This window comes from Gossypium hirsutum, chromosome A03 (genome assembly GCF_007990345.1).
Source record: "Gossypium hirsutum isolate 1008001.06 chromosome A03, Gossypium_hirsutum_v2.1, whole genome shotgun sequence".
NCBI classification, from domain to species: Eukaryota; Viridiplantae; Streptophyta; class Magnoliopsida; order Malvales; family Malvaceae; genus Gossypium; species Gossypium hirsutum.
In genome coordinates this window covers 34,269,224-34,341,312 of record NC_053426.1, presented here as the reverse complement: position 1 = coordinate 34,341,312, position 72,089 = coordinate 34,269,224, and the positions used below count along the sequence as shown (strand labels likewise).

Here is a 72,089-nt window from a genome sequence, read left to right as displayed (position 1 = left end):
TTCGATTGCTCTGTATAGAATGGCACCAGCAGAGTTGAAGGAATTAAAGTCGCAGTTGCAAGAGTTGACTGATAAAGGTTTTGTGAGACCGAGTTTTTCACATTGGGGTGCTCCCGTGTTATTTGTGAAAAAGAAGGATGGTTCTATGAGGTTGTGTGTTGATTATCGGCAGTTAAACAAGGTGACAATCAAAAACAAGTATCTGTTGCCAAGAATTGATGATTTGTTTGATCAGCTAAAAGGAGTGACATGGTTTTCAAAGATTGACTTGAGATCTGGGTATTACCAACTGCGGGTAAAAGAGTCGGATGTGCCTAAAACTGCTTTTAGAACAAGGTATGGTCATTATGAATTTTTAGTTATGCCATTCGGATTGACAAATGCTCCTGTTGTGTTTATGGATTTAATGAATCGCATATTTCGGCCAGACTTGGAAAATTTGTTGTGGTGTTTATAGATGATATTTTAATTTATTCAAAAGATGATACAGAGCATGCTGAGCATTTGAGGATAGTTTTGCAAACTTTGAGAAATAAGCAGATGTATGCTAAGTTTAGTAAAAGTGAATTTTGGCTTCGAGAAGTTGGATTTTTGGGTCATATTGTTTCAGGTGATGGTATACGGGTTGATCCTAGTAAAATTTCAGCCATTGTTGATTGGAAACCACCGAAAAACGTAACCGAAGTTAGAAGTTTCTTGGGGCTAGCTGGGTATTATCGGTGATTTGTAAATGGATTTTCTATAATTGCTGCTCCTATAACTAGATTACTCCGAAAGGATGTTAAATTTGAATGGACGGAAGAATGTCAACAGAGTTTTGAAGAATTGAAAAAGTTATTAACAGAGGCACCAGTGTTAGTACAGCCCGAATCAGGTAAAGAATTTGTGGTGTATAGTGATGCTTCTCTAAATGGTTTGGGGTGTGTGCTCATGCAAGAAGGAAAAGTGGTGGCATATGCTTTGAGGCAGTTAAACCTCATGAGAGGAATTATCCTACTCACGATTTGGAATTGGCTGCGGTGGTGTTTGCTTTGAAAATTTGGCGACATTATTTGTATTGTGAAAAGTACCGGGTATATACCGACCATAAAAGTCTTAAGTACTTGATGTCACAAAAAGACTTGAATTTAAGACAACGAAGATGGTTGGAATTATTGAAAGATTACGAGCTTGTTATTGATTATCATCCGGGAAAAGCGAATGTGGTTGCTGATGCTTTGAGCAGAAAGTTGTTGTTTGCTTTGAGAGTTATGAACACTCAGTTGAAAGTGTCAGATGATGGTTCGATTCTAGCAGAGTTAAGAGCAATACCGATGTTTTTACAAGAGATTTTTGAAGCTCAGAAAAATGATCAAGATTTGCTAGCCAAGAGAAAACAGTGTGAAGTTGATACGGGATCAGATTTCAGAATCAGTTCTGATGGTTGTTTGATGTTTAAAAATCGGATTTGTGTACCAAAAAATGATGAGTTGATTCAAAAGATTTTGCATGAAGCACATAATAGTTGTTTAGCGGTTTCATCCGGGCAGTACGAAGATCTATAATGACTTGAAGAAAATGTACTAGTGGAGTGGAATGAAAAGAGATATTTCCGAGTTTGTATCAAAGTGCTTAGTTTGTCAACAAGTGAAAGCTGAACACCAAGTGCCTTCGGGATTACTTCAGCCTATTATGGTTCCTGAATGGAAATGGGATCGGATTACTATGGATTTTGTTTCAGGATTGCCATTGACTCCAGGAAAGAAAGATGCCATCTGGGTAATAGTTGACAAATTAACTAAGTCGGCTCATTTTATCCTGGTACGTACGGATTATTCTCTTAACAAGTTGGCTGAACTGTATATTAGAGAAATTGTTAGATTACACGGAATACCATTGTCGATTATTTCAGATAGAGATCCAAGGTTTACCTCGCGGTTTTGGCAAAAGTTGCAAGACGCGTTAGGTACAAAGTTAAATTTCAGTACTGCTTTTCATCCACAAACTGATGGACAATCAGAGAGAGTAATTCAGATTCTTGAAGATATGCTTAGATGTTGTATATTGGAATTTCAAGGAAGTTGGGAAAGATATTTGCCGCTGGTAGAATTTACTTACAACAATAGTTATCAGACGAGCTTGAAAATGGCACCTTATGAAGCATTATATGGTCGTAAGTGTCGAACACCATTGTATTGGACTGAACTCAAGGAAAATCAGATTTATGGAGTTGATCTAATAAAAGAAACTAAAGAAAAAGTGAAAGTAATTCGAGATTGTTTGAAAGCTGCTTCAGATAGACAGAAATCTTATGCAGATCTAAAACGAAAGAACATTGAATTTCAAGTTGGTGATAAAGTATTTTTAAAGGTGTCTCCATAGAAGAAAGTCCTTAGATTTGGACGGAAGGGCAAATTAAGTCCGCGTTTTATTAGGCCGTATGAAGTAATTGAAAAAGTTGGACCGGTAGCATATCGGCTAGCATTACCACCTGAATTAGAGAAGATTCATGATGTGTTCCACGTATCTATGTTACGTCGGTATCGTTCGGATCCTTCAAATGTAGTTTCACTGACAGAAATTGAACTACAACCAGATATGACCTACGAAGAAGAACCGAATAAGATTTTAGCTCGAGAGGTCAAACAACTAAGGAATAAAAATGTTGCACTTGTGAAGGTGTTGTGGGAAAGGCATGGAGTAGAAGAAGCTACATGGGAATCCGAAGAAACTATGAGAAATCAATACCCACATCTATTTACAGGTAAGATTTTCGAGGACGAAAATCCTTAAAGGGGGGAGAGTTGTAATATCCCGAATTAGGGCCTAATCGGAATAGTGGTTTCGTGACCAAAAATTCGAGATAGAAATAATTATTTTATAATTATTTTGATGATTATGATATGATTGCATGATTGTGTGAAAATTTCGTGATGAAATTCTATGCCTAAAGTGCTTAAATTGAAAGTAGGGACTAAATCGAATAAGTTGCAAAACTTGCATTCTAGAAGTTTTTTGTATGAAATTGTTTTGGAATATTAATGAGGAGGTCTTAAATAGCAATTTGACCAATTTTAAGTTCATGGACAAAATTAGGACATGGAAGGAATTTTTGGAAAGTTTAGTAGTAAGGGTATTTTGGTCATTTAGTTATTAAAATGAATTAAAAACAAAATTAAAAGCCAATTTTTGTCCATCTTCTTCATTAGGCCGAAATTTCAAGGGTTCTCCATAGCTAGGGTTTGTTTCAAGCTTCCAAGCTCCATAGTAAGTGATTCCAAGCCCCGTTTTTAATGTTCTTTACGTTTTTGGAATCCCGATAGCTCGATTAAGCTTATGTTAGCAATAATTCAACCTAGGGTTTATATTTGGAAAAATACCCATAGGTGAAATTTGTGTATTTTGATGTTTTGTGATAGAATATGGGGTTTTAAATTATGTTAGACAACTTGTACTACTCGATTTTAAGCAAAAACGAGTAAAAGGGCTTAATCGGTAAAAATACCTAATAGTCACAAGTACATGTTAGAGTGAGAATTTGATGTTGCCATAGAAGAGAAAAGTGATCAGCATGTTGTAAAACATAAGAATAAGGAATAAAGTTTAATCCCGAGCCTAGGGGCAAAAATGTAAATATGCAAAAGTTTAGGGGCAAAATTGTAATTTTGCCAAAATTTGAGTTAAGGATTAATTTGATAATGTGAGTATTAAATGAGCTAAATGTGTTATTTTAGATCAAGAAAGACGTGGAATCGACCTCAATCGAGGAAAAGAAAAGATTGTGGACTAAATTGCAAAATCTTTATATTTTGGTACCAAGGTAAGTTCATGTGTAAATGTAGTAACATAATTGTCATTTTAACCAATTTAATGTTGTTTATATGATATGATGCTGATTATTATCATGAAATATTATGCTTTGTGGTTATTGTTGAATAATATGTAATTATGTGAATTACTTGATAAGTATGAACTATCACCGAAGTACCGATTTCGATATTCCGTGGAAGACGGCAAAGATGTGTGATCGAGGAAAATGCCCGTTTGAACCTTAGGAATAGATTAGGATACAAGTGACATGTCACTAGGATGGTTGAGCATCCGAACTCGTTGAGTTGAGTTCGAGTTCACTTATGGATGCGAATGTCCGAACTCGTTGAGTTGAGTCCGAGTTCATGAAATGTAACTAGGCATCCGAACTCGTTGAGTTGAGTCCGAGTTCACTTATGGATGCGAACGCCCGAGCTCGTTGAGTTGAGTTCGAGTTCACTTATGGGCGGGTTACATGGTAGCTTGATTACATATGAGGCTCTTATATGCAAATTATCCATGTATCCGAATTATATTCCGATGTGTTCAACGGGTAAAGTTTTACTCAAATGGAGGAATACTCGAGATGAAAAGAGACGTATTGGTAAGTGATGAGAAATGAATATTTTGGACAGGTATGTATTTAACCCTCGGGTTGAGTGTTAATTACAACCACGATAAGGTAATAAGATGATGGAAAATGATTAAAAAAATGTGATAAGTGTGTTGATGATATATGCTAATGTTGATTAGTTTGATTGTTTGTTATGTTATTTATTATTTACATATGAACTTACTAAGCATTTATGCTTACTCCCTCCTTCTTACTCATTGTAGTTTTGGACAAGCCAGTTCAGGAGTCGGGATAGGTCGAAGGCTCAGTCACACTATCAGAAAGATTTTTGGTAAATGGCTTGTAAATTTAAGTATGGCATGTATAGCAATATACTTATTTTGTGTAAATGATCTTATGATATGGTGATAGAATGGTTGAGAAAATATTTGATAATGATAAATTATGAAAATGGTAAGTTTAGATTATGTTTGATGTTAAGGAAAATTATTAAGATACTTAGTGCATAAAAACTCATAAGAGGGATGAAATTTGCCATAAACAGAATACTGCAGCAACACTGACGCGAGTTTGAAAATTTACTAAAAATGATAGAAATTGAATTTGGTGATGGACTACATATCAAATTGAAGCTTATTATGTCTAGTTTCACATGAAACAAATGAAATAGGTAAAAGAATTATATGTTATAAGATATTTGAATTTTAGTGAAACAGGTTCATAGCAGTTTCTGAATCCCCTGTTCCTACTTTAGAAATTCACCATAAATTTTAAAGTTATAATTAGGTGGTGTATTTTATATCCTAAGAATCTTTATTGAGTCTAGTTTTAGGAGAAACAAACCTCATAGTCATATAAATTTTGTACAGAGAGAAATGTGGTTCGTAGTAAACAGAGGTTAGACCAATCAAGTCCTGAAACAGGGGTAACTTTAACTAATAAACTGTACTAATTGGCCCAACCAAAAATTTTATAAAAAAATTAGTAGATAGGTATATGAGTCTAGATTCAGGTAAAATTTACGGATCTTGATTTCGAGTCTCGTAACTTGAGATATGATTTTTCTTGTGACTGTGACGCAAGTAGCTTAAAAGCTGTGAATGTAGAAACAAATAATCCAAAGTTCTAAAAATGTTAAATTAAGCTTAGTAACACCTCATACTCGACTCCGGCGACGGTCTCGGGCGTGGGGGCGTTACATTAAATGACTATGAAATTAAATAGTAGAGGTTCTTTAGTTGTAATTAGACCATTAGAAAAGTGGGTGGACATTTATGTGCATGGTTAATTGAATTTAATGGTTTAATATCAAGGTTAAAAAGGTAAATTAGTGAAATAATAAGTAAAATAATAAAATAACCAAAGCTATCATCTTTCTTCTCGAATTCTTCCACTGAAAATTTAAAGCTTAAGAAGTCATGGGAGAGTTTTAGGGTTCAGCCATTACATTGCTTAATTGATAAGTGAATTTTGTCTCTTTTTTAATGATTTCTATGTTTTTGATATCGCTGCAGCTTAGTCTAGCTAGCTCAAGGACTATTTTACAAAATTTTTAAAGATTTAGGATGTTACCATTGATGAATCTATGAGTATTTTGATGTTTAATGATAAATTACGAATGTTTAATGATAGCTATACAAATTTTGTTAAGTGATTTTTAGTGAAAATGCAAATTAGGAATTAAATTATGAAATGTGGAAACCTTGTGGTTAAAATGTGAAATAAATGAAAAATATGGGCTGTTAGGGACCTAATTGTAATTCGGCTAGCATGGGTTGTGGTTAAATTGCATGAATTTGTGTTTTATGAAATAAGGATTAAATTGTAAAAATGTGAAACATTAGGGGCAAATGTGTAAAAGTGCCTTAATGTGAATTTTGGACTAAATTGAATAGAGAGATAACTAAATAAGTTAATTTTGATTACATATAGATCAAGAAAAGCGAAACTTGGATCTAGATCATTGGAAAAACAAAGTTCTCGACTAATCGACCAATTCAGTTGTTTTTACATCTACGGTAAGTTCGTAAGTAATAAGTTTCATTATAAATGTATTTTTAAATGCTTTGATATTGCATAAAATGTGAATACGAGACTATGGACATGTTCGACAATGATTTGACGACGATTCAAAATTCGAAACTTCAGTTGAACCTTAAGAATAGATATGATACTAGTAACATGTCATTAGAGGTTATTGTGATTATGTGATCCGGGTGATGGTCCTGTACGTCCTACCGGTGGTTGAGCATATCGGCATGTGTTGCGGTTACTTGACAGCTTGTGTGAGCAGCACCGTGTAGCTACGTCTTGACCCACAGCTTGTGTGAGCAGGCTCGTTGATTAGCTCGAGAGTGAGCATATATGTGATATGTGATTGAGATAGCATTGGCTATGTATGTGGCACTTCAGTGCGAGATTCCCGAGTATCTAATATTATTCTAAATGGTTCAACGGGAAAAGATTTTGGTACGAGGATGAAAACAATGATTTGGATCAGTTCAGGTACTTGTGATAAGTTTGGCAAGTAAGTGATAATCAATGTGTTATTTATAAAGTAAGTAAGTTGATTATTTTATACATGAAATCAATAATCATAGCAATGTGCAAATTGTTGAATTGAATGTATTACTTATGTTTTTTAAATTGTGATTGAATTGGCAATTATACTTATTAATCATACAAGCTTACTAAGCTTTATAGCTTACTTTATTTATTTTGCTGTGTTTTATAGTGATTTCAAAGCTAGCTCGGATTTGAGGATTGTCGGAGACTTCGTCACACTATCTAACTATCACTTTGGTACTTTTGAAACTAAGTTTGGTCATATGGCATGTATAGGATTATGGTCATTTTCATAAGTAGTTTGGTTGTGAGATTTTCCATTTGAATTGGCTTGTAAATGTCTATATTTTGGTTTGTATTTATAGCCATGAGAGTTGGCTTAACTTGGTTGGTTTGGTTATGTATATATATGTGTGTATATGGCCTATGTAATGCGATTGAGGTTGTTTTGTGATGTTTATTGATAGTTGATATTTGTGGATGTCAAATGGGTGATATTAAAAAAGATATATACTTATGAATGTGAGCATATTTAATTAGTTGAATTGTATATGTGAATTTGGTATGGTACAATGACCTATTTTGTGACTTGTGTGTAATGTGGATAATGGTATTAAGATGGCATAAATTAGGCTTGATTTAGTTAATTTGAATTCCTATATAAGCTATGTTTTGGTACCATTGAGTTTGGTGTAGGTGTGCACAAGTTTGGGTGGCAAATTGGCTTGGTAAATAGCCTATTTTTATCCACACGGGCAGAAACACGGGCGTGTGTCTCAGCCGTGTGTGATACATGGTCATATACGCGGTTGTGTGTCCCCTGGTTTTGTAATAGAAACCAAGTCAGTATGCTCTAGATGGCCTCACACACGAGCGAGTGAATTGACCGTGTGACATAATTCAGTATACCCTACAGGTTTGGCACGGATAGCACACAGCCTGGCACACAAGCGTTTATGGCCATTTTTAGGGCACATGGGTTAGCCACACGATCATGTGTGTTGGCCATGTGACCCAAGTCAAAGAGTTACACGGGATCAGACGCGGGCTGGGACACAGCCATGTGCTTCCATTTTGAATGTCCACACGGCCTGTGACACGGGCATGTCTTTGGCCGTGTGAGACACAAGGCGGGCACACGGGTGTGTGTCACTTATTTTTGTGAAAATTTTCTAAGTATTCTAAAATTTTTCAAAGTTATTGGTTTAGTCCCGAACAACCCTGAATGCATGATTTGGGCCTCGTAGGCTCGTATTAAGGACAATATGATTGATTATGAATGAATTTGTATTTGAAATGACTAATTGCATGAGAGATGTATGTTTAAATATGCATTAAGTTCGGTAATGCTCCGTAACCCTATTTCGACGTTGAATACGGGTAAGGGGTGTTACATTCATCCAACAAATTGTATGTTCATATATCATCATCTCATACTTCCATATATCATGTATCATCATTTTCATGTATTTTGGGTAGACACGAATAATAATTCATTTCATGCTTATATTTTCTCATGTCTAGATTTTTCCCATTGAATTTATTTGAAATATCGATGGATACACATGTAGTACACTTAAAGTGTACAAACTATAATCCGTCAATTCATATTCAAGGGTACTCATTAGAGTAGATAATCAGGAAGCACTCTCTCAAGCCATATAACAAGAAACTCACAAAGAGCCATTAATTAGGAAGCTCACAAAGAGCCTATCGGGAAGCTTATTTGGGCTATATAACAGGAAGCTCACACAAAGCCATAATCAAGAAGTTCACATAGAAATTTTAATCAGGAAGCTCACGAAGAGCCTTTAAACGGAAAGCTCACAAAGAGCCATTAATCAGGAGCTTCAGATAGCCATATATCAGGACCTTCAAGCGAGCTTTATCAGGATGCTCACAAAGAGCCGTATTTGTGTTCGCAATATATGCAGGATCACAACCGATCATATAACATGACCCTTACAAAGAGCTGCGGTAGTCCGCAACACATGCAAGATCACTACCGATCAGGATGCTCATAGGAACCATGTAACAGAAAGCTCGAGAGGGATTATAACAGGATGCTCATAAGAGTTATAGTGTGTCCACAACATATGCAGGACCACAACTAATCGGGAAGTCCTATATCCATCAAATTCAATTATTCAAATGGGATTTAATATTTATCGAGCTTTGTTGGATATGAAACCAATTTCATATTTTTGGGATTTATACAATTCACATACACAACATTTAATTCAAGCATATAAATATACACAATTTAGTTACATAAACTTACCTCGACAAATGTTCGTGTCCATAAAATCTACTAATCCAACATTTTTCTCTTTTCCTCGTTCAAACTTTGAATTTGGTCTATCCAGATCTATATGAGTAAATTTCACATCAATTTAGTCCAATTCACATCTTAGGCAAAATTACCGTTTTGCCCCTAAACTTTTAATTAATGACGATTTCGTCCCTAGGCTCGGAAAATGAAATTCATGCATTTTAATTTTTATCCCAAACCTAACGAAAATTTTCATATAACATTTACAGCCCATATATTTCATAAAAATTTAGAATTTTTGATGAATTTTACTACTAAAATCATAATTTCATCAAAATTCACTTTACAAAAGTTATTTATCTATCAACACCTTTCATTTTCTACCATAAAATTCAAATTTCAGCATACTTATCCATGGAAAAACCCTAGTACTTTGATAACTTTACAAATTAGTCTCCGAGATACCTAAATTAAGCTATTACTATATCGGAAACATGAAAATTACTAAAACGGGACTTGAATACTTACCCAATTAAGCCAAAATAGCTCGCTTGAGGTCACTTTCTTTTAGCTAGGGTTTCCATGTTTTATTTGGGAAAGATGATGATAAATTGATGATATTTTCATTTTTTTCATTATTTATCTTCTTTTAAAATTTTACTTTCCAATTTCATCCTTTTCTTTAATTAATTTTCATAGATGAATCATCATCCTTAAACACTAAGCATTTTTTAATGGTCTATTTGCCATATAAGGACCTCAAATTTTGAATTCCATAGCTTTTTAATCCTTTTAACTATTAGAACTCAACTTTTGCACTTTGTGCAATTTGGTCCTTTATCAAATTAAACATGTAATCAATAAAATTTCTTTATGAAATTTTTATATGACATTACTATCGTACTGTAGACCATGAAATAATTTTAAAATAAATTTTCTTTCCAGAGTCAGATTTGTGGTCCCAAAACCCTTGTCCCTATTTTACCAAAAACGAGCTGTTACAATATAAACACGTCCTTAGTCTAATCAAAGTTGAGCAAGTCGATTAAAAGACTAATATGTCATCTATCAAGTCCAAACAGAGAGATACCTTGTCTTAGGTACCGAAGCAAATGACTCTCAAAAGATAGAGACATGGATATGATTGACTAAACAGATAGTATATCGGACAGGACCCAAGTGGAATAGTCCCTAGATCCATTTATGGGTTTGTTCCCTTGTGAAGTTCATAGTGTGACTTACCTCAATCCTAAGTAAGTGACGGGCTATGTGTGCACGACTCGTATACTTTGATCTATTGATAGCTTGTGTTTAATTGGTAATAGAACCAAAAGCTGATATGCTGGGTATACGACTTTTACATGACATAACTTCACTTGCAATAGTGGAATTCATAGTCAAATCGATGGTAAATAATATTCTCTCATCAACATTACCTAATAGAACTTGGGGTTCAGTTAAGTTATTAAGTTGATAAATCATTCAAAATTGTTAAAAAAGAAAATTAATACATAAATCATTCATATATCTAATGTTTTATCATGTAATTTCTTTTAATTAGTTATAGCTACGTCATATAAACGATTAAATTCATAGTTGTAAAACATCTAGAACTTGTGAATAATTGTTTATTTTATGAATAAAATATTATGAAATTTCTAAAATTAGGATTATGCTTATAATTATAGTTATTACATTTAAGAAATTATTCTATAAAATATTTAATTTTTTAATAATAATTCACTTAAATGAAATAACTTATATAGACTATTGAAACAATCTATCTATTATTTATTACGCCCTATTCCTTTAAACATGTCATTTTTTTTCATTCGACTTGAGTTGGATAAAACAAGTTTTACATAAGAAATATTGAATCTGAACCAAATTATAAGGGTTAAATTACTATCAACTCAAAAGCGAATTGAATGAAACAAAACTCAAAACCAATTAAATCGAATATATCAATTTTCTCGATTTTATCTATTCAATCTAATATTTATAACCCCGTAATATGGTACTGAAAAATATAAAAAAATTAATATAAATTTGACTTTAATTATGAACTTTGAATAAATGTTTGCTTCTTCAACAATGATGAATTTAGAAAACTTGTCTGGAGGGAAGGTACCTTGAATGAACATGTTTTAGACATGCTAATTTATCTAATGAAATAGCACGTTATTTATTATTATTTTACTTGTCTATAGGAATGAAAAAAATAACACAAAAACTCTTAAAACAAAGAGCCTGCAAATCTAAAAAAGAAACACTACGCGGTTATTAGTTTATTAATTTAAATTGTAACGGATATGTTTTTTAAAAAAGCAATTAAGTCTTTTTACTTTTTTACACTAAATTAAATATTTAAACTTTTAAAATACATAAAAAAAATTATTCTCATATTTTTCTTTAAAAAAATAATTAAGGCTTTTTTTTTTTACACTCAATTGAGTACTTAAACTTTCAAAATGCATCAAAATATTCCATAAACTTTTTTAAAAATAGCAAATAAGCCCCTATTTTTTTTGCACTCAATTAGGTACTTACACTGTTAATATGTATAAAAAATATCCTTTAACCGTTAACTTTAATAATTAATCATTAAAATTAATTGACCCTAATTTTTTTAGTTAATGCCACCACGTGTCAAAAAGACGGCATGACATGTGGCAAAAAATTATAAAAAATAAAAATTAATAAAAGTTACAAAATTATTGAATATTAATAAAAAATTTAAAAATTATAAAAATTTTATAAAAATTATAAAATATATAGAACTATAGAAGAAAAAAATTATAAAATCTTATAAAGTTGTAACAAAACTATAAAAAATGTAAAGTAATATAAACTTTGTAAAAAAAATTATAAAAATTATCATACTAAAAAAGTATTTTATAATTTTTCTATAAATTTTATTAATTTTTATTTTTTATTATTTTCACCACATGTCACATTGTGTTACGACACGTGATAAATTTAACTGAAAAAAAAGGGGTCGTTAACTTTAACAGTTAACGGTTAAAGTTAATGGTTAAAATATTTTTTTGATGCATTATACAATTTTTTTATGATTTTATAAAATTTTACAATTTTTTAAAGTTTTAAATATTTTTTATTAAAATTTTTTTTGTCATTTTTTGTTACATACATGTGACTTTAATTGAAAAAATTAAAGGCAACTAATTTTAACGGTCAATTGTCAAAATTAACGGTCAAATGATCTTTTTAATATATTTTGAAAATTTAAATATCTAATTGAGCAAAAAATAAAAGTTTAATTACAGTCTTTTTAATACATTTTAAAAGTTCAAGTATTTAATTGAATAAAAAAATAAAAATTAATTTTTTTTTGAAAATAATTGAGGGACTTTTTTTTTTCCTTAGAAAGCAACATTAAAATTGCTCCTCGTTCCAAACGTGCCTTAAAATAATTAAATAAATGAGGAGGGTAGCTATCACTCAAACCAAACAGTTCCTGGTTCCTAGCGTACCAAAAATTTAGATTTATTAAATTAAATTTATGATGTAATTAATTAATCAAATCAACTCTAATTACGTATTCATACTTATCTGGTATAGAATATTTTTTTTTTCTGGGCCTAATCCTTTTCCTAATTATTAATGGAATGGAACAAATATTATCCCAATCCATTTAAAAAGGGAAGTTTCTAGTGATTTAATTTTTTAACATATTCAATAATGTATAAAATATTATAATATATTTCTATAAAAATATAAAAAATAATATGAAAATAAGGAATTACTTATCACTTAATTTAGAATATTTCAATTTCTTTTACTCTATATTATTTTAATATTTTACTTTTAAAATTTTAAAATTAATATTCATTAAATAATTTAAAATATTTCATAAATAAAATATTAAATAGATTTTATAAATAGAGGCGAAGCCAATAAACCTTTTTAAGGGGATGCCGAAATTAAATTGTAATTTTTACGATAGTAAAAATGCAATATTATCATTTCAATAGCCTATAAAAGATTAAATCAATTTTTTTTCAAAAAAAGCTTAATTGAAATTTTTTTAATACATCTTGAAAGTTCAAGTATCCAACTGAGTAAAAAAATAAAAATTTAAAAGATTAAATCAATTTTTTATCATTTTTAAGGAGAGCTAAATTGTAATTTCACCTTTATTAATTTAAAATTTTTAAAAGTATAAAAAAATTAAATATTTTAGAGGGCCTAAACGAATTTTATTTATTTATTTTAGAGGTCTTACCCCTATTTATAACTTAAATTTAATATTTAATTTTTTTAATAATTAAACTTTTAATTTTTAATTTATCAAACATCACTTAACAATTTTTATTGTACAAACCAAATGTCTTTTTTTTTACAAATAAATATTTTATTACTAAAAGTGTGAAACAATAAATGAGGGGCATAAGACAACTCATAAGTGCTGTAAACATATTAAATGGATATCTATAATCTTTAAACATTTATGAAAATAATGAGATAAAACCCCCATTCATTATTAAAGATGCTTGATGTATGTGTTAATGAATTAGTTAAATAAGCTTAATTTATTTATGTTACATTAAATGTCAATGACTTATAAATAGAATTCTTTTATAAATGAAAAGAAGATATGAGAAAATTCTATGTTTACTTTAAGTGTTAACTATTTTATAACACGTTATCAGCACGAGCTTCTACAAGTTCATACTGAAGTTCATGTTATTTTGACTTTATATAATTTGCCCATATAACTCTCGTTAAACTATATACGGTTTACGTATTTTCATAATTCTTTTATTTTATTTTCTAGATTAAATATTTGCTTTTGGCTAGCATTTGCACATTTATTTTTACAACTCAAATGTTATAATGATAATTATATATAAACATGTTTTTTTTTACTAAAAGAAATTTTAATTAATATAATTTGTGTTAAGTTATTATTATGACTATTTCTCTCTATGCCAATATTTGACATACATATTATTATTTAGCAAATTTGATATATATAATTAATTATTTTACGATTGAGAATGCTTATTATTTTACTAATATATATATTTTTTATTTTGATTCAAGTGATTATAATGTCAAATCTTACCAAACTTGACTTTGCAGCCTTAGACATCTCAGGCAAGAATTATTTGTCATGTGTGTTAGATGCTAAAGGTCTAGGAAATACTATATTAGCAAATAAAGAAGCATCTAATTAAGACAAGACAAAAATAATTATTTTCATCCGTCATCATCTATATGAAGGATTAAAAGTGGAATATCTCACTATGAAATACCCTCTTGAGTTGTAGAAAAATTTGAAAGAATGATTTGACCATCAGAAAATGGTGACACTCCCTAAAGCTCATTATGATTGGATGCACTTACGGTTGTAAGATTTTAAGACTGTAAATGAATATAATTCAGAACTTTTCAAAATTAGTTCTTAACTAAAATTATGTGGAGAAAACAAAATTGATAGGGACCTGTCAGATAAAACATATCAACCTTTCATGTTACTAATGTGCTCCTGCAGCAGCAATACCGTGTAAAAGATTTTAAAAGCTATTCTGAATTGATTCATGTCTTTTGGTGGTTGAACAAAATAATGAATTGTTAATGAAAAATCATGAAATTCATCCCACTGTTTTTGTATCATTCCCTGAAGTGAATGTAGCAATACACAATAATTATAAAAATAGAAAATATAGAGCTCACAGCCATGGTCGTGGATGTAGTGGAGGACGTGGTCAAGGACGTACTAGTAATCGTTATCATGGTGGTCATAACAATGATACTTCTAACCACCAGAAAAAGAATAACAATGAAATATAAGAAAGAAGTGGTCAAAATAATCCTTCAAATGTTGTTGAGAATATATGCTACTGATGTGGTATAAAGGGGCATTGGTCACGTACCTATCGTACGTCTGAGCATTTAGTGAAACTTTATCAAGCATCCATTAAAAAGAAAGGAAAACATATGGAGACAAATTTTATATCTCAAAATGATGAAACAGAGGCAAAAGGTGAAGATATTTACTATAATACTAAAACTAACCATGCCTACTTGGGTAATAAATTTATTGACCTTAATAATATAACTCACCTAGATGTGATAGACTTCTTTGAGAATCATTAGAAAAATTGATGTTATTTTGACATTTTTATGTTGTTTTAAGTATGCTTTATTTTCTTGCATAAAGAATAATTTATATATTTAATAAATATTTACAATGTTTCTCATATTATATTTTGTTTGTTTTTATGAAGAATATAAATATTCAATGAAATTTCGATGGACATAAAATCAATGGAGACTTGTGTCTTACAGATAGTACTACAACACATACGATACTCAAAGATAAAAAAAATATTTTTCTCATTTGACAATAAGTAATGTCCATGTTTATACAATATCGGGTAGTTCAAAACTTATTGAAGGCTTTGGAAGAGTTATTATATTATTACCTTACAAAATTTTTCATTGATGATGCTTTATATTCCATTAAGTCTCAAAGAAATTTATTGAGTTTTAAAGAAATTCATCTTAATGGATATCAATATTGAGACATGAATGAGAAAAAAATATTAAATTTCTATATATTACAAATATTGAATGTGGAAAGAGATATGTTTTGGAAAAGCTACTTGTTTTTCATCAGGTTTATATTATACACATATTAGCGCAATTGAGTCACATGTTACTACAAACCAGAAGTTTGTAGAACCACATACTTTTACTATTTGACATAATCAATTAGGCCATCCTGGATATATTATGATGTGAGAATCATCGAGAATTCAATTGGACACCCATTAAAGAACCAGAAGATTTTTGAATTCAAGGATTTATCTTGTGTTACTTGTTCTCAAGGAAAATTGATTATTAGACCATCACCAGCTAAAGTTGGGATTGCATCTCCCACTTTTCTGGAACGTATTCAAGGTGATATATGTAGGTCCATTCATCCACCATGTGGACTATTAAGATATTTTATGGTATTGATAGATGCATCTAATAGGTGGACACATGTGTGTTTATTATTGACTCGCAACCTAACATTTGCGAGACTGCTTAATCAAATAATTTGATTAAGAGCACTATTTCCGAATTATGCAATCAAAACTATTCGTCTTGATAATGCTGGTGAGTTTACATCCCAAGCTTTTAATGATTAATGTACGTCAATTGGGATAAAAGTTGAACATCCTGTAGCTCATGTTCACACACAAAACGGTTTAACTGAATCGTTTATCAAACGCCTCCAACTAATAGCTCGACCATTATTTATGAGAACAAAACTCCCTGTTACAACTTGGGGATATGCTATTTTGCATACAGCAACACTTGTTCACTTAAGGCCAATAAGTTATAATAAGTACTCCCCATTACAATTGACTTTTGGTCAGGAGCCAAATATTTCCCATCTTAGAATTTTTGGAAGTGCAGTATATGTTCCAATTGCTCCACCACAACGCAAAAAGATGGGTCCTCAAAGGAGGTTGGGAATATATGTTGGTTATGAATCTCCTTCTATAATTAAATATGTTGAACCATTAACTAGAGATTTATTTACTGCACAATTTATTGATTGTCATTTTGATGAAACAACATTCCCAACATTAGAGGGAGAGAAAATACAACTGGTAAAAGACATTACATGGAATGGATGGATCATCATTATCTTAATTAGATCCTTGCACAAGTTAATGTGAACAAGAAGTTTAAAGGATCATACATTTGCAAAACATCGCCAATCAACTGCCAAATTCATTTATTGACCTAAAGAGAATTACAAAATCTCACATACTAGCTGAAAATGCTCCGGTATGAAATGATATCCCAATAGGGCAAATTGTTAGTGCAAAAGAAAGTAATCCACGCCTAAAGTGTGGAAGGCCAATTGGTTCCAAAGATAAAAATTCTCGTAAAAGAAAAGGAGTAATTGTTCAAGATGGTAATATTGTGGAGGCAAGTGCCTAAGAAGAGGCTAAAGATATAACTAATCAAAAACCTCCAAAAAAGGTTCAAGTACCTAAAAATGGTGATAACAAAGAGATCTCAATAAGTTATGTTACTTCAGGAAAAAGATGGAACCGAAAAAATATAATTATCGACAATAATTTTGCTTATAATGTTGCTAGTGAAATAGCAAAAGAAAATGAGGATCTTGAGCCTAAATCTATTGAGGAATGTAGAAATAGAAAAGGTAGGCCAAAATGGAAAGACACAATTGAAGCAAAATTAAATTCACTTTCTAAACATGAGGTTTTTGGACCTATAGTCCAAACACCTAAATATGTAAAGCCAATAGGATATAAATGGATATTTGTGCGAAAATGAAATAGGAAAAATGAAGTCGTAACATATAAAGCACAACTTGTAGCACAAGGATTTTCGCAAAGGCCCGACATTAATTATGAAGAGATATATTCTCCTGTGGTGGATGCAATCACATTTAGATATCTTATTAGACTGGCAGTACGTGAAAAGCTTGGCATGCATCTAATGGATGTTGTTACAACCTATTTGTATAGTACATTTGATAGTGAAATTTATATGAAAATCCCAGAAGGATTTAAAATCCCTGAAGGATATAGAGTTTCCCGGGAAAATTGCTCAATCAAATTAAAGAAAAATTTATATGGATTAAAACAATCTGGACGTATGTGGTACAATCGTCTTAGTGAATAATTGTTAAAAAAAGGTTATAAAAATGATCCAATCTGCCCATGTGTTTTTATAAAAAGGTCTGAATCAAATTTTGTGATAATTGTTATTTATGTTGATGATCTAAATATTATTAGAACTCTTGAAGAGCTTCAAAATGCAATAAATTATTTAAAGAATGAATTTGATATGAAAGATCTTGGGAAAACAAAGTTTTGTCTTGGCCTGCAGATCGAGCATTTAAAAGATGGAATTCATGCCCATCAGTCAACTTATACGAGAAAATTCTCTGTTTACTTTAAGTGTTCTTTTATTTAATTATTTTATAACAATAAGAAATTTGAGATTACCAAGAAAAAAAAACTTTTCTTGAGGGAACAAAGCCTTTGGCACCAAAATCCCAAACCAAGTTTGGACACCACTATGCTACAAAACCCCCTAATATGCACAATTTTAACACCATATTCCAACGGTTAAAAATACAAAAACTCCATCAGATGAAACCACTACTCCTACATGTTGAAACCAATAATAGATAATTGTTTAGGCAAGCTAAATGAATGAATGTGACAGATGAAGTGGAGATTTTTTATGATAAGGGATAAGGAAATATTTATATAGTTAGGTCTTTTTATGTTTACAGATCCTATCTTAATGAGTAAATTCAGTATCTTTAATCTTGATACAATAAGTGATTTAAATTCTATCACACCCTATATACCAACTTCACTTTATATATAAAGACTTAGATTACTCACCTCTAAGTTTGAGAACTTAGGCAATAAACAAAATTTGTATACCTTCTCAAAAGTACATAGAATATGTTCCATTATAAATAAATAAGTGCTCTAAATACTCTATTACAAGACCTATAAAAGTCTATTAATATATAAAAGTTCAAGAGTTGCTAACAGATTAAGAGGTTAATTACAATCCAATCCCTTCTTCGAAGTAGCTAAAATAGCATCGATACAATATAACAATAAAGACTAAAGTAAATTGGATTGTTGGAGATAAGTATTCAATGTCTGTCTTGGTCCAACATCCTTAATTCAAGGGATTTGATATGATTCGATTCGATCTGATCCGATCCGATTCAATCCTTATGATATGTTTCTCCAGATAGATTGACCTTTATTAAAGGGTTTGAATACTTGCACAATATCAATATCAATATCAATCATAACCCAAAAATTTTGTTTCAAAAATTACCAACTTTAAATATAAATGGAACTTTAAATATAATTGCTTTTATTAACCGTTAAAATATTAGTGGAAAAAAGTTACAAAACGGTAAGCGTCGGTGGTTTTTTTACATGGAGTTAAATTTTGGAATCCAATCTCATCGGTTAAGCTATTTTTATCAAAAAAAAATTATTTTATTAAAAAAAACTCTATCTTTTAATTTTATAAAAAATCATTTTACCTTTTCATTTAATTTTTCGTATTTTTAGTTATTGAATTTGTATTGTTTGTCAAATTACAATAAATTAGATGAAAAAATTAATATTTGTTAATTTTACTGATGTGGCTTTCAAGTGGATGTCACGTTAGCAATTAATAATTTTTTGATATTTAAAAAATACATGTGTATGCCACCAAGGGCAAAGCCAAAAAGTTTTTATAGAGGCGAAATTAAATTGTAATTTTTACGATAGTAAAATTGTAATATCACCATTTTAATAACTTATATCTATATAATTTTTAAAAGATTAAATCAAATTTTTATCATTTTTAAGGGGTCAAAGTATAATTTTACTTTTATTAATTTAAAATTTTAAAAATTTTAAAAAATCTAAATGAAAAATTTTCTAGTTTAAGAGGGCAAGGCCCTTGCCCTTTCCAACCTCTAACTATGTTCTTGTATATCATGTCAACAAATAATACAAATTCAAGTTAAGGAAAAGTCGATAAGTTAAAAGAAAATTAAATTACCTTAAAAATGTCATGATTTCTTTGAAATTGCTGTAGGTTTGTGACTTTTTTTTGTTGGGTGGTTGAAAGAGATAGATTACGCAATTAAAATATAAAATTTAAGAAAAACATGGTTCCAAATTCAACCATCTTTATCCATCTCATTTTTGAAATTTCCACCAAAATTAAATGCCGGTAAGGTCTATAAATACTTGAGGTTCCCAGGTCTTTGGTACATAAACACACTCTTTATTTCCTACTTAAGAGCTTAAATCTTGTAGCATCACTCCTTTCTTCTCCTAATGGAAAAAAGTACTGGAAACCCTAATCACCCTCCATGTCATGGAGATCTTATCACTGTTCTCAGCATTGATGGAGGTGGAATTAGGGGAATCATTCCAGGAATAATTCTCAGCTTTTTAGAATCTGAGTTACAAGTAATCATCATTTATTTATTTGTATATCGTCAAACAGGTGTTGTAATTTCATGGTTATCTAATCAATAATAAATTGATTTGCAGAAACTGGACGGTGAAGAAGCAAGAATTGCTGATTATTTTGATGTGATCGCCGGAACTAGCACCGGCGGTCTCCTTACCACCATGTTGACATCTCCCAACGAGAAAAATCGACCCCTATTTGCTGCCAAAGACATCAAGGCCTTCTACTTCGAGCATGGCCCTAAAATATTCCCTCAAAGAAGGCAATTCATTGATCATATATATATATATTTGTTCATAATAATAGATCATTGCCAGCAGGTTACTAATAAGTCTTGTTTAATTCAACAGGTTTCCATTTTCTGGTGTTACAAAAATTATTCAAAGTGTGATGGGACCAAAATATGATGGCAAGTATCTGCATGGAGTTCTTAAGGAAAGACTAGGAAACACAAGGCTGAACCAGACACTGACTAACGTTGTAATTCCAACTTTCGATATCAAGAAACTTCAGCCCATCATCTTTTCTAGCTATGAGGTTGGTCTTGAAATTAAGTTTTCGTCAACTATTTTATTACCCTAGTTTTTGACTTTCACTTATGTTTAAATCTACTTGTTTAGGTGAAGAAATCTGCAGGCCTTAATGCCTTGATGTCAGACATTTGCATTGGAACTTCAGCCGCTCCAACTTATCTGCCGGCCCATTATTTTGAAACAAAGGACACTGATGGAAAGGTTAAAAAGTTCAATCTTATCGATGGTGGGGTGGCTGCTAATAATCCGGTAAATACATGACGAAACTGTTTAAATATCAAGCACAAACTCCTGTCATACAAGTGTTTTTAAGGGTCGGACATAAGATTTGACATAGTTGTTGATGAGGAAATCAATAAGGGAGGAGATTGAGGGGGAGATGTGGTAATGTAAAGGAGGCTGAATCAGCTAAATAGGTAGAGTTGGAGAAAGTGAAAAGAAGGATGAGGAGGAAAATTGTTGTGAAGGTAAAGGAGGCTGAATGCAAAGTTTGAGTGCTTAGGGTTGTTCTTCCACTTCATCATTATAGAGGGTATTAGTAAGGAAAGTCTCGTAGTCTATTATGGTGACGTGTTAAGTTGTTACCAATAGATGGAATAGGGGGTGAACGTGGACTTATTGTTATTCTTTTTGAACTAGTATGAAATTATTATACTTAGGTGAATTTTAATAATCTCTAAAATGAAATTTAGATTGAATATTAGGCACGTTTTATTATCAATAGTTAATCTCTACGAAAGGTAACTCACTCGAAAGATTAAACAGTTGATCATAATTTAAAAAATGAGAATTAAAAGAATCATATATAAACATTTTTTCGACACTCTAGAATGTCACTTGTTCAATCCAAGGGGGTATAACAATAATAAAATACACATTTGAAGACACATAAAAAAAGTAAAAAAAAAATGCAAGTTATACAAAAAAAAAAAAAAAGAGAAATCAAAGCGGATACTTGTATCATATTTGTTTCATGTCATGCCTGAATTGCATACTTGTGTCCGTGCTTTCTAAGTCTTAAATCACTTTTAATATGATAAGGAATTTGATGTGTTGATGAAATCTGCTATTGAATGTTATAGGCTCTAATTGCCATGGGTGAAGTGACAAAACAGATTCACAAAGGCCATTCAGATTTTTCTTGCATTAAAGCAGCAAATCATTACAATAGATTCTTGGTGCTATCTGTTGGAACAGGCTCAGAAAAACTTGCAGAGAAATACACCGCAAAGCAAGCGGCTCAATGGGGCGTACTTGGTTGGTTAACCTCCGGCAATTCAACCCCATTAATCAATGCCTTTTCCGAAGGCAGTGCTGATATGGTTGATTTCCACATTTCCGTGATTTTCAAATCTTTAAACTCCGAACAGAATTATCTTCGCATCCAGGTTAACTTAATTAATTGAACTTCAAGTGCAAATTTTTTGCTTCAAAAGAAGATGGTTCCTAATTTATTTGAAACAATGCAGGATGATAAGCTGAAAGGGGAGGTTTCCTCTGTGGATGTTTCAACGGAGGAAAATATGAAAAATTTAGCTAAAGTAGCAGCAAACTTACTGAATAAACCAGTTTCAAGGGTGAATTTCGAGAATGGAAATTATGAACCTTCAGGAAACTTAGAAACCAATGCTCAAGCTCTCATAAGGTATAATATTGCTTTGAATTCAATATCGTTTCTTGCCTCCATTAACACATCTTCATCCTGGCATTAACAGGTACGCGAAGCTGCTGTCTGAGGAAAAACGCCGACGTGTAAAGACATCGTTGCACAAGCTTGGCCCATAATCAAATTACTTTCTTTATATGTATGTTTGCAAAAGTTTGAACTGAAATAATTGTTAATTCGAACTCTATCCAACGGTAGTATGAAATTAATAAAATGTGGTGGATGATGTTCGTAATTTGCTATCGTAATTGGATATGTAATCAATGGTAAATTTAAAGGATTTCTGTGCTTATAAATATTGACATTTTATATATTTAACTGATTATTTTTACTGAGAAGTCAATTCGTTGGTTTTTTTTTTTAAATATTTGACTAATAAACAAAAACCTTAAGATTGAAAACTTTTGTTTAATTTTAGCCAATGTCACATTCACCAAATGTTACGAAAATTACACTGTCACAACTAGTGTTATATGATAATGCTTATGACGTTAATATTTTTTAAGAAAAAGCAGAAGATATAGGTTTGAATTGTACAAAGAAACTAGATTGTGGATATTCACTTTCCTTATTGTTTTAATGGATTTTATTAAGTTTTGAAATTGATATTTTTGATAAAAAGAAATTTGTAAAAAGCAAAGAAAACGTCTATGTAATATCATTCTTTTATATCAATAGTTAACTGTGAGTAAAACTTGATTCGACTCGAAAAAATTGAAAAAATTTCAAATTTCGAGTTCAAATAACTCGAATAAATCGAATACCAAACTATAATATTTTACATTTTTATCTCAAACTCCCAAACATTTGTACTTTTCCCCCAGTATTTTTACTTCTTCCCACTCCCCCTAAAACTTTTACTTCCCCCAAACCACCTCCATCTACCCCAAACCTATTTCCCCCTTAAAATTTTTTTACCCTAAATTTTACTCTCCCAACCTTTAAAACTTTTTATTTTCCCTCTAAACTTTTACTTTTCACCTTTTACCCCAAATAAAAAATCATTCAACAAAAATTCCTAAACCTAAATAGTAATAATTTTATTTATATCTACTATTTATATTATTAAATTAAATTTCACATTTTGTACTATTTATATTATTGAATTGTTTAATCGTATTAAATCTTATAAATTTCTGTTAAAATTGAATTATTGATGATGTCATAAGATATTCATGAATAATATATTCATGTTAATTAAAAAGACACATTTTTTTATATTTAATATATTTTTTAATTTCAAAATACATAGTGAAAAAAATTAGAAGATAATTCCATCTCACTTGACTCGATTCGAGAAAATTTCAAATCAAATTAGGATGATAAAATAGGATTCGTCAACTCGATTAACTCGAAATTTTTTCATCCAATTCGATCGAACGCTCGCCCCTATCAATCATTGGTTGAGTAAAAGGCAAACCTGATCTTGGGGGCCAATTTGTAACTCTAAAAAATCATGTAAACACATAAGACTATAAGTGAGCAGAGCATTCGATCAACAGTTTTGTTTTTGCTTGTTTATGTTCATTTATTAAGCTAAATAAATACACATGAACAATATTTTCAAGTTTATTTATCAAACGAACCAAACATAAATAAAATTTGTTTGATTCATTTATATTCACAAATAAGCTCATTTATGTTTGTTTAAAGCTTGTTTAATAAATCATTTAAAGCTCGTTTATTGTTTCATTAGTATATATTAATAAAATTATTTTAGTTTGTATGTTTTTTATTTATAATATAATAATTAATATTTATATTTATATTTGACTATTTTATATCTAAAAAATAATTTATATATATGTTTATTTATTGTTTGTTTGTTTATTATTCATGAACATGTTCACGAACATTAAATAAATGAAATGAATGCACATAATTTTAAATAAACAAACCGTAGCACCTCAAACTCGGCCCAGACGTTATGGCCGGATCCGACATGCCACATCGAAGCATTCAAAACATTTCCGATCCAGAAAGAAAACTTACTGAGTGTTTTAAAAGATGATTTCATTATAGGTTAAAGTGAATGGAAGTTGTGCACCAGGTAGGAAACCGGAAAAGAGGAGGTGAGTCCATCGGACTGCTTAAGTACCAAATCCCTTCGGATCCAATCCTAGACATGCAAACCGCCATTGCCATACCTTAACGTCATGTATATTTCTAGGAAACCGATTTGATTAAGTCATTTTTAGGAAAAGTGATTAATTTTGGAAAATATCTTCATTGCGGAAGCTTTGCTTGTTTTCGTGTTATTTTGAAATCAATTACTGTTTTTGAAAACGCGCCCTAAAGCTATCCAATTTCAACAGTTAAATATAAATATTACCTATCTTAATAAAACATATAAAAACCATAAAAAAAATAAGCGGCCTTATTACATTTAAAAGCCCAAAACCTCAAACGTAATTAAAAGGATGTCCAGTTCACTAGAAGAAAATCAAACTTTCAGAACGGGTGGCCACTCCGAATTCCCTCACAGCTCCAAGCCCACTATGGTTGGGGATTTCCTGCGTGGATGAAAATAAAAGGGGTGAGTTTGGGGAAACTCAGTGTGTAAGGAAAACTCATTCAAAGCCCAAGTCAGCTCAAGCCTATTGGGCCTAAGCCCATTCAGGTAACAGTGGTACTAGACCAGAGCCCTTTTCAGATTACAATAAACTGGGCCTTAGCCCCTTATTCAGATAACAGTATGGCCCATAGGCCCATTTCAAAATACATGCAACATCAATAAATATATGCAAGCCCATTTGGGGAGACTACTCAACCCACCAACCACTACACTCCACCCGTACCAGCCATACACTCTATGTGGGGAATAGCTCAACCCACCCAGCCCAACACTCCACAGTTGCAGCCTTGCTGCTCAGTTAACAGTAAATTGAGGCAAATCCTCCAGTACGTGGACAAGCCACTTTCAGTACTTCCTCCGTAAATATCCCAATCCTATGCATCAGATAATAACAACATGGCATGCAGTAAATAACAACAGTCAAACATGCATTTAGGTCAATTTAACCCTAGGGGTATTTCGGTAATTTATCTACTAGGGGTAAATCTGTAAATTTTTCACTTTTAAAGGTATTTCAGTAATTTATCTATTTTAGGGTTTTTCATGCATATTCCTACTTTTCACGTACTAACAGAATCACGTACCGAGGGTTCTTACCGAATTGGGCCCGTTGGCCCATCATTCCAATTTTGGCCCATTAAGCCCAAAAATATCGAGGGCACAGAAATCATGCACTTTGCAGTCCAAATTTTGCAGCTTACCAAAAACATTAATCGATTTACCTCACGAGCATTCGCACACTCGCAAATCTACAAAATACCGATTTTTGGCATTTCGACTTTTCGACTTTTGCCGATCCAGACTAAGAAAGAGGGTGTTAGTTACACACCTGTTTGCGACGATATGCTGATGAGATCCACACACGAACTGCCTACAATTGGATTACTAACATGTTAATCTAACTATTCAAATACGAACTACGTATTAACCCCTTACAATATTCGGCCAACCACACCTACAGATCATAGTAAGCTTATAAGAAATCAATAAGCAGCTCATTAACAATTTTTTGTCAATGTTTACCACATAATCATAATTTCACTACAAGCTGTCTTCCTGACCAACAGTCACTAAATCATTTATAACTGGAGCTACGAAACTCCAAATCAAGTGCTGTTAATTTTCCCTGAAAATAGACTCATATATCTTCTATCCATAAAATTTTTATAATTTTTGGTTTGGCCAATCAATACCAGATTTTTCTTAAAGTTTCCCATGCTTCACTGTTTGACTAATCTAACCACTCTTCATTACGAATCAAATTTCTCATTGTACAGAATTCAAAATATGTTCTCGTTTATTTCATTTGAAACTAAACTAATTAAGCTTTAATTACATAATTTATTCACCTTCTAACTCATCTCTCACAATTTATGGTGATTTTCCAAAGTCACATTACTGCTGCTGTCCCAAGCAAATTTATTACCAAATCACTCTTTCACACATAACTTGCATGCATGTTATTTAAATATGTATATCACCAATCAATCATCACATATCTATGAGTTTACTTAAGTATAGTCTCCATTTCATCATTTAAAGCACAACATGTTAGCCGGTTTTTCCCCTTAGCATCTAAGGCACATGCATGCTCATTTGTTTGGCTCAACTTCACCTATCTTCCATTTTTCATCAAAAGAACATGAAACAACAACCATTTCCTTCATTTTAATTCATGACCAAATGCTCACAACACAACCAAAAACCAAAATATGCTTCAAGAGTTAAGGTAGAATCAAGAAGAACTTATGAACATCAAGATAGAAGCAAACTACCATGAATTTACCTTCAATTTTCTTCCCCAAGTGACCGAACATTCAAGAGCTTTCTCCTCTCCTTTCTCTTCTCTAACTTTCGGCTATGATGAACAAAGATGGACAAAACTTTGTTCTTTTCACCCCTTTTTCTTTTAATAAAATTTCATATTTCGTCCATTTAATTCTTTAATACAAAAGACATGAAATGCCTATCATGGAACATTTACCTAACCCATTATGATGGAACATTTACCTAACCCATTATCATGGAATATTTACCTAATCCATTATCATGGAACATTTACCTAACCCATTATCAATTTGTACCATGAATTATGGATATCAAGTGCACATTTTGTCTACAACAACATGATGGCTGGCCACTTCATGTAAAATGGGAGGTTTGTCATGCAAATCCTCCTATTTTGCACTCCTATTTATTTGGCCACTTCAATTTAGCCTATAGCATTTTCAAACATTTTCACATAGGTTCTATTTCATAATTTCACTCACAAATGACAAAATCAAAGCATGAAATTTTACCAACATTCACAGAATTCCCGAAAATTGGGGTGTTACAACTCTACCCTCCTTAAAGAAATTTCGTCCTCGAAATTTACCTGATCCAACTAGTTGAGGGTATTGTTGACGCATAGTCTCTTCTGATTCCCAAGTAGCTTCTTCCTTTCCATGATTACGCCAAAGTACTTTCACTAACGAGACAGATTTCCTTCTGAGAACCTTAACATCTCGAGCCAATATTTGCACAGGCTCCTCCTCAAAGGTCAAATCAATCTGAACTTCAATTTCTGCAACTGGCACGACATGAGCAGGGTCAGAACGATAACGCCTTAACATGGAGACGTGAAAAACATTGTGAATCCTGTCTAACTCTGGAGGCAATTCCAATTGATAAGCCACTGGGCCTACTCGCTTCAAAACCCGATAAGGCCCAATGAACTGCGGACTCAACTTGCCATTCTTACCTAACCTTAATATCTTCTTCCAAGGAGAAACCTTTAAGAATACCATATCACCTACTGAGTACTCAATCTCCTTACGCTTCAAATCTGCATACGAATTTTGCCTATCAGATGCTTCTTTTAACCGGTCCCTAATTATTTTGACCTTATCCTCAGTATCAGCTACCAACTCTGGTCCAAGAATTTGTCGCTCTCCTAGTTCAGTCCAACAACTAGGTGTACGACACATTCGTCCATACAGTGCTTCATACGGTGCCATTCGAATACTCGCCTGGTAATTGTTATTGTATGCAAATTCTGCCAACGGCAAGTAATCCTCCCAACTACCTCGAAAGTCAATCACGCATCCCCTCAACATGTCCTCCAGAATCTGAATAACCCTTTTCGATTGACCATCAGTTTGGGGATGGAAAGCCGTACTAAAATTCAATCGCGTCCCCAACGCCTTATGCAACCTTTGCCAAAACCGAGATGTAAATCTGGGATCCCGATCAGAAATAATTGAAACTGGGACTCCATGAAGTCGTACAATCTTTCGCCACATACAGCTTGGCTAACTTTTAAAGTGAAAAGTCAGTACGAACAGGTATGAAATGGGCCGATTTGGTCAACCTATCCACAATCACCCACACCGAGTCTTTCTTTGATGGTGTCAAGGGCAGCCCACTCACAAAGTCCATGGTTACCCTCTCCCACTTCCAAAGTGGTATCTTCACTGACTGTAACAGTCCAGAAGGTAATTGATGCTCAGCTTTCACTTGCTGGCATGTCAGACATTTCCCTACAAACTCCGTTACTTCTCGTTTAAGTCTAGGCCACCAGTACAATTCTCGCAAGTTGTGATACAACTTATTCCCTCTAGGATGCATGGCACATAGTCCCCCATGAGCTTCCTTCAATATTCTCTGCCTTAAATCAGAGTCCTTCGGAACACAAATTCTTCCTCGGAAACACAGAACTCCATCACCATTTAAACCGAACTCAAAAGTTTCCCCTTCATTAACTTGTTGAAAACGAGCAATCAAAGACTCATCTTCCAACTGCTTTTCCTTAATCTGGTCCACCCAGGTTGGCCTTACTTGTAATTCAGCCAACAAACTGCCATCATCATACAGACTCAAACGAGCAAACATTGCTCTCAGATCAGATACGGTTCTACGACTTAAAGCATCTGCTACCACATTAGCCTTGCCTGGGTGATACTCGATCGAACAGTCATAATCCTTAAGCAACTCAATCCATCTCCTTTGCCTAAGGTTCAGCTCCTTCTGAGTCAACAAATACTTAAGACTCTAGTGGTCTGTGTATATAATACACCTTTCTCCGTACAAGTAATGTCTCCAAATCTTAAGTGCAAATATCACTGCTGCCAACTCTAAATCATGAGTCGGATAGTTCCCCTCATGAGGCTTAAGCTGTCGTGATGCATATGCAACCACCTTATCCTCTTGCATTAACACGCATCCCAAACCCACGTGTGATGCGTCACTGTACACACTAAAATCCTTCCCAGACTCCGGCTGAATTAACATAGGTGCTTCAATCAGAACTTTCTTCAACTTCTCAAAAGCTTCCTGCTGCTTCTCAGTCCATACAAATGGTACTCCTTTCCTTATGAGTTTTGTCAGAGGTGCTGCCATCACAGAAAAACCTTCCACAAACCTTCTGTAGTATCCTGCCAACCCTAGGAAACTTTGAATTTCCGACACCGTCCTAGGTGGCTTCCACTCCAAAATTGCTTCAATCTTTCGAGGGTCCACCTTAATCCCTTCGGAAGAGACCACATGTCCTAATAAGGTTACCTCCCTCAACCAAAATTCACACTTGCTAAACTTCGCAAAGAGTTCCTTCTCCCTTAACACTCGCAGCACTATACGGAGATGCTCATCATGTTTCGCTTCAGTTTCAGAATATACCAGGATATCGTCAATAAAGACGACTACGAACTGATCTAAAAATGGTTGGAACACATGATTCATCAGATCCATAAACGCTGCAGGAGCGTTCGTCAGTCCAAATGGCATAACCAAAAACTCGTAATGACCATACCGAGTCCTGAATGCTGTCTTATGGATATCTGCCTCCTTGACCCTTAATTGATGATATCCAGATCGAAGGTCGATCTTGGAAAATATAGAAGCCCCTCTAAGCTGGTCAAATAGATCGTCAATCCTTGTCAGTGGATACTTATTCTTAATTGTCAGTTTGTTCAACTGGCGATAATCAATGCACATACGCATTGTACCATCCTTCTTCTTCACGAATAGCATCGGTGCTCCCCATGGAGACACGCTTGGCCTAATGAAGCCCCTATCCAACAACTCTTGAATTTGTGCCTTTAGCTCCACCAACTCCTTCGGTGCCATTCTATACGGTGCGATAGACACTGGTGCCGTTCCAGGAAATAAGTCTATTCCAAACTCAACTTCTCGGTTTAGAGGCAATCCTGGAAGCTCCTCCAGAAAAACATCTTGGAACTCCTTTACGGTCCTAACCTTATCCACTGTCAGTCCCTCCTCTTCTGACTGACTTACAAATGCCAAATAGACCTCACAACCTTTCCAAATCCACTTTTCGGCTCTTAATGCCTACACCACATTGGACAAATAATCCCTTCGCTCACCTATCACCATAACCTCCTCATCCTTTGTGGTCCTTAACACCATTCGTTTAGTAGTACAATCCAGAGTCGTTTATGCTTAACAAGCCAGTCCATTCCCAAAATGAGATGAAACTCTCCGAACAATAACTCCATCAGATCTCCAGGAAAAATCCTACCTTGAGTTTCTAAGGGTACATCCCTATACAGTTTGTCTACCCTAACCGAGTGACCCAAAGGACTTAGTACAGATACCCCACTCACAATCTCCTCAGAGCAGTCCAAGTTGTCCATAATCTGTTCTGTGGCCTCCAACCAATATTCCGCCACATTCAGGGCTATACCAGACACGCCCCTAAAGATCTTCACTCCGTTAGCCCGAAGTCGTTTAGAAATAGATCCCCAAACTCCATTGCCCGTACTTGCCCCGGCAACCCTTTCCAGAACACGAAGCATTGCCTGTGACAGAGCATCATCCTCGGCACCGCGGCCATGAGACTCTACCTCTGTTACCTGTGGTACCGGTGCATCCACCGCCGGCATATGTCTCGAAGACGAAGATCTCGCTCGAGCACTTCCTTGGCTCCGTCCACGGCCTCTTGTACTCATATCGTATTATCTGATTATGAATTTTATGCAGTTAGTATACTGTTTCCACTGTTTATTACAGAATATCTTATGAACAGATAAAGTTTCAGAGTTGTTCTCGCGTAACCACAGTTTAGCTACTGTCTTAGCTTCCTAGGGCTTAGTTTACCCTACAGTCTCAGTTTCATAGCCTTTACGTTTAGTACTAACTACAGTACTATCTCTAAGGTTTAGTACTAACTACAGTACAGTTCAGTATATAAAACAGAATAATACTTACAGCCTTGGTGCCGGGGATTCAGTGTGCCACCTCATCAGTTTTCAAATAAACTCAAAAGATTTAGACTTTTTGAAATCCATTTTCCAAACATTTGTGTTAAAAAAACAAGTTCGGAGATTATCTCCTTTAAACAGGAAATTACAAAAAGTCAGATTTTTCCAAAAATACTCTCTTTTTTTCTTTTTTTTTGGCATAAAGTTTTGAAAACCCTTTTTGGACCCGATCCACAAAAGAGTTATTGTAACTGGGCTCTGATACCACTAAATGTAGCACCCCAAACTCGGCCCAGACGTTATGGTCGGATCCGACATGCCACATCGAACCATTCAAAACATTTCCGATCCAGAAAGAAAACTTACTGAGTGTTTTAAAAGATGATTTCATTATAGGTTAAAGTGAATGGAAGTTATGCACCAAGTAGGAAACCGAAAAAGAGGAGGTGAGTCCATCGGACTGCTTAAGTACCAAATCCCTTCGGATCCAATCCTAGACATACAAACCGCCATTGCCATACCTTAACGTCATGTATATTTCTAGGAAACCGATTTGATTAATTCATTTTTAGGAAAAGTGATTAATTTTGGAAAATATCTTTATTACAGAAGCTTTGCTTGTTTTCGTGTTATTTTGAAATCAATTACTGTTTTTGAAAACGCACCCTAAAGCTATCCAATTTCAACAGTTAAATATAAACATTACCTATCTTAATAAAACATATAAAAACCATAAAAAATAAATAAGCGGCCTTATTACATTTAAAAGCCCAAAACCTCAAACGTAATTAAAAGGATGTCCAGTTCACCAGAAGAAAATCAAACTTTCAGAACGGGTGGCCACTTCGAATTCCCTCACAACTCCAAGCCCACTATGGTTGGGGATTTCCTGCGTGGATGAAAATAAAAGGGGTGAGTTTGGGGAAACTCAGTGTGTAAGGAAAACTCATTCAAAGCCCAAATCAGCTCAAGTCTATTGGGCCTAAGCCCATTCAGGTAACAGTGGTACTGGACCAGAGCCCTTTTTAGATTACAATAAACTGGGCCTTAGCCCTTTATTCAGATAACAGTATGGCCCATAGGCTCATTTCAAAATACATGCAACATCAATAAACATATGAAAGCCCGTTTGAGGAGACTACTCAACCCACCAACCACTACACTCCACCCGTACCAGCCATACACTCCATGTGGGGAATAGCTCAACCCACCCAGCCCAACACTCCACAGTTGCAGCCTTGCTGCTCAGTTAACAGTAAATTGAGGCAAAGCCTTTCTAGTACATGGACAAGCCACTTTCAGTACTTCCTCCGTCAATATCCCAATCCCATGCATCAGATAATAACAACATGGCATGCAGTAAATAACAACAGTCAAACATGCATTTAGGTCAATTTAACCCTAGGGGTATTTCGGTAATTTATCTACTAGGGGTAAAACTTTAAATTTTCCACTTTTAAAGGTATTTCAGTAATTTATCTATTTTAGGGTTTTCATGCATATTCCTACTTTTCACGTACTAACAGAATCACGTACCGAGGGTTCTTACCGAATTGGGCCCGTTGGCCCATCATTCCAATTTTGGCCCATTAAGCCCAAAAATATCGATGGCACAGAAATCACGCACTTTGCAGTCCAAATTTTGCAGCTTACAAAAAACATTAATCGATATACCTCACGAGCATTCGCACACTCGCAAATCTACAAAATACCGATTTTCGGCATTTCGACTTTTCGAATTTTGCCGATCCAGACTAAGAAAGAGGGTGTTAGTTACACACCTGTTTGCGACGATATGCTGACTAGATCCACACACGAACTGCCTACAATTGGATTACTAACACGTTAATCTAACTATTCAAATACGAACTACGTATTAACCCCTTACAATATTCGGCCAACCACACCTACAGATCATAGTAAGCTTATAAGAAATCAATAAGCAACTCATTAACAAATTTTTGTCAATGTTTACCACATAATCATAATTTCACTGCAAGCTGTCTTCCTGAGCAACAGTCACTAAATCATTTATAACTGGAGCTACGAAACTTAAAATTAAGTGCCGTTAATTTTACATGAAAGTAGACTCATATATCTTATATCCATAAAATTTTTAGAATTTTTGGTTTGGCCAATCAATACCATATTTTTCTTAAAGTTTCCCATGTTTCACTGTTTGACTAATCTGACCACTCTTCATTACGAATCAAATTTCTCATTGTACAGAATTCAAAATATGTTCTCCTTTATTTCATTTGAAACTAGACTCATTAAGCTTTAATTACATAATTTATTCACCTTCTAACTCATCTCTCACAATTTATGGTGATTTTCCAAAGTCACATTACTGCTGCTGTCTCAAGCAGATTTATTACCAAATCACTCTTTCACACATAACTTGCATGCATGTTATTTAAACACGTATATCACCAATCAATCATCACATATCTATGAGTTTACTTAAGTATAGTCTCCATTTCATCATTTTAAAGCACAACATGTTAGCCGATTTTTCCCCTTAGCATCTAAGGCACATGCATGCTCATTTGTTTGGCTCAACTTCACCTATCTTCCATTTTTCATCAAAAGAACATGAAACAACAACCATTTCCTTCATTTTAATTCATGACCAAATGCTCACAACACAACCAAAAACCAAAATATGCTTCAAGAGTTAAGGTAGAATTAAGAAGAACTCATGAACATCAAGATAGAAGCAAACTACCATGAACTTACCTTCAATTTTCTTCCCCAAGTGACCGAACGTTCAAGAGCTTTCTCTTCTCCTTTCTCTTCTCTAACTTTCGGATATGATGAACAAAGATGGGCAAAATTTTGTTCTTTTCACCCCTTTTTATTTTAATAAAATTTCATATTTCATCCATTTAATTCTTTAATACAAAAGACATGAAATGCCTATCATGGAACATTTACATAACCCATTATCATGGAACATTTACCTAACCCATTATCATGGAATATTTACCTAATCCATTATCATGGAACATTTACCTAACCCATTATCAATTTGTACCATGAATTATGGATATCAAGTGCACATTTTGTCTACAACAACATGATGGCTGGCCACTTCATGTAAAATGGGAGGTTTGTCATGCAAATCCTCCTATTTTGCACTCCTATTTATTTGGCCACTTCAATTTAGCCTATAGCATTTTCAAACATTTTCACATAGGTTCTATTTCATAATTTCACTCACAAATGACAAAATCAAAGCATGAAATTTTGCCAACATTCACAGAATTCCCGAAAATTGGGGCGTTACACAAACACAAACAGAAAATGTAAAATTCTCAATGTAAATGAACAAGCTTAAAAATAAACAAATGAAATCGACTGAGTTTTTAGCTTGATTGGAATGGACATTATTACCAATGCATGAGGACGTGAGTTCGAGTGCGCTGAAGCGTATTATCCTCCTATTTACGAGTTAGGGAGGGGTTATGGGTAATTGTAAGCATTGTTTCAAAAAAAAACATAACCAAAGGTGCATTTGTTTAAGCTCAGTTTATTTACAATCCTATAAACACATAAATATAGCACATTTTAGACTAGGTTAAAAAGGAGACAACATTAGGATATTTTCTATACACTTTTGGTTTTTTTTCTTTTTAGCTTTTAAGAGTGGTTTCTTGGAGATTTTTTTTTGTGGATTTCAATCAGATTTTGGATTTAGATTATCGAGAAACTGTGTTTCTATTGGTATAAGATTTCTATTTCTCTTCTCTTTTATCTTAATATTTTTGTTTGCTTCAATTATTTTTTTCGTTTGCTTGTTTTGTTGATTTTAATTTCACAAAGAATTCACCTTTCCAATTGGTTGAGAAGTTGCATGTTCATGGAATAATAATTGAAATATGTTGAAGATGGGTTTAGATTGTGACTAGATTAATTATTCAATTCGTTTTTAATAATTAACGTAACAAACCGATTTCTAGTGGTGTTAGAAATTTCAAGTTTGGGACCCCATTTCCGTAAACCGAGTATGTAAATATTAAATAAAGGTAATTATAGACTTATTATATAGATGAATTGAATTTTGAATAGGTAATTTAGCTGAATTAGTGATTAATTAAAGTTCAGAGACTAAATTGTAAAGTCCAATCGTTATAGATTTTTAATTAGAAAATGACTTAAGGTCTAAAATAGCAATTAGATCTGTCAAGGTGGGTGTTAGCGGCTGGTGATGTTAACAGTGGATTAACTAAATAAATTAAAGTTAATTAAGTTGTAACAATCCGTTTTCCAGCTGAAAACAACAGTTTCGAAACCCTATCTTCGATGATATTATTTAATATTTACGAGATTATTATTAGTGTTAATTTAAGTTTGGTCGATTAATTTTGTCAATTGGATAAGGTATAATGACTAAATTGTAAAAGTTCACAATTATAGATTTATAATTGAAACGACAATGATAGAGTCCTCAAAATCATGATAGGCCCATGTGACCCCTGTTTACAAAATTTTCCATCATTTTGTATTTGCTTCAAATTGATCCCTAATTGATACCAGGTTAATCTAAAGCTTTCGTAAGCTCGACTTAAGCTCGAATTTGGTTGTATTGCATGTTATGTTCGATCATATGTGGCAAATTGATATTGAACTAAAATTTTAAGTTTTTAATTACATGTAAATATTTTGTAATTGTTTGTAGCACTCTATTACTAGGGTTTGGCAATCGGACCGGGTAAGGGGTGTTACATAACATGCATGGTCATGCTCATATGAATGTTGCAAAATTTCCTACCCATTCATATGCTACACGCCATGAGTTCCCCAGAACCCATCTTCCGAACACCAAAACAGTAAGAGCCGTAGCTCGATATGGATAAATGATGTCCACGAAACCAACTAAAAATCTGACTAAGGCAAGTACATCAATCAATTAATAGTATAACTATGGTTAGCAAGATATCGTTCCCAGGAAGACTAAAAGTACTAATAATTATCGTCTTTCTATTATTCAATTGACAAATTGGAGTGATTGATTAAAACTAAAATTAACTAAAGAACACGAAACTAATAAATCAAGATAATAAACGAGTAAACAACCAAGAAGCGAAACAATACCCATGAAAGAATTCACCTAGATTTTATTTGTTATTATCGATCTAAATTACGCAATTTCTTCACTTAGTATCTTAATCCGTAAAAATCCCTAAATTATGCTAATATATCTCTTCAAGACTAAGAGCAACTGACTCTAGGTTGATTAATTGAAATTTATTTTTAATTAAAACCCCTATTATTGCATTAACTCGATCTATGGATTCCCCTATTAGATTTGACTCTAATATGGTATATTTATGTTGTCCTCTTTGTAGGATTGCATACAACTGCACTCAATTACGCTAGATCTACTCTTAAATATGTTCTATTCCTCCTCTAATTTAAGCGCATCAAACTTGGATTAATAGTCTAGAAATATTAAACCAAAAATTAAACACACATAATTGAGAATAATATCCAAGTATTTATTGTGTAAAAATAAAAATAAAATAATAGAATCCATCTTAGGGTTCTTCTCCCTAAGTATTCGGAAAATTAGTTCATGATAGCAAATAAAAACATTCCAAAGACAGTATAACCACAAGAAATAAAGAAACTCATAATAAACTTTAAGAAAATCAAAAGGAGATATTCAATCTGCTTTAGATTCGGCTTCAATGGTGTTTTTCGTGTTGTTTTCTTAAGTATTCTAAGATGGCTCCCCCTATCTTCTTATTTGTGTCATATATATGTCTTAGAATGTCCGAAAAACTTAAAAATTGTGTTTTCCCGTATGTTTGGAGTACAATTCGTGAAATTCACACGGTCTAGCACTTGATTGTATAGTGGCCTGTATGGCTCACATGACCATGTGTCCAGCCGATGTGGAATGACCTAGTCCGTGTAGCTCCTGAAACTTGCTCTAATTTTTGCTCGTTTTTCGTTCATTTTGCTCCCAAATGCTCTCCTAAGTATAGAAACATGAATTTAAAGGATTAGGAGCATAAAATCCATCATTTTAAATCAAATAATCAACTAAAAACGCATTAAGAATGAGGATAAAACATGTTACTTTTGGCATTTATCAATAAAATACCAGTAACAATATGCAGTTAAACTACTAATAGTTTGCAGACAAGCTGCTAGTAAGATGCGATTAAACCATCGATACTCCAACAATACTCTGAAGGTGAAGATGTATTGCTAATACAAAAAAGCATATTAACTAAATTTTAGGACCGAATCAGTATTATTTATCTTCGTATGGTTGTAGAATAGATGAGAAAAAATAGATTGGAAGGTCCAAAATTATACCAATGGAATTCTGTCTGCTATATTCTGAAGAATAAAAAAAAAGTGCTTCTGAATTGATCTCGCCCGTTCATAATTTGAATTTTTATTTGTTGAGTAATAACTTAAGCCTTCAATAAAATACTTCTTGTAGAATATCAATAGATATTTCAACCTATTGCTTTCTATTACGAAAAAAATGAAACATTCCATTAGCTCATAAATCATGACAAGTATTAGATCTCTCTATATCTATGAAAGAAAGAATAAAAAAAAAGATTTCTTTTTTATTCTTTATTGTTTCTTTTTCGTTCCTATTCTGCTTTCGGATCTGATAACACCACGAATGGGGCTTAAACTAAAAAATAGTAAAGGATTATTTCGTTCCTGATAGTCATTACTTTAATCGGCAGATAGGAGGATACTCTAGACCGGAATCATGGGGAGGATAAAATGCCAGTACTCTACAGAACTCCTTCATAACCCATCAAATCCCAAAATCAATGCAATGTAATATGACATGTAACAATGAAGCACATCATGCTTTATCAATAACAATTTCAGTCGGTGGCATGCTAAACATACATTTAGTAAAACAAAATAAATGGTATGCCTTGCATACATTCAATAAATAGTATCGGTAGCATGCTTACATGCAAGTAATATTCAATGTAATAGTCAACAGCATGCTATACAAGCCAAGTAGTAATAGTACAAAACAACCAATTTCAGCAATCATGCAATCGACTTTGCCTTTATAGCACTTACTCAATCGATTGGTCATGTTATAAGTCTCTAAAACATTCAACCCTAGCACTTAGGCCACAAGCATATTCGACCAATCATCAATTTAACACTTGTGCATGCTTACAACAATCATTAACACAAAAAGTTAGGACCCACACCTGATTTATGCAAATCCGTAGCATTAAACTTAACTTCGCAGTTTCTAAGACTTAGATCTGATAGATCTAGTTAAGATCTGTAACCAACATAGAGAATAATTGTTAAAAACCAGCCCTTAATCACCCTATATAGTTCGACCACAAGAAAGAAAGAGAGTGGCTTTTTAGATATGGTTTCTGAAATCTCTACTTACACTTTTTCGACTTAAACGGGAATACGAACTACTTTCGATACTACTACTGATTCGAGCGATTCAGATATGAACCTTCAATCAACAAAATCACAAAAAAAGAGTACTTGTAAGAATCGACCATTAGAGAAAATAAGAAGAAATTACAATATCAGATCTGATCGATAACAACTTACACTTCCCGAATTTAGATTTGTGGTAACAGATTAAAACATAAAAATGAATGTTCACTGGCATAGGGCCAAAGAAGATATGAAAAATGATGTATGGTGATTTTGACAAAAAAAAATGAGACAAATAGAGAAAAAAGAAGAGAAACAAAAGGGTGACAATAAGGGTGGAAAACGACAGCAAGGGTACAACAACGATGTTAAGAACAACAACAACAACAAAAAAGGGGGAGGGAGGTGGCAGCACAGCTGAAAAAGTAGGGCAAAAAGGGGCGACACAAAAGAATATATGAGAGAAAAGTGAAGAAAAAGAGAGGGTGACGGTGTGCAAAATGAGCAAATGAGGTTGATAGAAAAGCGAAAAATAACATTTATACCTAAGGTTTCTAGGTAGGGAAGACCAATTAGGGTTTTGGGCAAAAATACAATAAATAAAACTTATATAGGAGAGGGGAATTAAACTCGGGTCTCTAGGTTGGATACACTAATACTTAAGCATTAGACCAATAACTCATTTTTGCTACAACCATGCAAAATTAACAATAAAAATTTGGGATGTGACATTGAAGCTTGGAATGTCTTAAATTAAAGAGTTTATAATACGTCTCTAGTGTTTGGTTAGGCTCCATTCTCACAAATAGTATCATACCAATGATATGGTGTAAAAAAACCTTTTGTATTTGCATAACTAGCATCTGCCACATAATATTTGCATAACTTTAAGAAATTTTTTATACAAGTTTAATTATAAAAATTATATTATAGTTTTAATTATAAAAACTTATATAAACCTAATTTAGAGTAAAACTTGTCATAGGTTACAACCCTTTTTATAATATGTAAATTAGGTGATATATATAATGTATGATATATATGACTTTTATAAAAATGTTTTATAAAGACATTTTCTATAAACAATATACTTTTTTGTCATAACTTTAAATTTTATTTTCTATGAATAAGATATGTCTATAACAAATTTTTAATAAATAAATATATTATTTTTTATAACATAGCATGGATACTCATGTCCATACTTTTTTGCCATAATTTTTTATAAATAAGTATATTTTAACACTTTTTCTACATTTTTATTGCCCACAAATTATTTTTTACAATATACCTTTTGGTCATAATTTTAGAACTTTTTTAATTTAAATAATATATTTTTTGTTGTAAATTTATAAAATGAACATAATTTTTTTATAATATAAATTTTTTAAGACTTATAATACAACTTTAGAAAAAGTATTTGTCATAATCGTCTCAAGCTCTCGTACGTGTTCATGCTTATAAAAAAAATTATGATTAAATTTGTATGAAAATAATTTCTTAAAGTTAAATCATATATGAATATTTGAAAAATTATAGAGTAATTAGTTTTGGGTATAATTACTCATAATAATTACTCTAATTACATTCAATTCAGTTACATCCAGTAATTACAATGATTATTATGTGAGAATTGAAGTAATTAGCTGTCATATGTTTCTATTTTTCGAATCCATCCCACTGATTTTCTAGCATACATATGTATACAAGGAAGGCCCTAAGGCCTTCCACAATGGACAAGTCAATTGTTTTTGTTTTCCTTTTTTAACATGAGAGTATAATCGGTAAATTTCAATTCTAAATTCTCTAATTTTTTAGATTATAGAAATAGTTAGATTTTAATTTGATCTTTACATTTTGTTTAAATTTGAAATTTAATTTATATATTTTAATTTTGACATAATTTAGTACCTTAATTTTTATAATATTTTTAGATAGCCTAAATATTTTACTCTAATAAAAATGATATGTAAAATTTTACGAATTATTAGCACCAACAAATTTAATAAAAAAAATTAACAATATTAACAAATAGATCTAAATTTTTAAATTTAAAAAATAGAGAAATTGAATTCTTGAAAATAAAAATATGAAGATTAAATTCCTTATATACGAAGAATACAACAACATTGAGTAAATGTGACCTTTAAATTTTTCCTTTATTATTTAATTAAAAAACAAATAGTTATCCCAACAGAAAGCGTGGGAGAAAACATACTAGTAACTTAATAAAGGAAAAAGGAAAAAATAGATTTTGACAAAAACACAAATTAAATGGAAAATAAATAACGACATTAGAATTAATTAGGTGGTAAATTGAATTTAGCGGCTTATATTTTAGCTTCGTTCCAAATGATCATTTACGTTCTTCGTTGAAGCTTCCATGCGGTGATCTCATTTCACGAAGCCGCTTCTCCTCAGATAGCACTTCAGCTAATCTGCAAATGATCAGAAGCAAAAGTAACCCCAAATTTTTAAGGATTATATAATGAATTTATGACACAATAATACTACAACATCTTCATATCCCTTCTTTTTTCAAAAAAAAAAAAAATCCAACATTTCTTGCACATGGATACAGAATATCATCATTTAAATATATGAAAATTTTTAATATACTTGTGTGTGTATATAATGTATACCTGATGAGAGCCTCTTCATTTGTACCCTGATCAACAGGCTCGAATTTACCAGTCTCCAAATTCACCCTGGAAACTGGTTTTTTCAACAATTCTTCCCCACGTTTTACAAGATTCTCCAAGTTTTCTTTGGTAGAAATATCTATTGATGTCACCGCTCCAGATAGTGTATCATCCTGCAATTTTCTTTTCTCTTTAAGTCACTTTAGATTCAAGTGTATATAATACATATTTTAATGAATGTATCTATATACCTGAATACGGAGATAACTGTGTTCACTATGAAGTGCTCGGAAAACAGAAGCGAGATGAAAGTCCACCATATCAGTGCTTGCTTGCATAAACACATCAATTAATGGAGATGAATGTTCAGAAGTCAACCATCCCAAGACACCCCATTTTGCTGCCTTGTGAGCTGGGTACTTCTCTTCAGGATTTTGCGAACCAGTGCCCAAGGATAAGACCTGGAAACGAGCGTAGTCGTTTGGCTTTATATGGAAGAAATCACTGCTTTCGCGATTGATTTCCTTCGCCACTTCGCTGATGGCTACTAAAGTCTGTTATAAGAATCGATTAAAACCATATAATTATTAACTTGCAGCGCCGAGAATTTCCTTTACGTTAAAAACATCAATCTATCTATCTCTCTGTATATATACATACGGGATTATTTGCAGCAACACCGCCATCTATAAGATGGAATTCTTGGACTTCGCCGGTGGAATTTTTTATTTCAAATTGATGTGCGGGAAGATAGGTTGGCGCAGCAGAAGTTCCAATACATATATCAGAGAGCAATGCATTTTGGAAAGTATTGTACTGAACCTGCACAATGGTAGTATCTCACATCAAATAATGACAAAGTAAAGAAATTTAAAATATATAAATATATATTATTTGATGAGAAATGAGACCTCATAGGAGGAGAAAATTCTTGGTTGGAGTTGTTTGATGTCAAATGTTGGGATGACAACGTTTGTCAATGTTTGGTCCAATCTGGTTTCTCCCAGCTTTTCCCTCACAATATTGTGCAAATATTCACCATCATATTTCGGACCAGTTGGAGATTTGACCAAATTTGCAACCGGTGCGAACGGAGAGCTGTTATATAATTACAAATACAACAAGGATCAGCTGTAATTACAAGAAGCTTCTGTTCCGTTTTAAACTACAAATGAACAAGCTCCAGAGATTAACTACCCATCTTGAGGGAAGATTTTTGGGCAGTGCTGAAGGTAGAAATCATTGATATCTTTGGCAGCAAAAAGAGGACGATGGCCCTCATTCGGGTGTGGTGCAGTTAGCATGGCAGTGACAAGGCCGCCGGTGCTAGTCCCAGTAATGACATCAAAGTAATCTGCCAGTCTTGCCCCTTCACCATCCAGCTTCTGTAATTATAAGTGTATCGTTACAAAATGTGAACAACAGTATATACTATATATTTTTAAGTACTTGGATACCTGAAGCTGAGACTCTAAAAAGGCAAGAATAGTTCCGGGAATAAGCCCCCTAATTCCTCCTCCATCAATACTAAGAACAGTAATTAAGTTGCCATAGGTGGGAGGTTGAAGGGGTGATTTTGGACTTGCCATACCAAAATTGTGGTGGTGGGATACTTGGATTATGATGAGGGATGGTTTGAGGATCTTAACTTATTAGCAAGAGAGTTCGATTCCAAAACTAGATTAAGATGTCTCCAATCCTAGGTAACGTTTGATGCCCTCGACCGATGCCTGTCCTGGATATTTATAGGCTTTTCCATTTCTCTTCTCAACTACGCTTTTAATCTGGTCCCAAACCGTATTTTAATGCCTAACTTTCTTAATTACTACAATAAAATATTTTATTAGAAAATATTCAAAATTACTATATATTTTTTAATTGATATAATATATAAACTTGAATCAAATTTAAAATGGATAACAAGGTCAATAAGGGTTTCGCTAAATTGATAATGACGGAGGCTGTTTTGAGTATGAGGTTCAAGATTTATCATGCACAAATATATATATAACTACGAGTTTTAGTTCCAATTGTATCCCAAACCAACTTATACTTAAAATTTTAACACTAAACTAATCTTTAAAAAAAATTATCTAATTCCAACCTCACTCAACTTGGAAGTATTATATATTTAATTTTTTAAAATAATCTAGTTAAAATATATAAAAATATTTCAAATATTATAAAATATCATAAAAAATTATAATTAAAAATATAAAAATAATTATGAAATTAAAAGAGAATACTTTGATGAATCCCAAACTGAAATATTATTAATTAAAAATTATGTGCAAACTAAATTTTCGAAAAAGAAAATCCTATAAAATGGAAGGATTAAAATTAATTTACCATCTCAATCACCTCCCCATGCCTAGAATACATACCTATCCTTACAACTGGATTAAAACAACAAATGATAGTTTTTCTAAATTTTATTTTGATGAAAAACTAATTACAGTTGATTATACATTTATTACTCGCAGTTTCTTGGATAGCTCGGCGAAGCTGGGACCCATATATATAGCTCTTGGCAATAGCCAGCCTAACTGTGCTACGAAACCGTGTCCAAACTGATTGAAAATTCCAAGTTTTAGACGACTTGGGTGGGATGTATATATTAGTCTGGAAAAGTAAAACCCTAAGCTCATATTAGCCAGTAATGACCATAAATTTACTCTTCAAGAATCTTGGTTTTTTCGAAGTTTGAATCTTCAATGGGAGACGTGGCCAATTACTGCTCATTAGTAGTATTTTTGTTTCCATGTTCATGGACAACCTGCCGGGAATTTAAATAAAACTTCAAATTCAATTTATTCTTATCCTTTTATTATTTATCGTATTTGTATCAATTTAGAAATTACGTATTTAGAACATAGATGTGTGTTTGAAAATAATATATAATAAAGGGTAAATTACTCTAACAACTACTCAACTTTGGGGTAGCTGACAAAACAGTCACCTAAGTTTCATTTCAGTCACTCAATTTTTAAAAAATGATAAAACAATCACTAACGTTATAAAAAAGTGAAAAAATAGTCATTGATTAGCAGTTTTCATTAGTGTCTTAACGGGACCATTGTTGTGGTTAGTTAACTTGCCCCATTGGTGAAACAGCTGATGGGTCGGGGCGGGTTTAGGGAAAAAAATTGAAGGGTTACGTTGGTTTAGGGCATAAAATTAGAAACTGGTTGTGATTTAGGGGAAGAGGAAAATAAAATCGATTTGAGAAAAAAATTGATTGTGGTTTGGGTTGATTTGGGTTTGAAACTAATTAACGAATCGATTAACAGGGTTGGTTTAGGGTTAGAATATCGATTCAATAATCGATTAGCAGGGTATAGGGTTAGAAATCGATTGATCTTTTTCGTTTGGGGAGAAAAGAAGATAAAATCATAAACCTATCAGTGTTTTTGGTTCTCAACAACAATGGTCAATAGAAGAGAAGTTGCCAATGTTGTTACATCCACTATAACGGGTAAGTTTCTGTATTTAGCTTTTTTATCTTTTGGATTTAAGGTTATTTTGGGTTATTTCGATTTTGATTTTGATTTTGGATTTAGGGTTATTTTGGCTTATTTTGATTTTGGATTTAGGGTTATTTCAATTTTGGTTTCATTTGTTATTAATGTGCATAACAGATTAAGGTTTGGTTATTAAAGTGAATGGAAAATAGTGTGTATGGTATGCCATGTGCATGATGTTTATTGTTTGTATCAAATTGATGTTTATTATTTGTATCAAACTAATTGTATCAAACTGATGTTTATTGTTTGTATCTACCATTGTATGAATGACATTATCAAACTGATGTTTATTGTTTGTATCTGCCATTGTATGAATGACATTATCAAACTGATGTTTATTGTTTGTATCTGCCATTGTTTGTATCCTAGCTATTATATTGTATGAATGGAAATATCAAATTTGTTATTTACCTCCTATATTGTATTGGTTATTGTCTATCATTACCTAAGGTTAGGGTTAAAGTATTTGGTTATTGTTTAACATGTGCATGATAGAAATGGTTGTGTTTGTCTTAAATTATTTTTGTATTGGTTATTGTCTAACAGAAATGGTTAAAGTGTTTGCCTATGTTGTATTAAATGGTTTGGTTGTTGTCTACCTTTATTGATGAGTAATTTATTTGGTAGGTTTAATTGATGACAATTTTAATGAGAGTGAAAAAGAAATGTTTGAAACTAATGTGTCTGGTAGTGATGTATCTAAAAGTGATGTGTTTAATAGGATAATGTTTAATTTAGATGGTTTAAACATGGATGATATAGAAGTAGGTGAACTGTGTGATAGTAATGATTCTGAGAGGTTAGATAGTGCACATGAATCTGACTCAGATGGCCAAAATTGACTTGAGTTCAACCCAGACAATGACATAAGTAATCCTAGACTTAAGGTTGGAATGTTATTTAAGTCCAAAGATAGTCTAAAAGAAGCTGTCAAGCAGTATGGTTGGTTGAATAGTTATTTTATTAAGTTTCCCAAAAATGATCTAAAAATGTTAAAGGCAGTCATCAGTGAAAAATGTTATTGGTTCATATGGGCCTCTAGACTAAACCCTAATGACCCTACTGACTAGACTTGGCAAATTAGGAGTTCAAACCCTAACCACACTTGTACTAAAGTCTATAAATATAAGAATGTAACCTCATCTTGGATAGGTCAACATTATAAAGAAAATTTCATTATTGATCCTGGTTATTCTTTGAAACCATTACAACAAGATGTCAAAAGAAATTTATGTTGCCTAGTCTCACTAAAGAAATGTAAGAGGGCTATACTTAGGGCATTTGAATTAATTGAAGGAGCTCATAAGGCTCAATATGAGAAAATTTATGGGTATTTGTTGGAGGTTAGAACCCAAAATGAGGGAACATCAATCTATTATCTGAATAGCAGGTTGTTTCAAAGGATGTATGCCAGTCTGTAGGCATGCAAAGATGGCTATAAGGTTGGTTGCAGGAGGATAGTAGGTTTAGATGGATATTTCTTAAAGGGCTGCTATGGTGGCTACTTACTTGCATCTGTTGGGATAGATGCAAATAATTGCATCTATCCTATTGCATATGTTGATGTCAAAAGTGAAAACCAAGCATCATGGCTCTGGTTCTTAGAGTTGCTCGCAATAGACTTGGAAATTGTGAGCTCATACCAGATATCTTTCATGTTTGATAAACAAAAGGTAAAACTCCATTTGTTTATTTGTTTATGTTGTTTCTATTTAGGGTTTAGGTTTTTTAAAGAATTAAACTATATTTGTTCTATTTGCAGGAACTTTTAGAAGTAATATATATGTTGCTTCCTAATGTAAAAACAAGACAATGTGTTAGACACCTACATGACAATTTCAAGAAAATTGGTTTTCGAACAAATAAATTGAAAGATTTGCTTTAGAAAGCTGCTAGAGGAAACATTCCAAGAGGTTTGATGTCATGGATGAACTGAAGAAAACCAATCAGCATGCTTATGATTGGTTGAAGGAAAAGAACCTTACTCACTAGTCAAGGTCCCACTTCTCAATTAGGAGCCATTCTGACATGTTGGTGAATAATCATTTTAAATATTTTAACAAGGTAAACCCTTATTTTTTTATATTTCTTACTAACCATTAGCAGTTCACTAGTCCTTTATGTTGTTTACTGGTAGATGATACTGGAAGTAAGAGGGAACCTTATTCTGACCATTATGGAAGCAATAAGGACCAAGATTATGTTGCTGATTGTTAAGAAGAAAGAAGAAGCTAAAAAATGGAAAGGAATGTTGTGTCTAACGATTAGGAAAATGCTGGATGTCAATATAAAAAATTCATTGAGGTAAAGTTACCCTTTTTTATCTTTCTGATGCATTTATTTTGCTTTTATGTTGTTGGTCTTATGCTGCTTTAGTGAGTGGTTTTTAATATGTATGCTGTAACGCCCCAATTTTTGGGAATTCTGTGAATGTTGGCAAAATTTCATACTTTGATTTTGTCATTTGTGAGTGAAATTATGAAATAGGACCTATGCGAAAATGTTTGAAAATGCTATAGGCTAATTTGTAGTGGCCAAATAAATAGTAGTGCAAAAATAGGAGGATTTGCATGTCAAACCTCCCATTTTACAAGAAGTGGCTGGCCATCATGTTGTTGAAGACAATATGTGCACTTGATATCCATAATTTATGGTACAAATTGATAAAAAAATTGATAATGGGTTAGGTAAATGTTCCATGATGGGCATGATAAGCATTATGGGCATTTTTTTTATTGACATTATGGCATAGGTATGGCACAAATAATATAGGTTATTTTGTGTCATAAAATGTTGGGTAATAAAATAACAAAAGGATGAAAAGAACAAAGTTTTGTCCATCTTTGTTCATCATAACCGAAAGTTAGAGAAGAGAAAGGAGAGGAGAAAGCTCTTGAGTATTCGGTCATTAGGAGGAGGAAAATTGAAGGTAAGTTCTTGGTACCTTGCTTCTATTTTGAGGTTCATGAGTTCTTCTTGATTCTGCCTTAACTCTTGAAGCATATTTTGGTTTTTAGTTGTGTTGTGAGCATTTAGTCATGAATTAAAATGAAGGAAATGGTTGTTGTTTCATGTTCTTTTGATGAAAAATGGAAGATAGGTGAAGTTGAGCCAAATAAATGAGCATGCATGTGCCTTAGATGCTAAAGGGAAAAATCAACTAACATGTTGTGCTTTAAAATGATGAAATGGTGATTATACTTAAGTAAAATCATAGATATGTGATGATTGATTGGTGATATACATGTTTAAATAACATGCATGCAAGGTATGTGTGAAAGAGTGATTTGGTAATAAATTTGCTTGGGACAACAGCAGTAACGTGACTTTGGAAAATCACCATAAATTGTGGGAGATGAATTAAAAGCTGAATAAATTATGTAATTAAAGCTTATTGAGTCTAGTTTCAAATGAAATAAATAAGAACATATTTTGAATTCTGTACAATAAGAAATTTTATTCGTAATAAAGAGTGGTCAGATTAGTCAGGTATTGATTGGCTAAACCAAAAATTCTGAAAATTTTATGGATAGAAGATATATGAGTCTATTTTCAGGGAAAATTAACGGAACTTGATTTGGAGTTTCGTAGCTCCAGTTATAAATGATTTAGTGACTGTTGCTCAGGAAGACAACTTGCAGTGAAATTATGATTATGTGGTAAACGTTGACAAATTTGTTAATGAGTTGCTTATTGATTTCTTATAAGCTTACTCTGATCTGTAGGTGTGATTGGCCGAATATTGTAAGGGGTTAATACATAGTTCGTATTTGAATAGTTAGATTAACGTGTTAGTAATCCAATTATAGGCAGTTCGTGTGTGGATCTCGTCAGCATATCGTCGCAAACAGGTGTGTAACTAACACCCTCTTATAGACTAGATCGGCACAAGCCGAAATGTCGAAAAGCTGGTATTTTGAGATCTTGCGAGTGTGTGAATGCTCATGAGATTAATAGTTTGATGTATATGGTAAATTAAAGTGATAAGACTGCAGAGTGCGCGATTCTGTGCATTTTGATATTTTTGGGCTTAATGGGCCAAAAACGGGATAATGGGCCAACGGGCCCAAATTGGTAAGAAAACGCGGTAAGTGTTTCTGATCGTACGTAAATGGCTATGTTATGTATGAAAACCTTAAGAATAGTTAAATTACTTGAATACCCCTATGTATGCAAAATTACCATTATACCCCTAGGGTTACTTTTGACTGAAAAGCATGACGATCTAATTCTGTATGATGTATGCCATGATTATATATCTATTGCATGGGGACTTAGGTTATACTATGGAGGAAGCGTCCTGGTGGCTATGCCACAATTATCTGATCTGGTGGCTCTGCCACAATATCTGTATCTGGTGACTTCGTCACAATATCTGGCAGCCTCGCTGTGATTTCTGTGGTGTGTAGCGGTTGGGTGGGTCGAGTAGTCTCCCCACATGGTGTAAGGCTGGTACGGGGGTGTTATGGATGAATTTGGGTTGGGTTTCTGCATAAACATGTAATACCTGTTCTGTTATGGGCCTATGGGCTTCATTCTGAAATCTGTTCTGGGCTAAGGCCAACTTATTCTGTTTCTGTGGTTTGAGCTGATATAGGCTATGGTTGGGTTAATTTACACACTGAGTTTCCCCAAACTCATCCCTTTTATTTTTATCCACGCAGGTAATCCCCAACCATAGTGGGCTTGGAGTTGTGAGGGAATTCGGAGTGGCCACCCATTCTGAAAGTTTGATTTTCTTCTGGTGAACTGGACATCCTTTTATTTACGTTGAAGTTTTGGGTTTTTAAATATAATAAGGCCGCTTAATTATTTTTGATGGTTTTAATATGTATTACTAAGATAGGTATTACTTATTTTAACTATTGAAATTGGATAGCTTTAGGGCGCATTTTCAAAAACAACAATTGATTTCAAAATAACACGACAACAAGCAAAGCTTCCGCAATGAAAGTATTTTTCAAAATTAATCACTTTTCCTAAAAATGACTTAATCAAATCGGTTTCCTAGAAATATCCATGACGTTAAGGTGTGGCAATGGCGGTATGCATGTCTAGAATTGGATCTGAAGGGAGCTTGGTACTTAAGCAGTCCGATGGACTCACCACCTCTTTTTCGGTTTCTTACTTGGTGCACAGCTTCCATGCACTTTAACCTATAATGAAATTATCTTTTAAAACACTAAGTAAGTTTTTCTGGATCAAAAATATAAAATGTTTTGAACGTTTCGATGTGGCATGTCGGATCCGGTCATAACGTCTGGGTCGGGTTTGGGGTGTTACATATGCAGTGTTTTTTAATTTGTTTGTGTATAGTTGTTGGTAGGGCTGGTCACATGCTGTTGACTATTTTTTAATATGCATGCAGTATTTTCTAATCTATTTGTGTATGATTGTTGGTGGGGATGGTCACATGCTGTTGACTATTTTTTAATATGCATGCAGTGATTTTTTTTAAGTGTGTGTGTATGTGTGATTGTTGGTGGGGTTGGACACAATGTTGTTTTAGTAACTATTTTTTAATATTGTTTTGGTGACTATTTTTTAGGTGTGTTCCATCACATGCTGTTGGGGACAGGTATCAGGTTGAATGTGGTCCAGGCAGTTAGCATATGGTGGACTTAGTAGAGAATCCTTGCTCCTGTAGGAATTGGGATATCATTGGCATCCCTTGCATTCATGCACTGGCTGTCATTTATGTAAATGATGAGTTCCCAAATACCTATGTACAAATCTGGTACACTAAGCAAACCCACCTTCACATTTACTCCAACTTCATAATGCTAGTAAGTGGTCTTAAACAATGGGTGTCTGTGCCAAACATGCTCCAATACAGCCTCCTACACTAAGAAAGCCACTTGACAGACCTACTAAGGTGAGAAGGAAAGAACCTAATGAACCACAAACAATAGAAAGGTTGAGCAAGAGAGGGGTTGACATGAAGTGCAGTAAATGCAACAAAATAGGCCACAATAAGAGGAGTTGCAAAGGGGAAGTTGGCCAAAACATTCCAGTAAGTCATCTGCCTTTACTTATTATATTACTTAAATTATGAATTTGGTTCGCGGATTTCACTTGTTCCTATAGGTTAAAAGACACAAACTTAGTGTTCACAACCAAGTGGTTGCCCCAACTCAGTAACAGGCTACTCCAAATCAACAAGAGAGTACCCTAACTCAGCAGGAGGTTGCCCCAACTCAGTCACAAACTGCTCGAACTCATCAACAATCTACCCCAACTCACCAAAAAGATGTTGCCCCCCAAAAAAAGCTCTTATTCAAAAGGAAACCAACCACTATTAGATGGATGCCTTCTACTTTAGAGTCATTTATGATAGACTAATGATGACATTATGAACATTTAACGTTTTGAAATTATGTAAATTTGTCTATGCCTGGTACTAATTTATTAACCTAGGCAGATTACTTTTTGTAAATTTTTCTATGATTGCTACTGTTATCTAAACCTAGCCATATAGTCACTTAAATTTTCTGTAAATTTGCCTACAATTCACATTTTTTTCAATTGTGTTGAATTGTAGGCAAATTTGACAATAATTTGCCCTTCCTTCCTTTTGTAAGCAGTTTGACATTTGTCCTTAATATATGAGCATTGATCCATCCAATTTGGAAATGAAGTCAAATGTGTGAGAATTGAGAAATAAAAATGTTTCTCTTCTTTTTTTTTTTCATATGTTTTATCTCTTGTAACATATGAGCATTGAGAAATACAAATGAAAGGAAATGAAGATTAAACATTCTTTCAAGTCTTTCAACTTTGAAATGAAATCAAATATTACAAAACAACTTTCTAACCACATATTCTCCCATTTCAAGTCTTCCAACTTTGAAGTTTGTAAGCAACAACAACATAGCTAGTTAGCCATGTATACCAGTAGTATACTAGCAACCATGAATGAATAACAAAACATTATACCAGCACCAACATTACAAAACATTAGTTGGTTTCAGTGCTAACAACAATATAAGCTAATTTAGGGTTTAAAAAATAACGACACAATTACAAATACAAGTTCCAAAAACCATGTTTTTCTCTCCCCCTACTTGAATCCTCCAATGTCCTCACTTTTTTCAGAAGACCCAACAACACAATTCGTGAATGAGGTGTCAATGGTGGATCAAATCAGGTGAAAAAATGACATAGTTTTCAAAACCCACTTCCAAATTTCTTACACCCAAAAAACCTCCTACATGTGTTGTCATTAGACCAAGACATGTTTAATTTGGATGAGTTTCCATAATAGCACACCAGAATCACTCCAGGCATCTCCATTTTTTCTCTTCTCCTTTTTCTTCTCCTCCTCCTCTTATTCTTCTTCTTCTTTTTCTCTTATTATTCTACTGCTCAAACCCTAAATAGTTGCTAATATGGTTGTTTAAATTAGTGCTAACTGGCCAGCTAGACTGTTAATGACACCAAGCAAGTCGTCATCTACCATGTCACTTTGTCATTATTTTTGTAACGGAAAATGGAAAAAAGGACTGTTTTGTCATTTTCAAAAGTTGAGTAACTGAAATGAAACCTAAGTGACTATTTTGTCAACTACCCCGAAGTTGAGTAACTGTTGATGCAATTTACCCTATAATAAATAATGAAACTAATAATATTAGTCATTTAATAAAATGGTATATTAGTCATTTCTTAACTGAGTTGGTCCCCTTAACCAACTCAATTAGAGGTTTTATTAATAATGAGAGAAAACATTTTATGTTAAAAGTTAAAATTTTTTTTAAAGTTTACTTAAATTTTTTTTAAAGTTTACTCAAGAATTATTATTTATGTAGTGATAAAGAATTTGTTTATAAATTTATTAAATATAAGTTCAATCCCTAAACATGTTAAATTTTATTTTATTTTTATTTAAAAATTACATAAAAATATAAAAAATAAAACAAAAGGGTCATCAAAATTATAATAGTAATCATTTAATAAAAAAATATATTAACCATTTCTTAATTGAATTGATACTCGATTAATCCATAACATCAACTCTAAAATTATTATTGAAGTGGTGAATCCATCAAAGTTTGAAGATCAGAAAGAATGAGTAAGTAATTCTCAAGGAACTATGCATAGAAAACGAAAGTTTTCCCAAGGAAATTAAAGTCATCGATGGGTATTCACTTTATATTTCAAAGACGAGACAGCACTAATATAGCAATAAATTTAAATTGTTGCAATGTCAAACAATCCTGGAAATAAGAAACTTCCCAAGACTTGCATTCATACTTCTGTTGCCACAAATGAAGCGTGTCTAGAATTGGTAGAAAAGTATATTCCAAATTAAAAAATATTTGTAATTAATTAATATAAGCACATACTCATAGAAAACTTAGCATTTTTTTTATAATCCAAAGTATTTTTATCTATTTTACAATATAAAATTAATTTTCTTTGTGTTAGAAATAATATTTAGATAAAGTTTTTTCTACAATTATGACTTCATGACTCGAACAGGGCAGAGAGAAGGGTAGACTATATGGCCTTACCTAGACTTGTTCATGATAGCCTAGCCTAAAAGCCAGCTTAAAATGTGGGAGGGTTTAGGTAAAAATAGAGGTTCGAAAAATAGACTTGGACAAAAAAATAAGGTCCGTTTAAAAAATAGGTCGGGCCTCGGGTAAGATATTTTTGGCCTGGGCTCGGCCCAAATTCACTAAAGGATAATTTTTTTTATTTTTAATATTATTTTCTCCCTATTTTGCTACCATTTTACTATTATGTTGCTACTATTTTGTTGTTATTGTTTGGATATTGTATAAAACTTATTTTATTGTTTAATTTATTATTATTTTAAAGATATTTGTTAATTTATTATTATTTTAATGGCATTTGCTTGTTAAGTTGTATCTATGTTATTTATTTTCAATTTTTTAGAAAATATTTATTTTGATTTTTTAGTATTTTTAATGTATTATATATTTTTTAAAATTATATAAAAATAATATAAAAATTAATATGGGCGGGCCGGGTCAAGCTCAGGCTCAGGTTTTAATATTTTTATCCGAGTCGAGCTTGGGTAAAAGTTTAGGCCCATTTTTGGGCCTGACCTAGGCCTAGTAAATGAGCCTAAATTTTTAGTTGAGCCGGTCCGGCCCATGCATACCTCTAGCCTTGCCTCCTAAAAAAAAAAGAAAAATTGTTTTGGTCAATGAAAATAATTGCATTTTGAGCCCCATATTTTTTATTATTTTTTGCCCCTAATTCAGTTTTCTTCCCCCCCCCCCCAAAAGCACATATTTGATGGATGCTTTGGAAATAAACCAATTGGCTAGGGTTTACGAAATTTTCCTTGCATTTTTTCAAAAGTCTATGGGGATAAAAAGATTATGTTTTCGACTTTTATCTCAAAAATTTTATATAATTAATAAGTATTGAGTGTAGTAGTAAAACATATTATATTTATAAAGAGAAAATTGAAATTCAAACTCTAAAAATAACATTATTGAAAGAAACAACTATAAATAATAAAATCATTAATCTTTATACAAAACTTTAATTCCAAAAACAAATTAACCCTCATTAATTAAATGGTTTTATGTTATTAAAAATAAAATTTTAGATGATTTAACATAATTTTATTTTTGAAAAGTATAGAATTATCGAATTTCTATAAAATAATATAATAGCAATTCCTCATTAATTGATTTTAATTTAAAGGTAATTTTATAATCTATATCATATAATATAATATTACAAGGGTTTTAGGTTTTTAGCGTGTTCAAAATTTAAAATTTTGACATGTGGCAAGGAAAAATGTAAGTGTTTATGAGGGGAAAATTGCAACAAAAACCATTTCTCCTTTTTTGTTTAATTTTAAGTAATTGGTCTTTCCCATTTGCGGCCTTTTTATATATATAATATAAAAATATCTAAAATGGTACATCACCCCAATTAATTATGAGAATGGGGTGTTTCGGGTGGTAGAGGGTGGTGCACCCTAGGTTCTGATACAAACAACTGATAGTTAAAAAAATAATTGTTTAATGGTGCAATCTTGTTGATAGGCAACACCAAATTATTTTTCCCATATGGTTTCAATACGTGAGTTAAATATGAGTTTGAGTGATAGTGTCCATGGGAAAGGTTGCACCAATAAGTTTGAATGGCGGTGCCCATGAAAAAGACGACACCATTTGTTATCTTATTGTTTAGAAAGAATTGAATAAATTCCCATAGTAACCAATCATCCAAATTTATATAATCATGTTATTGATATCATCATGATTCATGATGAATCATTGTGTCTATTCAAAAGTTAAAAAACTAGAATTCTTAATTATCGATGTATATATAAACATAACCTCATGCATAGTTAAAGTTTTTGAACTGACCCACACGCAAATAGCATCTAATATTGTTGTATATATTACTGGAAATTTGAAGACCAAAACTGCTGTTTATTTACATATAGACACAAATTACCTTCAATGGAAGCTCCTCAAAGCATTGCTCCACGCTTACTTTCGTTTTAGCACTGCATTCAAAAAACATGGATTCAACAGGATAACAATTGGTGCTGCGTTTCTCATGGGAACCACTATCCAAACTCATTGGTGCCGCCTTTTTCATGGGCAGTATTGCCTAAACTTATATTTAATCTATGTATTTTAACCATATGGGAAAAATATTTTGGTGCTGCTTATCAATAAAGTTACACCATTAAAAAAATTGTAAGTTACACCATTAAAAAAATTGTTTTGTTTTTGTTTTTTTTTTTAAACTGACAACTGTTTGTGTCAGAACTTAGGGGTGGTATCACCACCCCAAACACCCCATTCCCGTAATTATTCGGGGTGGTGTACCATTTTAGATATTTTTATATTTTTATATTATATATGTAAAAAAATTTAATTTGTTTTTATACAATAATTCAACTTATAATTTTACATAATAACTCACGGTAATTTTAAAATCTTTTAAAAAAATAAATTTAAGTTTATTACTTTTTTTATAAATTAAATATAAAATTAAAATAGATTAAAATATTTATATTTTAAAAATAATTTGAAAATATTTTTATTTAAATTTAATATAATACCATATCATGATTTTAAAATTAAACTTATATATTAAAAACAATAACATTAAATTATAAATACTGACTAATCCCACTCCATTTCACCATCCTGATTTAACCTAATTTTTACAGCTTAATTTAGGTTTATAATTCAATTAAAAATACCCACTACCAACCATTTCACCATCTAAGATCACTGTCATCAATCCCAACATTGATTAATCCAACTTTTCTTCACATTTTTTTTTCTTTCTATTTCCATCTAACTTATTCCCACATTATCATCCACGGAATCCCTCTCATATCATTACTTTCTTCTTAGCTTTAACCATTTTTTTCCTCCTTTCCAAGCTCCAATTTTTGCTTCAGCAAGCATCTTTACTTTTCTATTAACCAATTTAACTATGATTTGTCATATTTTATTAATTCTTAGTTTCTCACTACCAACACTAGATTTGAGTTTATTTTAAAACATTGGTTTTATTATTTTAATCTACAATCTTTATATATTTAAAATTTAGTATAAATTACATCATTAGTCACTAAATTATGGGTAAATTCTCGTTTTAATCACTTAACTAAAAAAAAGTTACAATTTTTTTTGTTGAACTATTTAAAAAGTTTTATTGAAGTCACTGGACTGTTAAAATCGATATTATATGGCTTTCTTTGTTCGCACTGTTTGGACTAATCAAAAGCTCTCTTTCCTCTTCGTTTCTACAGTTCGATTTTTTTTATGAAATAGCTTTGAATGTCATGAATTTGCAAACCAAAATTCAAACAACTTTTCTCATTGATCCCTAACACTAATCGATAGATCGACTTAGATCTAAGATATGTTTTTATGCTCGTCGATGAGTACTGATTCACTGTGCCAATCATTGAATCGTCACTTGGAGCTTGTTCGCGAAATTTTTAAAAAAAATAAAACTTAACATCCCAATTATTTAAATAAAACTTTTGAATAGTTTAGTGTCTTAAATGAAAATTTTTGAACAATTCAATGATCAAATTGTAACTTTTTTAGTTAAGTGACTGTAGAAGCCCAAATTGCCCGGGCTCGATTTCATCAAAACCCAACCGAACCTCTAAACCCACTAAAACCCTTAACCCATGACCCATTTACATCTACCCAAACCCATTACAAAACCCAAATATTAAACCCAATTCAAAAGCCCATTAAGCCCCCCCCCAAAAAATCTAACCAAAAAAAAAAGAAGAAAAAAGAAAAACCTAACCCCCCAAAAAAAACTAAGAAACCCTAGCCACCTAACCACTTTCCCACTTGCCCCATTTTTCCTCCCATTTTTTATATCCATTGTCTACCACCACCACCTACAAAATAGAAAAAGAAATAATAGAAAATCATGTAAAAGATGGCTATAAAAAGCCATTCAAAAATCATGTAAAAGAGGAGGGGGATTTTACAAAGATTGAAAAAAAAAACACAAAAATCTCTTCAAATTTTGAACACAAAAGAAACATCAATAAAAAGGTTACATCTTTTTCTTTTTTCCTCTTCTTTCGAATCTTTTTTTTTCTTTTTTTTGTGTTGTTTTTTTTTCTTTCTTTATATATACATATATTGTTAAAAAAATTTTACATTTTCCGGCCACCGTGGGCAGTGGCTGGCGGTGGCCGACGACGGGCGGCGATCGACGATCGACCAGTGACCGACCCCCCTTGGCCGGATTTCCTTTCCCCCCTCCCTTCTCTCTTCTTTCCCCCTTCTTTTTTTTAGGTATTTTATATATATTATGTATATATTTTTTAATGCCATTAGTTATATATTTCTTATGTATATATTCTTAAATACTATAATATACATATATATATTAAATACCATATTGTGTATATATTATTATTACAAATTATTACTATTGCTAGTATTATTATAACTATTATTATATTAGTGTATATTTTATGTACATATGTATATATATATTTTTGCACATATCATTATTTTATATTATTGTTGTAAATTTTTTATGTATATATTTTTTATGTACGTTTCCTAATATTTTCTTTTATTGTAGATATTATTATTACATACTTTTATTATATGCATATATATATATGTATTTTTATGTACATATTATTATTTTATATTATTATTACCAAATATATCATTTTTCCTATTTTATTATTAGTACATGATTTGTTTTTATTTTGTAAATATCATTATTATTGTTATTCTAATATTCTAGTATTCCATGTTAATATTTTTCATTAATGATATCATTTTTTTGCGTCCTTTATCTATTTTTAATTTCTCACTTTAGGAATATTTTTTCTCATGTTTTAATTAATTTCAAAAATAAGGCAATGTACCGATTTGATATTAAGCCATCGATTTCATCGCTATGTTGGGTGAAATTCGTCGGCTTGTGTTAAAAAATGGGACACCCTTTCTAAAAAAAAATCGAAAACTAAAAATTCTCATTTTTCAATTGGATCACGATTAAATATTATATTGAACTCGTATTTTTGAAAATCAAGTCAACAAATGTTTATGAGATACCAATTTTGGGCGTCGCGAGGGTGCTAATACCTTCCTCGCGCGTAACTGACTCCCGAACCCCAATTTTTCTCTGAACTTTCACGTAGACCTAAATTTGGCCTTCCTTTTGTTTTAAAATAATTTTATTAGGTGTCCGACCACACCTATAAAAAAAGGATCGGTGGCGACTCCCTTTGCTAATAAAATCAAAAGTTGGTTTTCAAATGTTTAATAAATCGCCACAATTAGCGACCAAGCGAAACTAAATTTTTTTTACGTCGCTACAGCTGGCGACTCCACTGGGGACCTCCATTTTTGAGAGTCGAGTTGAATTAAACGCGTGTTGTCAAAATTTTCAAATTTCCGTGTTCAAATTGATATTTAATCATGATCCTTAAGTTTTGTTTTCGAAAAAATCATACATACGTATCTCCTAATTTGTTTTATCTTTCGTTTTAGTTTTGTAGTTTTAAAATAAATGGAAGGATTGCAAGTTTCTCCCACACACCGTGCACTTGCATTTTGCATAACATAAGCTCTCTACCCGGGCTCTGTCCGTTTAAGTGAAAGTAAACGCTATGCCTTCGTGAGTTAACTCGTCCCTCCGCACAGGCTAGTGAATACTTTCGGGTTACATATGACTTATGCTTTCGTGAGTTAACTTGTCCCTCCGCATAGGCATAAGTAAATGTAATCCCCCGAATTGAACTCGTGAGCCTGTGATAGGTTATGACCGAGACTTCATGCTAATCTTAGCAGATGGTAGTACGAGCAATTCGAGTACTTGTCTAGAACCAAAACCGCATATAGTGAACCATACGAGCCACCCAACTAGAGCCATGCTGAACCTCCGCTCGTTTAGTAGTCACCGAAATAAGTACACGGGAAAAGCACATCTTACCTTCTATTTCTTTTACATTTGTGCTTTCTAAGCAAGGGAATCGAGTCCACTAGACCAAGTAGCTTAATTTGTTAGATTTTCCACAGTTTTTCTCTATTTATATGTGTTGCGCTAACCAAGGTCGTTTGTCTGTATTTTTATTTTTCATCATGCATCGAAGGCATCTTGTTAGGAAGGTGTTGATTAGAGATTGGTTGCCAAAAACGGGTTTCTAATGGAGGAGTCAATTATACGAGTGACCGAAATGTTGTGTAATACTCCTTTGATTAAGGAAATGCCTAAATAGGGGCTATCTTGAAATTAACACCAAATTTTTGCATATTCATTCATGACTGACATTCATTTGACATTCATGCATTCATTCATACATTGCATATCCCATACTCGGTCGCTGAAGATAAAATATATAATTCGCAGTTGTAATACCACAAGACTGGAACCACGTCATCCGTATAAAACGCGCCGACAAGCTAGAGTAATGGAGGCTGAATTCAATGAGAGAATTGAAAGGATGGAAAGGGCTCAAAAGGAATTACAAGAGCAACTGGCCAAATCGCAACAAGAAACGAGAGACCTAATAGTGAGATCTCAAGAGGAATCACTCGAGCAAAGAGATCAGATGGCCAAAATGATAGAGATGATGACAACTTTGGTCAAAGGAAAAGGACCCGTGCAGAACCCCGATGTTATGGAACCTCAGTCAAGAATTCACCACGATCAGGATCCACTCTATCCCCCCGGGATTCACTCCACCACCCGCATATACAACACAAAGAGGGTATACTCAAGGGGAACCCACAGTCTTGGAACAACGACCTATGCCACCTGCTCCACCCACTAATCTGGGGCAAGGAATATTCGTGTCGAACCTAGGGGCAAGCCCTGTTGATCTACTAGTTCCAGATCTGGACGACCCAGCAGAGGTAGCCAAGTTGAAATTGGATAATCATGATGCAAAATATAGAAGTCTAAAGGAAAGACTCAAAGCAATAGAAGGCACTGAAGTCTTCTTCGCACTAGGTGCCAAAGAACTTAGTTTGGAACCTGATCTAATCTTGCCTCCGAAATTCAAGGCGCCTGATTTTGAAAAGTATGATGGGACAAGGTGCCCAAAAGCACATCTCATCATGTTCTATCGAAAAATGACCGGTTATTTGAACAAGGATAAGCTACTTATACATTGCTTTCAAGATAGTCTAACAGGGTCAGCTCTTCGGTGGTACAACCAACTCAGTAGAGAAAAGATTCGATCCTGGAAGGACTTGGCGTCAGCATTTTGCGAGCAGTACAAGCATGTGTCGGATATGGTGCCAGACCGGATGACCTTGCAAATGATGGAGAAAAAGCCATCAGAAACCTTCAGACAGTATGCGCAGAGATGGAGAGACGTCTCGGCCCAAGTGGAACCCCCACTAACAAAAACGGAGATAACCGTTCTCTTTATCAACACCTTAAAGGCGCCATTTTATGACAAATTAGTGGGAAGTGCCACGAAAGAGTTTGCGGATATTGTAATATCTGGCGAGCTCATAGAGAATGCCGTCAAGAGCGGTAGAATAGAAGGCTCAGAAGGTTCAAAAAGGGCAGCACCTATGAAGAAGAAAGAACCAGAAGCCCACATGGTGGGAATAGGAAGTCGTTATGCCTCTAATCCATATCCGAACCAACACCGACCTCGAAATTATCCACCTCTAAATTTCTATTATCCCCCTCAAAACCCTTATTACCAAGCACCACCTTCTTCCTATCCCGTTTACGCCACGAACAACCAAAGACCCATCACCTCATTCCCACAAAACACTATACCCGCTCAAAGCCAACCCAGAAATGAACCAAAACCAGCAAGGCTCAATCCCGAGAGACAGTAATTCACCCCTATTCTTATGTCGTACGGGGAACTGTACCCAAAACTTCTGGAGAAGCAATTAATATCTCCCCATTACATGGCACCCCTTAAACCTCCATACCCGAAATGGTACGATCCAAATGCTAGTTGTGCATACCATGCTGGGAACCAGGGGCACTCTACGGAAAACTGCCTGGCCTTCAAAAGGAGAGTTTAAGGACTTATCAATGCGGGTATTCTGCGATTTGATGGCACTGGCGGTACATCCGGGAACCCATTCCCAAACCACGCCAAAAGGAATGTGAGCGCAGTAGGAGAGGAGGACAAACGAAAAAGTAGAAGACAGGTTTCTGAAATAAGAACACCTCTACAAAAAATCTGGGAGGTGCTAGTTGAAAAGGGTTCGCTTTGTCATCTTAACAGAGTATTCGAGGGAAGGAATACAAAAGATCCAAGTTTTTGCGAATTCCATAGTATTGAGGGGCACGATATCCAATCCTGCGAAGAGTTCAGGAGATTACTGCAAAATATGATGGACAATAAGGAGATTGGGATTTTTTATAAAGGCGAAGAGGCCAATGAGAAAGAAGTATGTACCTCCGACAATTAATCGTCAAATTGTCCGTATAGCGCCGACCGACCGTTAATAATTTATTATGACGCGAAGAAGGAACCAGTGAAACCAAATGTGATAATCGAGGTACCATCTCCTTTCCCCTACAAGGACAATAAAGCAGTACCATGGAAATATGACGTTAATATTGTCACACCTGAAGATGAAAAACCCAAAGCCATGACTGGAAGCGTTGGGGAAGTAGGTCATTTCACTCGTAGCGGAAGATGTTATTCAAAAGAGGTCGAATCAGTAAAGAATAGTGACTTGAAATAGAAAGGAAAAGCACCGATGCATGTGACTGAAGATGAGTATGAAACTGTGCCTGAACAAGAAGCTAAAAAGCCTGTGGACGAGGAAGAAGCACAGGAATTTTTAAAATTTATCAAGCACAGTGAGTACAACGTGGTAGAACAATTGAGTAAGCAGCCAGCACGAATCTCGGTATTATCTTTGCTGTTGAATTCAGAACCACACCGGAACGCTCTGCTGAAAGTGTTAAATCAAGCTTATGTGGCAAACAATGTATCCGTTGAAAAACTGGATAGGTGGGTGAACAACTTAAATGTGGATAATTTCATTTCTTTTAATGATGATGAAATACCGCCCAATGGTAGAGGCTCAGTGAAAGCATTGCATATCACAACCCGTTGTAAGGGCTATATAATACCGAATGTGCTCATCGACAATGGATTGACACTCAATGTCATGCCTTTAGCCACACTTTCTAGGATTCCGATGGATTTGTCCTATCTAAGGCCTTGTTATTCTACAATAAGGGCATTCGATGGAATAAGACGAGAAGTTATGGGAAAAATTGAGATCCCTTTAGAAGTGGGTCCCTACATATACGATGTTGAGTTTCAAGTCATGGACATTACACCATCATACAATTGTCTCTTGGGAAGACCTTGGATCCATTCTGCTGGAGCAGTCCCATCATCCCTCCATCAAAAGGTGAACTTTATCATGGATGGCTGTTTGGTCACTGTCAAGGGAGAAGAAGACATTGTAGCATCTATTTCTGCTGACGCACCATATATTGAAGTGAGTAAAGACGCTCTGGAATGTTCCTTTCGATCTCTTGAATTTGTCAATGCCACATTCGTCGCTGAGGGAAACAAAATTCCCGAGCCAAAACTGTCGAGAAATACCAAGATGGGTGTCAAGTTGACTATAGGAAATGGAGCCCGAGCAAGGAAAGGTTTGGGAAGGTACCTGCAAGGAATAGTCAGGGCTCTAAAGCCAGTACATCACAAGGCCCGATACGGTTTGGGGTTATATCCGGACATGCGTCAAAGGAGAAAGCAGTGGAAAAAAAGATCAAGAGAGAAGGATTACGAGAACTTTGGGCCGAGAAGTAGAATGGGAGCCCATAATATACCCTCCTTTGTCAAAAACATTTACATCTGCGGGAATGATATACCCCAGACAGGATAATATACAAAGCACGCTGTTTTTAATTGAAAGAGGTCTTCAGAATGTCAGTATAAATGTCATTGACAAAGGAAGAGAGGCTATTAAAGATGTTTCAACGATACGCCATTGTCCTCCTGGTTTCATGTTGAACAATTGAACTGTCGAGGACTTTCTTGTAGTTTATAAGTCTTCAGAGTAATGCTCAAACATTAACCCTCTATTGTGTCCTTAGATATAATAGAACTCTTTTGTAAGAGCTTGCATTCACTCTTTATCATTTAAATGAATATCAATGAAGATGCATTTTATCACGATCTTTCGCATTATCACTAATTTCATAATCATCTCCTCATTTCATAGCCTATCTATACATTTGCCTCATACCATGCCATAACATTTCGTTTGTTAGTTCCAATACTTGGATGCCCCTCTATAGTTTCCTTTTCCATTCAACTTTTAGGTGCTCAGATATCAATGACATGAACAAACCCGTTACGAGTCCTGAAATCGATTTTGAGAAGGCTGTTTGTTTAGGAGAATTCGAAGCCGAAGAAAATGCTGAAGACTATGTCTCGTCTCCTGACTTGCTAAGAATGGTGGAACAAGAGGATAAACAGATTTTGCCTCATCAAGAATCTGTTGAAACAATAAATCTGGGAACTGAAGAAAGGAAGCAAGAAGTGAAGATTGGGACTTCTATTTCATGGGGCACTAGGCATAATTTGATTGCTTTGCTCCGCGAGTAAAAAGATGTATCCGCATGGTCATATCAGGACATGCCAGGATTGGATGAAGATGTAGCGGTCCATAAGCTCCCATTAAAGCCAGAATGCAAGCCCATTCAACAAAAACTAAGACGGATGAGGCCTGAGATGTTGTTGAAGCTAAAAGAGGAAGTCAAGAAGCAATTTGATGCTGGTTTCCTACAAGCCTCCAAATATCCAGAATGAGTGGCTAACATAGTCCCGGTGCCAAATAAAGACGGTAAAGTACGAATGTGCGTGGATTATCGTGACCTGAATCGAGCAAGTCCTAAAGATAATTTTCCCTTACCACACATTGATACGTTGATGGATAACACAGCAAAACATTCATTGTTTTCTTTCATGGACGAATTCTCGGGGTATAATCAGATCAAGATGGCCTCTGAGGATATGGAAAAAACTACCTTCGTAACAATGTGGGGAATATTCTGCTACAAGGTGATGCCATTTGGGTTAAAGAATACTGGGGCAACATATCAGAAGGCTATGGTGACGTTATTCCATGACATGATGCATAAAGAAGTAGAGGTATACGTCGACGATATGATTGCTAAATCCCGAGGGGAAGAAGAGCATGTAGTGAACCTGAAGAAATTGTTCGACAGACTGAGAAAGTTCCAGCTAAAGCTCAATCCGGCCAAATGTACGTTTGGGGCTACCTCGGGAAAATTGCTGGGCTTCATTGTCAGTGAAAGAGGTATCGAGGTTGATCCGGAGAAAATAAAAGCTATTCAAGAGTTACCACCTCCACGCACACAAAAGGAAGTCAGAGGATTTTTAGGGAGATTAAACTACATCGCCTGATTCATCGCTCAACTTACCAACCGATGCGGCCCAATTTTTTGGCTTCTTTGAAAACATAACCCGGGAGAATGGAATGAGGAATGCCAGGTGGCTTTTGATAAGATAAAACAATATTTGTCTAGTCCTCCAGTACTAGTACCGCCAACTCCGGGAAGACCATTAATTTTGTATCTGACAGTGTTCGAAAATTCAATGGGTTGCGTACTGGGGCAACATGACGAGTCAGGAAAGAAAGAAAAGGCGATCTACTACCTCAGTAAAAAGTTCACTGAATATGAGGCAAAGTATTCATCCATTGAAAAATATTGTTGCGCTCTGGTTTGGGTAGCTCGGAGACTCATGCAATACATGTTGTATCATACGACATGGTTAATTTCAAAGCTAGATCCAATAAAGTACATGATGGAATCACCTGCACTCTCAGGAAGAATGGCACGGTGGCAGATCTTACTATCAGAGTACGACATCGTCTATGTGAGTCAAAAGTCAATAAAAGGAAGCGCAATAGCTGACTTTTTGGCGACCCGAACAATGGATGAATATGAGCCATTGAGATTTGGATTCCCGGACGAAGATTTGATGTGCATTATAGAAAAAGAATGCGAATCACCAAAAGAGAAGTCATGGAAGATGAGCTTTGATGGTGCATCAAACGCATTGGGGCACGGGGTTGGAGCAGTCTTAGTATCACCAGAAGGGAACCATTACCCACTCACTGCCAGGTTGAACTTTTTCTGTACTAATAACATAGCGGAATATGAGGCATGTATCATGGGACTTCGTGCAGCTATTGAACGAAACGTCAAAACTTTAGAGGTATACGGAGACTCAGCCTTGGTGATTTACCAAATCCGTAGAGATTGGGAAGTGAGAGACTTGAAATTGATTAAGTACAGTAATTTAGTAGCTGAATTGATCAAAGAATTCAAAGAAATAACTTTTCATTACTTCCCACAAGAAGAAAACGAATTGGCTGATGCCCTGGCCAGCTTGGCTTCAATGTTCAAAGCAAGTAAAGAAGCAGAAATAATGCCCCTCAAAATGAGCATATACGAGGTCCCTGCACACTGTTGTAGCATTGAGAAAGAGGCAGACGGACGGCCATGGTTCCATGATATCTTAGAATATATCAAGAATCAAAGCTATCCCGAACAAGCAAATGAGAACGACAAAAGAACAATCAGAAGAATGGCAGCGGGATTTGTTCTTGATGGGGATATCCTATATAAAAGAGGAAAGGATCAAGTACTTTTGAGATGCGTGGATGATGTTGAAGCCAGAAAGATACTTGAAGATGTCCATGAAGGAATCTGTAGGACACATGCCAATGGTTTCAGTATGGCCAGAAAGATTATGAGACTCGGTTACTACTGGTTGACGATGGAAAGCGACTGCATTAGTTTTGCCAGAAAATGCCACAAATGTCAAATCTACGGCGATAAAATTCATGCAGCCCCTTCGCCCCTTCACGTCATGACTTCTCCGTGGCCTTTTTCTATGTGGGGCATGGATGTCATAGGGCCTATTTTCCCGAAAGCTTCTAATGGACATCGATTCATTTTTGTGGTCATTGATTACTTCACAAAATGGATAGAAGCCGCTTCGTTTGCCAATGTGACGAAGACTGCAGTTTGCAGGTTTTTGAAGAAGGAAATCATTTGTCGATATGGTTTGCCTGAAAGAATCATTTCAGATAACGCCATGAATCTGAATAACAAGATGATGAAGGAAGTATGCGAGCAATCCCAAATAAAGCATCATAACTCCTCGCCCTATCGCCCAAAGATGAATGGGGCTGTTGAAGTAGCCAATAAAAATATTAAGAGGATCCTTGGGAAAATGACTGAGACGTTTAAAGATTGGCACGAGAAGCTTCCATTTACTTTGTTTGCATATCGCACATCTGTACGAACATCTACGGGAGCAACTCCTTTCTCTCTGGTTTATGGAATGGAAGCTATGCTACCTATCGAGGTTGAGATCCCTTCTCTACGAGTCTTAATGGAATCAAAGTTAGAAGAAGCAGAATGGGTACAAGCTCGATATGATCAGCTGAACCTCATTGAAGAAAAGCGTCTCAGGGAAATTTGTCACGGGCAGATGTACCAAAAAAGAATGATAGCAGCCCATGACAAGAAGGTACGACCAAGAGAATTCCATGAAGGAGAACTCGTGCTGTAAAAAATTCTCCCAATACAAAAAGATCTGCGAGGGAAATGGGCACTAAACTGGGAAGGACCGTACATCGTAAAGAAGGCATTCTAAGGAGGAGCTTTGATCCTTACCGAGATGGATGGGAAAGAGTTGTCGAATCCAGTAAACTCAGATGCTGTGAAGAAATATTATGTTTAAGATGAAAACCCGAAAAGGGCATCTTAAAAAAAAAAGGATCAAGACGAAAACCCGAAAAGGGCGTCTTGATTAGTACAAAAAGATTTGGATGAAAACCCGAGAGGGCGTCCTAATGAAACAAACCTGGCGATCGAACGATAGGTCAAGCAGTGAGGCTACAGTATTTGAAGCATTTCTGAAAGCTCGAAATCTTCTACGCAAGAAGCCGCGCTCGAAAAGATTTTTGATTGAGGAACGAGGAAGAGTTCATGTGTTGAATATCTAGAGCATTTGTATCCGTTGAATACGATCCTTTCTTTCTTTTTGACATTTTTTACTCTCATTGGTTAACTTGCTTTGTTTGCCACATTTGAAATAGATGAATATGAAATATCATTTTTGTCCCTATCTGACCTTTTTCATGCATCTCATTATGTGTTTATTTACATGATAAATGGTGAAATGACATACTCTAAACAAAAGAAATGTTAAGCATTACCTAGATGAAAATTTGATAAGCACAAGAGTCTCAAAGTAAGAACAAAGTTCAATCGGGGGCAGAAGAGTGATATCTGAGAAACGTCAATTACTCATGAAGCTTGAAGACAGGTATAAAGCCTGAAGAGAAAGTCGAGAATCAAAGCAATGAACACAGATCCTCAACAATCGTGGCTAAATGGACATCCGACAAACATGCTTAAGGAACACTGCATAATCATGTAGGCATAAAAGCATTTAAGACAAACATGTGCATATCATGATAACATCATACATGGCATATATAGGTACCCTAGCAGAGCAAGAAATCTTGAATGAGAGTCGCACTGAATCAAAGGAAAAGACACCCGAGTTCTACCAAAGGACAGGTTTTGGTATTTTGATGTTTTTAATTCATGCTTTTCAAGGAAATCAACTCATATTGCGAGAGATGAGTTGAGCCTCAAGAAACGTTGAGGTATTTTTAATTTTTGTTTTCAAAATCAACTCTTATTGCGAGAAGTGAGTTGAGCCTCGGGGCACGCTGAGGTATTTTTAGTTTATGTTTTAAATTGACTCATATTGCGAGAGGTGAGTTAAGCCTTTTAATTTTTGTTTTTCAAAATCAACTCATATTGCTAGAGGTGAGTTGAGCCTCGGGGTACGCTGAGGTATTTTCAATTTTTGTGTTTTAATTTCAACTCATATTGCGAGAGGTGAGTTGAGCCTCAGGTCACGCTGAGGTATTTTCAATTTCTGTTTTCAATTTACGTTGTTCAAGAATCAACTCATATTGCGAGAGGTGGGTTGAACCTTTTAATTTCTACTTTTTCAAAATCAGCTCATATTGCGAGAGGTGAGTTGAGCCTTAGGTCACGCTGAGGTATTTTCAATTTTTGTTTTCAATTCACATTGTTCAAGAATCAACTCATATTGCGAGAGGTGGGTTGAACCTTTTAATTTCTACTTTTTCAAAATCAGCTCATATTGCGAGAGGTGAGTTGAGCCTCAGGTCACGCTGAGGTATTTTCAATTTCTGTTTTCAATTTACGTTGTTCAAAAATCAACTCATATTGCGAGAGGTGGGTTGAACCTTTTAATTTCTACTTTTTCAAAATCAGCTCATATTGCGAGAGGTGAGTTGAGCCTCGGGACACGCTGAGGTATTGTCAATTTTCTATATGTTCAACTCATATTGCGAGAGGTGAGCTGAGCCTCAGGACGCGCTAAGGTATTTTTAAGAAAATCAACTCATATTGCGAGAGGTGAGTTGAGCCTCAAGACACGCTGAGGTAATTTCAATTTCTGTTGTCAAAAAAATCAACTCATATTGCGAGAGATGAGTTGAGCCTCGGGACACGCTGAGGTAATTTCAATTTCTGTTTTCAAAATTCAACTCATATTGCAAGAAATGAGTTGAGCCTCAAGACACGTTGAGGTATTTTCAATTTTTGTCTTTCAAAAAAATCAACTCATACTGCGAGAGGTGAGTTGAGCCTCAAGACACGCTGAGGTAATTTCAATTTCTGTTGTTAAAAAAAATCAACTCATATTGCAAGAAATGAGTTGAGCCTCAGGACACGCTGAGGTAATTTCAATTTCTGTTTTCAAAATTCAACTCATATTGCGAGAAATGAGTTGAGCCTCAAGACATGCTGAGGTATTTTCAATTTTTGTCTTTCAAAAAAATCAACTCATATTGCGAGAGGTGAGTTGAGCCTCGGGACACGCTGAGGTAATTTCAATTTCTGTTTTCAAAATTCAACTTATATTGCGAGAAATGAGTTGAGCCTCAAGACACGTTGAGGTATTTTCAATTTCCGTTTTCAAAAAAAAAATCAACTTATATTGCGAGAGGTGAGTTGAGCCTCGGTTCACATGCTGAGGTATTTTCAATTTCTGTCTTTGAAAAAAAAAATCAACTCATATTGCGAGAGGTGAGTTGAGCTTCAGATCACACACTGTGGTATTTTTTTCAATTTATATTGCGAAAGGTGAGTTGAGCTTTTTAATTTCTGCGAGAGGTGAGTTGAGCCTCGAGTCACATGTCGAGGTATTTTCAAAATCTGCTTTTCAAGATAAGTTTCAAAAATCAACTCATATTGCGAGAGGATCACATGCCGAGTAGAGAATAAAGATTGAAGCTGATTGAAGACGCCAGATTCTGTCTCCTTAAAGTTGCAGTAGAGTTGATCAAGGGCATCAGATCTTGCCTTTCTGAAATCGCAAAAGAAAAGACCACAAACCTTATCTCACTGAAGCGATAGAAGAGAAGATTGAAGTTGTAGATCTCACCTTTCTGAAGTTACAGTTAAGTAGATCGAAGCCATAAATTTCATATCCTTGAAGTTACATTGGAATAGATTGAAGCTACAAGGCGTATATCATAAGATGCAGTGGAGTGAACCAAAGCTACAAGATGCGGTGGACTGAAAAGGGACTAACTAAACAAGAAGAGTTCTAAAGCAAGTCAAGACCTAGCAAGACCGGGCAAATTTGGTCTTCTTTGAAAGTCATTGCTCTATTCCTGTTGCACGACAATGAGCAAAGAGGGGCAGCTGTAGAAGCCCAAATTGCCCGGGCCCGATTTCATCAAAACCCAACCGAACCTCTAAACCCACTAAAACCCTTAACCCATGACCCATTTACATCTACCCAAACCCATTACAAAACCCAAATATTAAACCCAATTCAAAAGCCCATTAAGCCCCCCCCAAAAAAAACCTAACCAAAAAAAAAAAGAAGAAAAAAGAAAAACCTAACCCCCCAAAAAAAACTAAGAAACCCTAGCCACCTAGCCACTTTCCCACTTGCCCCATTTTTCCTCCCATTTTTTATATCCATTGTCTACCACCATCACCTACAAAATAGAAAAAGAAATAATAGAAAATCATGTAAAAGATGGCTATAAAAAGCCATTCAAAAATCATGTAAAAGAGGAGGGGGATTTTACAAATATTGAAAAAAAAAACAAAAATCTCTTCAAATTTTGAACACAAAAGAAACATCAATAAAAAGGTTACATCTTTTTCTTTTTTCCTCTTCTTTCGAATCTTTTTTTTCTTTTTTTGTGTTGTTTTTTTCTTTCTTTATATATACATATATTGTTAAAAAAAATTTACCTTTTCCAGCCACCGTGGGCAGTGGCCGGCGGTGGCCGACGACGGGTGGCGACCGACGATCGACCAGTGACCGACCCCCTTGGCCGGATTTCCTTTCCCCCCTCCCTTCTCTCTTCTTTCCCCCTTCTTTTTTTAGGTATTTTATATATATTATGTATATATTTTTTAATGCCATTAGTTATATATTTCTTATGTATATATTCTTAAATCCTATAATATACATATATATATATTAAATACCATATTGTGTATATATTATTATTACAAATTATTACTATTGCTAGTATTATTATAACTATTATTATATTAGTGTATATTTTATGTACATATGTATATATATATTTTTGCACATATCATTATTTTATATTATTGTTGTAAATTTTTTATGTATATATTTTTTATGTACGTTTCCTAATATTTCTTTTATTGTAGATATTATTATTATTACATACTTTTATTATATGCATATATATATATATGTATTTTTATGTACATATTATTATTTTATATTATTATTACCAAATATATCATTTTTCCTATTTTATTATTAGTACATGATTTGTTTTTATTTTGTAAATATTATTATTATTGTTATTCTAATATTCTAGTATTCCATGTTAATATTTTTCATTAATGATATCATTTTTTTGCGTCCTTTATCTATTTTTAATTTCTCACTTTAGGAATATTTTTTTCTCATGTTTTAATTAATTTCAAAAATAAGGCAATGTACCGATTTGATATTAAGCCATCGATTTCATCGCTATGTTGGGTGAAATTCATCGGCTTATGTTAAAAAATGGGACACCCTTTCTAAAAAAAAATCGAAAACTAAAAATTCTCATTTTTCAATCGGATCACGATTAAATATTATATTGAACTCGTATTTTTGAAAATCAAGTCAACAAATGTTTATGAGATACCAATTTTGGGCGTCGCGAGGGTGCTAATACCTTCCTCGCGCGTAACTGACTCCCGAACCCCAATTTTTCTCTGAACTTTCACGTAGACCTAAATTTGGCCTTCTTTTTGTTTTAAAATAATTTTATTAGGTGTCCGACCACACCTATAAAAAAGGATCGGTGGCGACTCCCTTTGCTAATAAAATCAAAAGTTGGTTTTCAAATCTTTAATAAATCGCCACAATTAGCGACCAAGCGAAACTAAATTTTTTTTACGTCGCTACAGTGACCATAACAAAAACTTATCTATAATTTAGTGACTAATGATATAGTATGCCCTAAAGTTTATGTTCCCAAGCCGACATCATAGCTCGGTAAGTATCTTAGTATAAACCTACGTATGCTATTCCTTAAGAATGTTGATCCCCTTATAAGCATGCCATATATAATTCACTTAAGCCACATTATAATGTTATAAATCGATTCATTTAAATTAACTAGATTATGTGACTCAACTTACATTTTAGGGTGTGACCGTTAGGAGCAAAAAATTTTTGAAAAAATATTTTCTACATTTTATTGTGTTTGATAAAGAATGGAAAAATAAGTCAATTG

The 72,089-nt window shown here is 33.6% G+C and overlaps 2 protein-coding genes across 3 annotated transcripts; one reads left to right on the top strand and one right to left on the bottom strand.

Moving 5' to 3' along the window:
- Positions 1-19,999: 19,999 nt before the first annotated feature.
- On the top strand, positions 20,000-22,743 carry LOC107958903 (patatin-like protein 2). The gene is made up of 7 exons (XM_016894811.2): positions 20,000-20,206; positions 20,291-20,472; positions 20,561-20,747; positions 20,831-20,992; positions 21,826-22,131; positions 22,213-22,388; positions 22,459-22,743. Exons 1-7 carry the CDS (start codon positions 20,072-20,074, stop codon positions 22,526-22,528), a joined length of 1,218 nt encoding a protein of 405 aa, XP_016750300.1. The 5' UTR covers positions 20,000-20,071; the 3' UTR covers positions 22,529-22,743.
- Positions 22,744-40,663: 17,920 nt separating this feature from the next.
- LOC107958902 (patatin-like protein 2) lies at positions 40,664-42,952 on the bottom strand. Of its 2 annotated transcripts, none has more exons than XM_041098346.1 (7): positions 42,688-42,952; positions 42,425-42,615; positions 42,142-42,328; positions 41,891-42,052; positions 41,482-41,784; positions 41,231-41,403; positions 40,664-41,026 (listed from the first exon to the last, which is right to left on the bottom strand). In XM_041098346.1, exons 1-7 carry the CDS (start codon positions 42,817-42,819, stop codon positions 40,945-40,947), a joined length of 1,230 nt encoding a protein of 409 aa, XP_040954280.1. In that variant the 5' UTR covers positions 42,820-42,952; the 3' UTR covers positions 40,664-40,944. The 2 variants fall into 2 exon arrangements, with proteins under 2 accessions (XP_040954280.1, XP_016750299.1); XM_016894810.2 differs by having other exon boundaries at positions 42,428-42,615.
- Positions 42,953-72,089: the final 29,137 nt, after the last annotated feature.

Excerpts from the sequence above, each read along its gene's own strand:
- LOC107958903 (XM_016894811.2), top strand. The coding sequence starts at position 20,072 with ATGGAAAAAAGTACTGGAAACCCTAATCACCCTCCATGTCATGGAGAT. Across the intron at positions 20,748-20,830 it reads TCATCTTTTCTAGCTATGAG|GTGAAGAAATCTGCAGGCCT; the intron begins GTTGGTCTTGAA and ends CTACTTGTTTAG. Across the intron at positions 20,993-21,825 it reads GGGTGGCTGCTAATAATCCG|GCTCTAATTGCCATGGGTGA; the intron begins GTAAATACATGA and ends TGAATGTTATAG.
- LOC107958902 (XM_041098346.1), bottom strand. The coding sequence starts at position 42,819 with ATGGCAAGTCCAAAATCACCCCTTCAACCTCCCACCTATGGCAACTTA. Across the intron at positions 42,329-42,424 it reads ATCTTCCCTCAAGATGGGTA|CTCTCCGTTCGCACCGGTTG; the intron begins GTTAATCTCTGG and ends ATTATATAACAG. Across the intron at positions 41,404-41,481 it reads ACAGTTATCTCCGTATTCAG|GATGATACACTATCTGGAGC; the intron begins GTATATAGATAC and ends AGAAAATTGCAG.